Genomic DNA, 63,128 nt, shown 5'->3' with positions numbered 1-63,128 from the left:
ATATTTTTTTAAAGCCTGGTTGCAATCAGTTAGCTTCTGCCCCAGCCCACAGAAAGAACCATGGCTGTGATGAGCGATTATGTATCACAACTACAGGGGTATTTACACTTGTGTTCAAACAGTTAAAGCTGAATGGAGTCAACACCTCCAAACTCAAGGAGATTAGTGCAAAATGAGAGCTTGCAACCAACACCCTCCAGCTCTTTATGCCTGAGAAAGGGCACAGGAAAGCTTCTATCTTTAATGCATAGTTCAGATCCATTTCTCACTCCAGCACCCATTCTGCCACCACTAACTGGCCAGGCCGTGCCACACCACCTCAATGACAGCCAGGTAAGAGGCTTCAGAGACTTGTTTGGGGTTTTTCAGGGAACCTATAATGCCTCCTAATAAGAGAGGTTAAGATAAGAGGAGCTACTAGGGAGCATAAGCTCATACGTTTTTAGGGTATTCTTAATAATGTTATGTTTCCTAAGACATTGTAACAGTGAAGCAACCTAACCATCTTAAAAAAGACTATTGTGAATTTTCTTGCTTTTTTTTCCTAGATGAAAGAAACTTATTTTTCTGGCTTAATGTCTATGTCCATCCACTGTGGGATGTAAGTGCTTGAGTTTTACTAGCTCTGTTTCCTCAAACGCAGGTCAGTAGCAAAAGACCATATCCCACCATGCTACTTGCTAGAGCTAATATTGCAGTAAAGAAAGAGAATTTTAATCCAGGAAATACTTCCTACAGCAAGTTAGTATATACCATTTCAGACTAGTTTGCATCAACCCTGAAAATGAGGAATGGAACTAATAAGCTACTGATGAATGACAAGAACAGTGCCCGAGCAAAGGGGAATTATAAGTTTCAATCAGCCTTTGTACTAAGATATATCAGCTTAGCTTTGTGTTCATTCCTAGTGTTGTAAAACCACATCTCATGGCTTACTTGGCCCACTCTGCTCCTCTGCACACTTGGATATCCCCAGGAAAATGCATTTTTCCAATAGGGCCTGCTGAGGCCCACAGTAGCTTTTGACAGAGCATGAAGTAAAGCTGGTGAGAGCAGCCTCTCTCCCCAAGTCACACCAGACTACATTAAAGTTTATACTCATGTTGAAAAACCTGTCTTATGATTTCCATCAAAAAAGTTTTTTATTAAACCCCCTCTAGACACAACTGATTGGTACTTTTAATAATGTATTCAGGTTTTCTCCCATCAATCATCAACCAAATTGTTCTTTTTTTTTTTCTTCCATTATTATTGAAAGATTAGCTCTACCATGCAGCACTAATTAGGAAGGAGGATTGATTGAAAAGGCAGCATTTCACTGAACAATTGTTATTCCATTTTTTTGCCAGGTTAAGGCAGGCTTCTGCCATTATTTTTACATAACCTAGCCCTTAGAGATAGAAGCAACATCCTGCAGAGAGCAGAAACGACTTGCTTAGGAATACATCTATAAACCTGACAAGAATCAGCATCCAGAGACTGCTCCAGCTCCTGTCCGCAGTCTCTAAAGTTTTCAGCTGAAGTATAGTGAAAATGAGTTTCTGCAGTGCTGGATCCCAACCAGAGAGAAAAGTGGGTACTGCAGGTTTTCAGTCAGGAATCTTCAACAAAAAAGCAACAACAAAAAAAACCATCCTTTGCTTTTATTTGATAAAAGAGTCTGTAGGAACTGTGTGAGGAGGGTAAGAAACTTGTTATTTTCCCTGGCACTAGGAGAGCAAATAAAAGCTTCCAGCAGGCAGTTTTGCTAATAGGAATTGACTTAGTGTTAGAAGGGGTCTCTGTTCCATCCAGGGAATGCGAGCTGGGGAGGGGTCACCCACTGCAGCTGAACTCCTATCTAATCCAAGTGAGTGCAGAAAGGATAATCTAAGGGACTGAGAATAGGCACAGACATCCAGCACCTTCCCTCTCCCTCAAAAGTGAGAAAGTTGGAGTTGAAATCTGGACCCGTGGGCAGAAATCACACAGCAGCAGTATCTTTGTAGCAGATTGAAGTAACACTGGAAGAGATATGTCCACTCCTTGGTAGGTGCAATTATACTTTTACAATATTCATGAGAAAGAAGCCCAAATTAAAAAATATGGATATAAATTTGGCCTGTCCAGTGGGTCAAGACCTAAATGTGCCACTAGCTTGAGAAGATGAAGTTAGACAACATAAATTCCTGGGCAGGATTTGCATTCACTTCAAGGCATCTGAACTTGGAGCTGGTTGGGAGGAGGGCTGAGGCATGAACAAGTGATTTCCCTATGAAATAGCTTCTGACAAACATAGAGAGGGCCAGAGGAGCTGCTCCAGCTGTGGGAGCCTCCAGCAGCCTCTTCTGAAGTGGAGGGATACTGAAGGAGGAATTAAAAAATAGATCTTTCTGGGAAATGAGGCTAGTTCATAAGAGCTTTGTTTCATGAGGCCAGGGAGCTGAAGGGGTGAGCCAATTTAGATCAGTAACTCTGATAAACTGTCCTAACAGCAACCTGAAAAATCCCTCACAGGTCTCTTCCCCTGAGTCTGTGGGTCTTCACAAAGAAAGAGAAAAGCCTGAGCACTTTTTGTAGCTTTATTTCAGGGTTTAGCCCAGCATGACCACACAGCAGCTTATTGTTTGTTCAACAACACAGCAGGAATTTCTTTCTCTCTCCAACAGAAAGAAGGTTGCTGGGATCCAGGAGAGGACCAGAGATATTCTAAATACATAGGAAAGGAATAAATAGAAATATTAGAAATGTTGACCCTAGGAGTTAAAAAGAGCAGTTATATTGTTCTCTGTGAATGTCCACTGCTGAAACCACAGCAGTCCAATCTCCAACAGGGTTTTCATAACACTACCACAATACTTAACTATTAATAGAAGCAATTTCTATCTGGATTGATGGGAAAATACTACAACACAGATGATTTCATTGATCTCAAGAAAAGGTGTGAAAATTAATTTCATCAGGGTCAAGGAAGAGGAGCTTTTCAAGCCTATCCTCATTTCTCCACTTCCTACAAGAAATTCCCTTCCCTTGGTCTCACCTCCTGCATGAGTCTTCTTTCCATCTCAGACCAAACCAAGCCAAACCACGCTTGGCTCTTGCTGGCTCAGGCCACCAGAGGAGAGCAGAGGAACTGAGGCAGTTTCTACATCCCTTAGGATCCTGAGCTCTGTCTGTCAGTGGTAAGTAGAAGGTAGCTTCATTCAGTTTTCCACCTTTGGAACAATTTAAAAACCTGCTGAGGTCACAATTTGCCATCATTTTACATGGCTCCATTGTCTTCAATGCATCCTGGTTCAGGCATCCAGTGAATCGAAGGCTCTGTGCCATTCCTCTCCAAACCTCAACATCTCTCCCCCGAGGCAGGCAGTACTTCCCAGAGCAGTTTCCTTCTCTTTCTCAAGGAATCCCAGCACATTAGCTCCACCTCTCTGCAAGGCTCCTCAAGAAAGTTCTTTTGTATAAAACATTGGCTCCGATAACTGCAAATGAAAGACAAATTCAGCAGATAAATGAGCTGGATATTATTTTATTGTAATTTAAACAATCATTTTTGAAGTGTGTAAGATTATATAGAACCTGTAATCAGAGCCAAGAGATGTCACTGAATAATACATGACATGATATAAATTAAGGAAAGAATGATTATATGTAATAAAAAGAATAAGAAATTTCTTCTTGTAGGAAGGATAGGAACCACATTATTGCTGAGCAGAGAGTGATAAAAATCATCTCCTTATGAATAAAGCAATGGGAAAAGGAAATGCCAGAGAGAATGGAAACGACCAAGGAAGGCTTGGCCAGGACTTAGTAAGCAAAGCCAGGGGCTTATAACTCTTCCCAACAGAGCAGTGCAGTGAGGCTCACAAATCATTTATTCCACAACCAATGTATAAACTACTGATGAGTATTTTTTTTGTTTTTCAAATGATTTTACTTCCTACAACTTCTTGGCGATGAGCTGAGTCGTGTATAGGAAGGGAATTGTGAGCCCAGGAGAGCAGCTTCCCCCATGCTGGAGCTACCCTGTCTGAGGGCACAGAGCACAAAAGCCTCTCCAGTCCTGGTGTTGTTCTCACAGACACCCCTGTTCCACCCACAGATTTACCTCATTCTGAGTCAGCTGAGGGGTTAAAAGTGCATCCATTCCATGGAAATTCAGGCCTCCACTACATCCTATATTGAACAGCTATACAATAAAATAAATAGCCTGTGTCCAACCAGCCACAGTGGGCTAATCACTCAAGACAGGATCATCAGCCACCAGGATGTGATGATACCTCTAAGCCAACACTCAGAAGCTTCTAGCTTTTAAGGACAGTATTTATTACTGCCTGTCCCTCAAAAGCTTGTATCCCTGAAGATAGCATGGCAGACTATAACTTGTACCCCTTAAAGCAGAATTATTCAACCAGATAGTTGAATAGAACTTCCTATAGAGTTGAAAAACTTTTTACCCAGCTTAGAGGAAAAAGATGAGAAATATAAATATATGCCATGCTGAGGACAGAGCAGCAAATAACTGTCCTGTGGTCTGAACCTCCACTGCCTTGCAGAATGAAAAACAAGGTGGTGCCCATACTCCAGACAAAAATTCTGCCACAAAGGTGACTTGCAAGGTCAGATTTGGTAGACCAAAGGGTTGTTTTCTGAAAAATTTAGTGACTACCCATAGTGCAAGGTGGCAGAGAATCAGACATTCATCTGCTGCACTTGAGAACTTTTACTGGAAATCAGCCAAAATTAACTTCCTGTTAAAGACAAACCATGATGTTTCCAGGCTCGATCTACAGATAAAGATGTGCCTTCAGGTACATCAGGAGCCCTTTTGCCTCCTATCCCATAATACATCAGCCCTTCAGGAGTTTTTCAGCATAGGTATGACACCTTTCAATTGCTTTCTTCCTTTGCAGCCAGCAGGAGAAAATAACCTTATTATGTTGCAGCTTGGGCTGGGAGTGAGAGGCAAAAGGGCTGCAGTGCTCACTGAAGAAAAGCTGGGTCAGCAGCCTGAGCTGGCATGGAACAGGGCTCCCAGCTTTTCTGCCTGGGTGGAGCAGCAAGTTCCCCAAATCCCAACAGAGTATTTTGCAATAAGCAAAGGATTTATTGGCTGGGCTTTTTTTCAGTGCTCTGACTTCTGAAAAGGGAGAAATGCCCCCTTAATCAGGAAAGAAATTATGTTACCACAGTAATTTAGCATGCAGGATTGATTTCTAAATGAAAAAAATATGCAGTCTTAACATCATGTCTAGAGTCATTTCATGTACAATACATTCTTCTCCATATTTTCTTCATTATAAAAATTAATTCTTTCAACTTCTACAGCTACCATCCCTGGTGGATGCATATCCATTTTTGCTCCATTATCTGTTTACAGGGGAGCATGTCCAGCAGACTGTCTTGTAACATTTTTCCAATGAACAACAATGAGCTCAGAAAGGTATCTTGCAAATTCTACTCCTTCTGAGGTGACCAAAACCTTATTTTAAAAGATATGAAGAAAGCTTGGAAATTGTCTTTTCTGACTAGGAGTATTTACAGATCTTTTTTAAACTCTATCTGTTTCTTCATGGTTGGTTTGCAAGTTAGAAACATTGAGAATGCCTTGCTGAATAGTAAATATTAATGCAAATATTAATTTATTTAAGCTGTTTTGAAAGACTCAGTGTCATATCATGCCTAAAGAGAACCATTAACTACTTTTTGAAATTTTAATCATTTTAAATACCCATGATCTTGACAACCCTCTCCTGCTTTTCTCCATCTCCACTTGCGAAAAATTTTGGATAAAATTCTGTTAATAAAGCCCAGTATATCAAAAAGAGAACAAACCAATTTTAATAGGTGAATTATCCTTCTAATTTTTATATTGCACTTACCTGGTCTCTTTCAGCAGAGATCTCAAAATATTTTATAAGACCATATTGAGTGATAGATAAATTACACCTAATAACACAACAGGGGGTAGTACAGTTAGATAAGCAGAAACATAGAAAATTCAATTGTCAAAGGTCAAATAAAAAGTGATTTGTAAAACCCAGGCAAGCACCTAAAGACTAACTATGGTTCCTGCAATTTACTTTATGAAATATGTCAAGCCTGATTTGCAACTGCCTTCATCTTTGTGTAATTATTTAGTGCAGTGCAAGACAAGTGTAAAACAGGAGTAAAATGGGTGCCAAATCAAAATAGCACAAGTATGAAAGGATGAACGAGGGAGAAGACAATGCAGAATCCCTAAATTCTTGCCCATCATGACCACCTTGTCTCTGGTTCATTAACTCTCTTGTTTACCTACCAACATAAATGATAAATTTTGTAGTGCTCTGTTGACAAAAGGGTTGGCTAGTTATCATTTTGCTGATGGATGACTCTGCAGAAAATTAAATCATTATAGGTGTACTCTAGGTGTCATACCACTTTTTACTTCTAGTTTTTCAGCAATGACATGTAAGTAGAATGGAGTTTTTTGGTGGGTTTTTTGGTTTTGTTTTTTTTGTGTGTGTGTGTGTGTCTGTGTGTGTGTGTATAGCTACTTGTATATCAAGTAGCTAAAATCTAGGTCTTAAATTAAATAGATTTCTCTTAAACATAGGTTTATATCACATACATGGATATCTGAACTCACATCTTGTTGCATAGGCCTCAGGTGAGACTTGTATCATGACAGACATCATTAAATGCAACTTGGTTTGAACAAATTATAGAAAGTGTAAGGTAACATTAAAATACCTCTCACTGAAATACGAAGTTACTAATTTAGCAAACTGCTTCTCATAACATTATCCTTTCTTGTTACCAGATGCTCCCAGCCAGCACTTCAGAACACACTCATTCTCAGTAGGGACTAGCAATTTATAATAAAGCATTTGAGATGTTAAGAGACAGTCACTAGACCCACTGTATTTTGGAAATGTTATATTGGAAAGATATTTTAGTGGCTAATGCATAGCCTACATAATAAAACACTGGTGAGGAGGAGGAGATCTGATGATACTTTTTGTTTTCACTAACCACAAGAACCCTTAACTCTACTCAAGTTCAGATGTAAATATTTTATTTTGACACAAAATGCTTACGTTTTGAAACAGTTTGTCTGGGTTTCACTGTAATGGTACATTCTCCTGCTGTGAGCTTTTGGTCCACGCCCACCTTTGGTTGGGACATTTTTTCTCAACAGTCTCACCTCCTCTCTTACAAAACAACCTTTTCCCACTACTTACAAGACCTGCATTTGGCTCCAGATGGGGTAAATACTGACAGTAACATTTTCAACAGCCTAAACAAAATTAGAAAAAATATAATTCAGAAGCTGTATTTATGCCCATTTCATTGTCTCCCTCTGAGAATTATTTTTTAAAATGTTGATAATTTGTCTTGGTTTTTTGTTGTTGTTGTTGCTCTTTGGTTTTTTTCTTGACAGGATAAAAGCCCATGTTAGGAAAAAAAAAACCTTACATTTTCATCAAGGTCTTCCCTTATGTCTCCCAAAAATGAAATCAAAAAAGAAAAACAAAATATTCCTTTTCTTTAAAAAAAAAGGAACCAACAAGCAAAAAAAGGCAGGCGTTTTTTTAAATCACAAAACCAGAAAAGACACTGCAAGTCACTTTTAAATTAACAGCAACACTAGCTCATTCTGCTGAATATGATATTAAAAAATCTGTTTAAAACATAAATTATAAGATACCAGGCTAAGTGTTTTCTACAGTGATTCTTTGACTGAAGTGCTTTTCATGGTACTGTCCATCCAAAGACCTCACAGCAATTTTCCAGCACTGATGCGCTAACTCCCCTGACATTGACAAATACACTGCTGTTCTCTTTAGCAGTTATGGGAGCTGAGTCACAGAATATAAAGTCTCTCACAGGAGGCTTTACAAGAAGCCAAAGTTTTCTAGGTGTGTGGGTTCTACAACTCAAAAGGCAGGCAATTTCCTCCACCCTGGAGGTGCCAGGTTCAAAATCCTCAGCTGTACCTTCAGCAGTGTGGGTCTAACACACCCTCCTTCCCCCTCCGTGACATGGACATTTTCTGCAGCCCACATTGCCACTGCCACGTCAACACCTCCAACCTAAATCTCCTGAATTTTTCTACTATAAATATGCCTGGGCACAATTCTAGAGAGGTCTAGATGGAGGATTTTATGTGCTCTACTTGAAAGCCGCCCTCAACTGCAGACCTACCCTGAGACACCCAGCTGTTGTGTCCTTGCACCTGGTGCTTCTTCCCAAGCTGTCATGTTTAACTCCACATGCTCCTCAATATCCAGTTCACTCCCAAAGCACCTCCCTCACCTCACTCCAATTCCCACTCAAGTTGTCTGGAGAGGGGGTGGGAGCATAAAGACAAGGAGGAAGAAGAAAGTCTTCCGTTAAAATGGGCCCCAAGATACATTCATGCTACAGTGAGAAATGGTGTTATCCTTGTTTTCCCCACCTCCCTTCCTCTCCTCCCTCACATCTACTCCCCTGCCTATGATCTGTATTTCTCTCACAAAGATTTGATAATCCTTTCCAGGGCAAGAAGAGGAGCCATGTGGGGCAGGAGTGAGTGATGCAGGAGCTCACAGTCCTTCCCCCAGCCCCAGGCCAGGGCTGCTCCCCCTGTGCCCTGCCCAGGGTCCTCCCCTGGCAGGGACTGTGCCCCTACTCCTGTACATCCTACATCCTGTACAGATGCTTTGTGTGTTTGGGAGCACATGGGAAAAATGCCAGCTAAAGAGGAAGCAAGCCCTTCAACTTGGCTCAAATACAGTTTTCAATGCTTATCCTTTTAAAATGGCATCAGCATTGCACCACAATTAGCTTTTAATGTATCACTGCCTAAATCCATGTATCTTCATTCCAAGTATTATTTGCTGTAGAAAACATCTTATGATGACCTGCCACCACAGCATACACATCTGAAACACATTCCAGGATTAATTAATTTATTAATTATCATAAAATATCATCATCAACATCGTGCTGTCAACAGCCTGTGTACACAACTTAGGGAGTACACACACCTTCTCTGAGGTAACACTGGCTTGCATAAATCACAGTTAGGCAATAATCACAGTGAATAATAACTAGAATTCACAGTACAGCACTTTCATCTTAGGGAAGATGAGAGTGACCAGGGTGAGAAAAATACTCCAAGATCAAAAGATCTTGCTTGTGCTGGCAGAAGAGGCTGGCAGATGAGAAATACAATGAACCCAAAAGCTACAAGCAACTGAATTTACCATTGGTTCTTGTAAGCAATGCATGATCAGTAAAACCCCATTGGAGTCATGTTGGAAGCATATGAGGAAATGGGGAGAGGGAAAGCCTCACATTAGGTGAATCTTCCTGAGCCATGACTTGTTTTCCACAAAGGCAGCTGGAAGTGTTGGAAGTGAGCACTTTATACCAGAAAAACAATAGCAAAACAATGTTTCTTCCCCCTTATTGAAAATAAACTACAAAGCAGAGTTCCTCCTCAAGGCTTCCTAGCAGGGCAGTGGGAGCTCCTTTTCTCCTGCTCAGTTTAGCAAAACCATGCAGGAAAGGGAGGTGATAATCCCCTGGCGACATTTCACTTAACACTTCTCTGGGAGGCAGTAATTCCTGTGTGCCACAGGAACCAGAGAAATGGAAGAAGGCTCTGTCTCAGAGAGTCGTGTTAATGTATTTGCAGCACATAAAGGACATTATTATGAGTTTAATCCAAGTTTTGATGAAAGCACTGTAAGGCCTTGGTGACATTAGGCACTTTCACCAGGTGCTGTTTGGCAACCCTAAACACTGAGAGGCTTCAAATCAAAGGAAACCCAGGCGTGACCCAGGGACCAGATATGCAGATTCCACACACTGAGCACGAGCCCACATCCTGCATCCCTTACCTTCAGTGTGAGGACAACAGTTCTGGCTTCAGTAAATAAGCAAACATAAGCACATAGACACAAACCCAAAAGTAATAAAGAGTATGTCCTGAGTTGATTATGAAGTTAAATTGGAGCTTTATTATATTGGGGCTGTATGATGAATTTCAGTTGCTAATTCACAGGAGAAGGCTGGGAGCATAAAAACTGGGTGACTGAACCCTATCCCTTCCTTTTTTTAACAACTTATTTCCTCCCTAGACATCCCTTGGCTCATCCACCAACCTTGTATGCACAGGTTCTCTTCAGCTTCTTTGTACACCTAACATCACGTTTTCTTCCAAGCTGGTTTCTCTTCACCACCAGTAACAGCAGTGCTAAAAGCAGCCCACATGCTAATGTATCCTTATACATTTTTAAGGGCTGTTGTGGACTAAGACCTGTCTCATGAAGAGATGGAGAAAATAAGAGAGATCAGGAAAGTGGAGCTAATTAAGGCTGAAAGTGTTAGAATATCAATATGAGAATATATCTGTAAATTATGGCCTTTGCTATTTTTAGCTATCATTTCAGAAACAGCAATAACGATGGATACCACCTTTGTACGTCAGCTCCTCAAAGGCAACTTGTCCTCATGACTTTGCCACTGCTGCATGAATAGGAGATTCTCCCTCAGCAGACAAGGAAGGCAGAGCAGCTCTGCATGGGACTGTGCCCAGTGATTTAGCTGCAGAGCTGCCACTCACTTTGCCATGTTGCTGAAGAGAAGCTAATTAGCCCCACTGAAAGTCAGGCTTTATTAGCCTCAGTGCATGTTTGTTAACCTTGTCTCACCATCAGGGACAGCCCTTGGCCTGCACAGGACAAGGGTCTTTGCAGCAGATGCCTCCACACAGACATGCCACATGTTCTGGGTCTGTCCCTGGTGCAGTGTGCTGCCCCAGTTTCCCCAGTGCCCTGCTCCCATTTCTTTCCCCCTACTTCTCCACATGCAAACATGGCAGAGGACCTTCACCAGAAACAGCATTTGCCCTACAGCTGCTGCCCACCACAGCAGTAACCATACACACTTCTGTTACAGCGGTGCAACTTCAGCTTTTTACACTTTCTTTGGTCAGAACCACACAGAATTGCCAGGCCAGAGACAGGAATCAAAGCTGCCTTGAGTCCTTGACTACTTCTTGTATTACAAGCCCAGCCTTCCTTCTCTAAGCATCCTTTTGGTTACTGCTGAGAATACAAACCAAGGTTGTGCATTATCTTTAACAGAAATGTCTCAGATGATCCAAGCCATTGGGAATGAGTTCCTTAAGCCTTTTGGCTGGACCCCATGAGCTCATTTCTATTGTGGAGCATTTCTGGAGCCTGTTGCCCTTCTGTACTGAAACAGCTACACAGATCAGGACCTGGGCACAAAATTCTCTCCATGGCACCCCAAGCCTCCAGGTCTGCCCATGTCCTGCCTTCTCCAGCCATCCCTGTGCTGGAACAAGCACATCTCTGCAGTGACTCTAACAGGCACACACTGTCTCTATGGCAATGAGAGACAGGAAGAGCCTGGGAAAGATGCTGCAGAAAGGACTGTCTGGCACCAGGAGGAGACAGCAGAATGTGCAGAAGACCAGAGGGAAACATTCCCTGCAGGCTTAAGAAAGTGATGTGGCCACGGGATGACAATAAGGGATCCAAAGGAAGACAGCAAAAAGTGCCAGTTTGTTTCAAGTCAGGTTTTCCTCACCATTCATGTTTTCATTACCTTTTATCTATAAGGGATTAAATTTTAACCGCAAGGTATTATAAAAAGTGCTTACTGCACACCATCTAGCTCAATCTCCATCAGGTTCCTGAAAACTGTGAAATGTAACCTTTCCAGCTTTCCAGTGCAGAACTGCACTGCATGTTATGCACTTTGTTGCAGGAGAGGAAGGGTTATTACGAAATAACAAGAACTGCATAAGAGTACTTTCAGGTGCTCTCTGTATTTGTGTCAGGCTTTTTCCTCTTTGGAAGAACTGCAGTTAAAAGGCATTACATTAGCATAAAAACCATATTTAAATAAAAAAATACCTACTATTATAATTGATGGTTCAGAACAGGAAAGGAAAGAAATTAGGACTTCTAATTCATTCTTACCTATTTATTGTTTCCTTTTTAACATTTCATTCAGACAAGAGCAATGAAATGGCCTTGCCAGACTCAGTCTCTGTTTATAGATACCTTTCAGTACTCAGGTACTTGTGCCTTTTTGCCTCATATACAAGAACAAGGGAAGTACATTTAAAAATGTACACATTTTAATTTTGTCAAGATTTGACGTGTCACAAGAAAAAATGCAATGAAAGTCTACAGGTTTCTGCTTCTGCTGTAGACCAAACTACTGATCATGATCAAGATAATATGACAAGTATTATTAGTCACATTAATTGTTACAATTCATACCCACAAATTGGTTTTAATCCTGTATGTAGCTATTTGCTTTCAAAATCCAATAAAAACAGAAAGGTCATTTTTCTTAAATCCCTAAAAAGAAGTTATCTACAAAAGCTGCTGCATTTCATCTCTCTAATTTCAGAAGGCAGATTAAGAAATGGGGCAAATTTTTACTTGCACCAAGTAAATTAAGAAGAAATGCAGCACGCATTTCCAGGCTTATTCACCTGTGCTGTATCCCTACTGCATGCTCTTTCACAGCCACCTATTCCCTACAAGTGAGTAGGAGTGAGGGAGAAAGTGGGAAGAATGAAATATTGGGACAAGAAGCATATAATCCTGAAGTCAGTGGAGAAATCAATATATTGATAGTATATCCAAGTTCCATATGTGTGTGTAAACAAAAGACCAGGACTTACATATAAATCTGCATATGGTATATGGGACTTCTGAAACAACTCCCTGAGACATATATTGCTGCCCTACTGCTGTGCTTTTCAAAACCCACATCTTTTCTAAAAGAGAAAATGTCTGCACCTAGCAGATTCTAACTTTGTGTGGGTGTGTAACCAACTTGGTTACCAAAGAAACTAGTTCATGTTCTACACCGCTGAAAACTAATATTACTATTAGAATAAATAATTGGAAAGAGAGGAAAGGAGAGGGAAAGGGGAAAGAAAAAAAAAAAAAAAAAAAAAAAGGAGAGAGAGAAAATTACTGCACTGCAGATTTGTAACAACCAATTAATGGCCAGGGAGAGAAATGCCATAGCCTCTGTCACAAAATTTTCAGTCTCCCTACACCGACCAAACAAGCCTTTGCTTTCAATGCAAATATTTCAAAGGCAAGCCTACACTGCTGTGTTCACGCACCACTGCACTGCCTACACGACGTGTTTTCTGCATAAGTGAAGGAAAGTTGCAGACATCTTGTACTGTTGCCAAGACACTCTGACACTTACTCAGAGACACTCTGCTGCTGCCGCTGCTGCTCAGGAATCCTCTGACTCCCTACGCTCCAGTGCCGCACCCGGGCACTCCCCGGCTGCTTACACCTTCTGCCTTGCTTCTCCATAGCACTGGATTTGCCTTTCTTTTCTCCAGCAGCATCCACCTGTATATGTGGAAGGTGAACAAAACCCCAAAGAGCAGAACTGGACCATTTCTTTGGGGCAGAAATGCCGTATTACTTCATGCTCGCTGTGCTATCAGGGTAACACCCATACGCGTAACGCAGCCTCGGGCCAGCACCACCAGCTGCTTTTTCGGGGATTTCTGTCGGGTTTTCCCGAAGTGCCACAGCAGCGCTCGAGGTCTGTGCCCGTGTCCCGCGGCAGCTCCCGCGCGGTGCCGCGTCCCGGCAGCGCTGCCCGACACCGCCGCCCCGCGGGCCCGCCGCCTCCCGGGCTGCCCGGAGCCCCTGGGGCTGCCCGGAGCCCCTGGGGCTGCCCGGAGCTTCTGGGGCTGCCCGGAGATCCCGGAGCTGCCCGGAGCCCCTGGGGCTGCCCGGAGCTGCCCGGAGCCCCTGGGGCTGCCCGGAGCTCCTGGGGCTGCCCGGAGCTGCCCGGAGCCCCTGGGGCTGCCCGGAGCTCCTGGAGCTTCCCGGAGCTCCTGGGGCTGCCCGGAGCCCCCGGAGCCCCCGGAGCTGCCCGGAGCCCCCAGAGCCCCCGGAGCCCCCGGAGCTGCCCGGAGCCCCCAGAGCTGCCCGGAGCCCCCGGAGCTGCCCGGAGATCCCGGAGATCCCGGAGCCCCCGGAGCCCCCGGAGCCCCCGGAGCTGCCCGGAGATCCCGGAGCCCCCGGAGCCCCCGGAGCTGCCCGCGCCTCCCTTCCCGCAGCCCGGTCCCACCGTCCCGTCTCCTCCCGCGGGCGAACGCGGGGGCCGCGGGGGAGGCGGCGGAGGAGCCGTGGCTGCCTCAGCTGGTCTGAGGCGAGGGGAAAAGGGAAACTGAGGACAGGGGAAAGGAGAGCGAGGAAGAGCGGAAAATTCGGGATCTCATATGGACGTAGGACTCAACTGCGCCTTGTGCACCTGTGGCCCGTGACACGGCCAGGATTTGGCTGAGCCCATCCCCAGAGAGACAGTGAGCCTCTTGGTAGGCTCTTTCCAAGAGCTGAAGGCAAGGGGACCCCCACAACATCGCAGTCAGTGTAAATGGAAGGCACTGCTCTCCTTACAAGAGCTAACCGACTCTTTTTTCCCTCAGGTAATCCTCAGATTACAGCCTGTGGCTGATGCATCAGCGGGCTGGTGGCATCCCCAAAGAGCCCTGAGAGCAGCAGAGACTCAGCAACGGCAAACAGGAAGAAATTGCAAAGCTTTATCCAGAGATGCTGGAGCTTAGCAGTCACCCTCGACCTTGAACTCCACCTTACTGAAGGGTTCCCTTTTTCATTACCTTTTTTCTCACATCTCTGAGTGTGATTGTGCCAAAGCCTGGCCACTCTTCATATCCTCCCTCTCCTCTATCAAGCCGCAGCCGGTTTTACCTTTGTCCAGGCCATTCTGTGCCACCTAGACCTCTGGCTACACACCAGTGACCCAGGGATTAATGTCACTTATCTTGATTTTCTCTTTCACTCACAGGATCTCCCAGCCCTGACAAGAAGACAGATAAATTTCAGAAGCCAAAGCTGAGTTCACCCACCTTACTGCAGCTGTTTTCCACTCAAGCCCTTTCCTCCCATACGTTTACCCAGACAAAACTCTGGTTCCTAGCTCTCAGGTATGAGTTTTCAGGTAGTTAGACATAGCAGTGAGAGGCAAGGACAAAGCCTGATGTGCAAGAGGATGTACAGCTATGTACCTCTCGAGTCTTTTCTTTAAATCGTCTTTCCTCTCATTCCAGCCACAGCTACATTCAGCACCTACAGCAAATGATGCAGGGTCTGGCCTCCAGGGAACAGACTCATTCCATATGCAACTCTGACTCCTTCCTTAATTGACCCTGGACACCTAAAAAGGAATGGCTTAATCCTAAAAAAGCTAATGTGTCAGCATGCAAGTAAAATGTATATTTACACTGAGGACAATTTAATGTCATTTTGGCACCTGAATTTAGGTGTTTCTGAACATTCCAGTGCCTTACTCTGCAACATGAATGCTCTTTAATACATATCTGCATATAAATTCTGGAATGGAGCTGGGGGCAGATTTGCTTCCCATCCCCCACATGAGTCCCTGAATGCATTATTATCAGAGGACCCATTGAGAGATCTGAAGACTTAATATAGAGACTTTGACCTCACAAGCCAAGAAGGAAACTTTTCATGGGAGAAGAAAACACTCCCTTTGCTGGGATTGTCTTCTCTGGCAACAAAAGAGACACATAAACACACAGAGGGGTGATGTATGGTGATGGTGAAAGACACTTCTCCCTGTTCATTTTCCACATCTGTAAGTAATGTGTTCCTCAAGATCAGGATTCTTCCTCTCACTTCCTCCCTCCTGCTGGTCCCAGCTCCCCTCTGCACCATTATTCTCCATCAGCTGCCTAAGATTTATGTATCTTCATGCACCTCTCTTCCTCTCCATTTCAGTCAGGCTAATTCCATCATATCAGGGAAGGATTCATTAAAAAAAAGAAAAGAAAACAAAAACAGGAAAACAATCTCCCTGAATTTAGCAGAATTGCCAGGGACCAGAGCAGCCCCTGGCTTCCAAAAAAAGCAATTGCAAAGCCCCAAACTGAGCATGCTAAAAAGAGTGTGGTTTAAGCAGCCATCTCTTAGGAACCATCTGCTTAGCATGTGCAAATAGTGACTTTGGAGATTATTATGATTTACCGAATTTTGGAAGAATTTTATAGGAGCAGCAAGAGGAAGCTCTAAGTACTACTGTAACATAAGTATTACAGAATAATGAAATACTGATTTTAGTTTTAGGAATAGAATTCATCTCTCATGAACCAAAATGTAAGCTTGCAGCAGCCTTGAGGGAAAAAAATTACTCTTAATGATTTCTACAAATGTACAGTAAATTTCACTGAAATACAGAAGAGTCTTTCCTTGTATGATATTCCCATGCAGTCAAAATAAAGCATGTGCTTTCAGGTGCAAAGCCAAACTCAATTAGTATTATAGACAAACCAGAATATACCCTGAATGCTGATCAGAGACAGGCTGATGATTCATACTGCCATGGTCTGCACATTCGGATTTGCAAGGAAAGCCAGTGTACAGCTTGATAAGGGGTTTTGATCCAAAAATAGGCACAGATGCGATTTTAAACATTTGCCTTAGAAAATTAGGTTTAGCCACTCTGCTTTAATTGTGTGTCATCTAATGCTGATGGGCACTTACCCAGGTAGAACACCAGATCCTCAATTAAAATGTAAAGCAACATGTAACATTTACAGTAATGTAATTCTATATTCATGAGCAGAAAGTGCTGCTTGGAATGCAGCTTTCATAGAAAGCAAGCCCAAAAACCCTATAAAAATCAAATGTACATCATACAGTAGGATAATTCCCTGCTTCTCTTTTTATCTCAGCAACATCAGGAACAATTGGAAAATCAAGCCAGTCCTATAAAAAGCATGTAAGAGAAAAGGAATCCAATGTTTTCTTATTTTGAATACACATCTGCTTAATTATCTGATGGTTCTGAACTGAAAATGCATGCCTTAAGAATAACTGACCTCTCTCAAAGACTGTATGCATTTCACCTGCACATAAAAGGTACACCTGTGACTTGCTGAAGTGGGTTTCTTCCAGAACTGTACAATCCATGCTTTGTCATGAGAGACTTTTAGTGCTTAAAAATAAAAACAGGCAGACTGTTGTCTTACCCTAAATACAGTACTCTGAGAAACCTTCTACTGTCCTGCATATTCTTGACATGGCAGTGTGGAGTAAGCAAGTAATGGGACATTTTTAGGAGCTATTTTAAAATGGTTGTGGTGTGTTTTTAATGAACACATGTTAATATAAGGAGTGTTAGAATGGCAAACCCCTTGCTTTATGATAACATGGCTGGTTTGTTTTGTCTGTTGTTTTGCTTCTTAAAGGTCTAAGAAGCTCCTCTTCTATTTTTCTCCTGATTATAGACAGTCCCTGGCTTCATTCATGGGTGTTTGCAGCAATGCAGGGGAAAGATGTGTTAGTGACAGACAGAAAGGACAGCAGCACAGAGGTACATCCAAACTGCTGACAAACATACTCCTAGTGCAATTTTCTGGTGTTTGTCGAGAAAGCACTGGTGCAGGGCTGTAACAATGGCCATCTGGGATCCATATTTGTGGGAAGTTGAAAATGGGCTGGTTAAAGAGTAGGTAAAACTCACTTTCCCATTACAATTTATTGTATTATTTGGCTCATGACAACATTTCAAAACAGTTGATAAAACATAACAAAGTATAATGTTAAGAATGATCTTACAGTAACAGTTCTCTGGTCTGAATAAAACTTTGCACTGGTTTATCATACTGTATTTCCTAAATGCTGTTGAATTGCTGAGTATGGTCATTCCACTCCCTGTAAGAGGCAGACAACCTTTATCATCCCAGTTTTAAGGTCGGGGAAACTGAGGCAAGGAGCGAATAAAAGTGAATTGCCTACAGCAACACAGCAATTGAAGAACCTGATTCCAGCAGCTTTCAGTCCTTGGTCTGTCATCTATGCTGCATCCTATAAATGATGCAAAACCCCTGTGATATTGTCTAAAATCTACTCAGTCTGATACCAGTCCATAAAGACACTCTGAAAGACTGGAGAAAAATAACAGGGTTTTTTAAAATGTCCTTTACTGAAGGTCTCTTACTTTACAGCCAACAACACTGTCAATATGACTCAATATGCAATCTAGATGCAGGTGGAAGAACGTGACAGAGCAGTAGGAAGACATTTCTGAGTCAGTGTGCTGTCCAAAGCTGTACATCTGTAATATATATTTAGATAATTGTTTTACTAACAGCTTTAGAGACACAAAGCCTAGCCAAAGGCTGTAAAGGGGATGTAAGTCAGAAGATGAAGCAAAGCAAGGGAGAAATAGGTTGATCAGCCCTGTCTACACAATTTGGCTCTGCCAGGGACTTCCATCAAACCCACATTTTCTCTTGAAAGAGAAAGTAGATGAGCTAAGAGCTGTTCACTGTGCTCAGTAATAAGTCTTTTTGCATCCACAAATCACAGGCTATTTTTCTTACACTTCATCAGATGTGGAAGTGTGTCATCTAACCTATTCTTTGCTCATATCTTGGAGTCACAGAAAATAATGCTGTCTGACAGAGTCCTCAGAGATGCCTAGTCCGTTCTCCTACACCAAAGTGGGATTAGCAATACTTATGTCACACCTTATACATTTATCCAGCTTGCTTCTTAAAAATCCACCAGGACTGGAAAGCCTGCACCCTTCTCAGGTGACCCTGCTGCTCCACATTACTATTAGGAAACTGTCACCATTAAAAAGCATTTTTAGTATCCAACTTAAGTATCTCCTGCTTTTATTTAAGCCTATGTAAATATATATAAAATATATATAAATAAGCATTTACATATATTCCATATATATATTGTATGTGTGTGCCTTCACATATACATGTGCTTTTATGTGTGCATATGTATGTATTCATTCCTAAATCTGAAATCAAATGCTAACCTATTTTAATAGCTCCACGTGTTTTCTTTTGCATTCACTTGCAGCCTGCTTCTTTTGCCCATTTTTGTATGAAGGCATATAAACAAAAGAGAAACATTCACACTATTCTAGGAGTTACACTTTGACAAAAATCCCAGTATCTCTAGACATATTTACTAAACTCCCAGTTAATGTTTTGTTTTATACTAAAGCTTATCTCTTAAAGCAGTACTTTATATTTAGAGAAGTCATATATTTTATACACTTAACTGTGATAGTTAATTTAAAAATACCTATTTTCTTAAAATAATTTACCTACAAATTAAACTTCTTTTCTACTTTGGTCCTTTGAAGCCTGAGTATTATAATTCCTTTTCTAGTAGTATTCCAATATCAAAATAATCAGGGTTACTCCAATAAGAGCTTTGAATTGTGCACCCAGGGTAACACATACACAGCAATGCTTCTTCACTGTCTGACAGACATTTTTCCCAAAGGATATATTGTTTAAGTCTGTCCACTTCTTTAGACAAAACCATGTTCTTCATAAAATTTGTGCATTTCCTATTTTTTTAGAAAGCTGCATGATCCACTTATCTAATACAACTGTATTCAGCTAACATCAACCAGACTGGGACACCAAGCAGATTTATTGTGTTGTCATCTGCTTGTTTTGTTTCTTAAAATGTAGTATGAAAGCTGTAAATTGACTCGTCTGCTTATATTAGCTGCAACATTTCAGTACATCAGGACCATTCAGACTGCATTTCAAAACAAGAACTTAATCCATCTCTCTGCAAGGAAGGACTCTATATTTTTATCTGGCCATTATTATTTACGGTGAAGGAAAGACCTTTCCCTAGGTCTGGCAGAAGTGTCAGCAGACAGTCTTTTAAAATAAACAGGTGAGAGGACATGATTAATAGTCTGGTCAATCACAAATATCAGATGGTGGAGCCAAAAACATAGCCAGAGAGAGACCCAGAGATTTCAGCTTAAGAAGCAAGTCTGGATCTAACAAAATATAGGAGAACTCAAAAAAAAGCAGAGCTGTGGTTTTGTGCAGCCTGTGCCAATATGCAAGGGATCAGATCCATCCTTCCTCTCTACTGACCTTTCATACAAGCAGAGAGGGCAGAAAAAGCAAAAAAAATAAAAATAAAGAAGCACAGGCTCACTGGCTCCCTGTTACATTCCAGGATTTTTTTTTCAATCTATTCATATTAATGGTACAATTGGGGATTTCCAGTTTTTGTATCATCACTGCCAGGAGCAGGCTAATGGAGCATCTCAGAGACAGACCACAGAACTGCAGTTCCAGCCACACAGGGCACTTTCCTCCTTTTATTACACTCTGTAAAAGATGTCACACATGCTTTCTTTTAGCAGTCCTCATGAATCAGCAAAGAGCTGCCGAAGAGTGACCACCAGGGCACTTGGGAAAGAATCAGGTGCCAGCTGTCAAAGTATTTCTTGGTGTATTACATTGTTTTCATATATCTCTCTATCCACTTGGAGGAACAGGCCAGAGAGGAGCATTTTACATATTTGCATTTTACAGGACAGACTGCAAAGAGATGTTGTCATTCAGGAGCAGGAGGGAAGATTCTTTTCAGCAGATGCAAAACAGGTATTTCAGTTCCTGGGATTTCTCCCAAGATCTGCATTAGCAAGTCCAGTGTGTGGAGTGTGTGTGTCCTGTCACGGGTGGCAGCACGTCAGGGCACTGGGGAGTGCAACGTCAAAGGGCGTGCACAGCCTCTTCCTCACCCTTGTCCCTCTCTTCCCTTCCATTTGGTGAGCATTAGGGGCTTGCACACACTGAAGAAAAAATTCCAACATGATGGATTTTGTCAGTAGCCTGTTTCAGGGAGGTAAGAAACCTGCCATCTTGAATTCTGGCAATGAAATCTGTGGATGCAGATTGCAAAATGTGTGGCCATTGCTTCCTGGTTTGTATGCTGGGTTAAGAAAGCAGCTGTTCTTGATACAGCCCCATCCTTCACAACCCAAAGGACTGCTGTAGAGAGGGAATACACAGGCTGTGATGCTGCTTTGTTCCTCTATTTCATTTCTTCTTTCTCTGGTTGCACAGTTTAAAAAGTCACCTTAGTTTTGGGGCTCTTAAGCTCTCATCATGCTGTTTGTGCCCATGATGTCCCACTCCTTGGTGCCAGCCAAAAGAAGGTGAGGCTGAGGAGAGGAAAATAGGCAAGTAAAGTTTCACTAATTAATTATAAACTACTATCTGCACTGAGACCAGCTTTCAATTTCCCAAGATTGCTTCTAGAAAGCCCTTTTTAGTATAAGAAAATTGTCATCCTTCTGGGAGAAGCATAGCACATATGAGAGAAAAGAGTGATACCTGTGTATAATACTCCTACTGTGGAGTGGAATGGAACCCAGGCTGGAAATAAGGAGGATGCCTCCTTCTGCTTCATTTTTCTGTTAATTGCAAATGGACAAAAGTTGCAAGTTGTGAGGATCCCTCACCAATCAGCAATGGGAGATTAACTTTATCATTAACCTTGTCTGTGCCCTCACCAATTTAATTGGCATTGGCCCAGGTCCCAGACCTGAGGCCAAGAAACACAGAGCAGAGCTTGGTGGGGTGATGCAATGAAAACTACTTCTCTCCCCAGCCATCCTGGACTGGCTACATGTTGTCTTGGTCCCTTGGCACAAAGCACAGGGTCTTTCCATGTCACCACCAAGACTTTCCACCAATATGAATCAGCTTAACACAACCAGTGTCATTAAAAAAGGTTTTGCAACCCTTAAGAGTCTAACAATAATTATTAAACTCTCCTTGATTTTTTTCTTTTTAGTTCCCTTTTTTTTTAAAAAAAAAAGCTTTTGTTACCCATCTCCTCACTGTGGGTAACCTCATTCTCTCCAAGCTCCAGCTGGAACCTGCATTACGCTCTGCTCAGTGCCCTGTTGGTAAAAACATTCCCCATTCGCAGCACTAAATCCCTAGCACATGCTCCTAAAATATCTTGTGGTTCCTCATGCCTAACTAAACAATGCAAAATCCTGATTCTCTGCATACCTCCCACAGCCATCCCAGCTGCTCCTGACACCTTTCCTTTCCCCTAGGCCCTCTTCACTCATCTGAAGTTACTCATCAGGAATCCTCTCCTCTCTCACTTCTCTCAGTTTTTTCTGTCATTGGACCACTGTTGGAGAGATAGGAGAAAGAAGTTATTTTAAATAAAACCATGTCAACTTCTTCCTCTCACATTAGTTTTCAAACTTCCCCTCAAAACAAGATTTGAGCAGATGCATAAAGATATGCTCATTTCTGGATGCTCATGTCATCCTAAACCTGGGCTCTGGGTTGCTTGAATCCACCAAGGCCCTGCAGGCCCTGGGAATGACACCATGGCCTTATGCTAATCCACATGACCTGTTTGGCCTTGACAGCATCTGAGCGTGGGTCAAGGCAGTCTTTTTGCAGGGATCTGAGAGTCAACAAATGCTCCCCAGCAGACAAATCTGCTCTTGAGGGCCGACTTGAACCCTGTGCTGATGCTGCCTTTGCGTCACATCTTCCCCGTGCCCCTTTTATACTCTGTCCCCAAAAGTAGCTACCCTGAGGCATTTGCTTTGAAAGGACATAATCATATTGTTCCCCCCTCATTATCCCTATTCCCAGCATCTGCACCTCATTGTACGGTCATCTCTTCCCATCATTCTTTCTTAATTTAGTTTGGAAACTCTCTGGAGCAATGAGACATCATTATCTATTTTGTAAAGCGCCATTCAGAGCTGTAGCAGAGTGGCACACATATGTGATAGAAATCCTACCCTTCCATTTTGCTCCAAAAGAAATGCAGAGCAGGTTAATGCTCAGTGCTCGCTGTGCAGCACGTGCTGCCAGCTTTCCCCTTCCCCTACCACAGAGAGCTCACTGGGCTTTGGTCTTCACCGAGTGCTGTGGGAGGCCTCCAGCTGTTCCACTCCTGACAACCACATTCCCACAGAATGCATTGTGACAGCAATTTTTGGAGTGCCAGAGCAATGATGCTCAGTACCAAGGTGATTTCACAACCTGCAGGGTCAGGAGTATGCAGGTTTCCCCCCTGGTTTGGTAACATCCCCAGGGTGCTTGGGGCACTGTAATGTACCCAGCGCAGTTCCAGCACACACACCTGAGCTCCAGTAGCACATGTCAAGCTGCCCCACATTCCCCCATATGTCCCTCCTCTGTGGGCAACCCCACAGACAAAGGCAGGGCATTTCCTTGGTCCAAAGGGAGGCAGAATTTTGTGGGGTGAAAACCTATGACTCTCTTTGGAAAGACATCATTTCCACTGCAGCAAACAGCACATCCTGATACTGGTTACAACAGGCAATAAAACTGACACTTCTCTGGGAAGACAGAGGAACATCCAGCAGAACTGCTGATGAATCAGTTTTTTCCTCTATGCCCCTGCAAAAGTGTGAATGTATTGTTAATGGTTGGGTCCAATGATCTCAAATAATTCTTTGAGTGTTCCTGGGGTGTACAGCTTACCCAAAGTTAATGTGCCGAGAACTGGGCTAGATGTCAGATCCTCAAACTAGTTTTCCTGAGATACCCTGGAGAACTGTGACTTGGCCACTGGATGGTTACTGAAACAATTAATAATCTCCATTTATAATAATGAGAAAATATCTTTAATGGAGACCCAAAAAAAGCAGCACAGATGATACTGCCTGCAGCAATGACAAAAGTTCTTTACTTGTTGCTAATGATGTAGAGCACTAGGCACATCCCAACATTCCCTGGACACACAACGAGGTGGGTAAGCCTGTGTTCAGATCTGTGTACAGTCATGGGCAGTGAGGGGAAAGTGCTGGACTGGGAGACAAGAGACCTGGGCTCTGAGGCCTGACCTAGTACTGAATGGTCACCTAAATTCAGGTCCAGTCCTCTGCCATCTCTGTGCTTCTATGTCCACCTTTGAAACGTTCTTTAAAATATATTCAAATTAAATTTTCTTTCTTAAACTTCTGTAGTACTGATACAAGCAGTGGGAACCTGCCTCTGTGGGAGTGGAAGCGAGCACAGGCACAATCGTGTTACAAACCCCAGCATCCCTGGACTGGGCACTCTAGATGCAGCTGCATTGACTTCATAGGCAGATCGCTCTTGGAGTCATTTCTGGTCTTGGGCACGAAACCCAGAAGAACCAGGAGATGTTGGGACCTTAGTGACCTTGCCTATGGTTAATCAAGCCACTGACTCCCTCACCGTGTTACAAGTGAAACGTGGGAAGAGTTTAGCATTCAAGCTGTGTGACCTAGCTGTGAGGAGACAGGAATGATGTCAAGGTTTTGTGCATGAAGTGTCCACGACAAAACATTAACTTAGGGTCAGACACTACTGAAATGTAAAAGGGAGGATGACTGTCAGCCTATTAACAAGCAAAACAGGGAGCCACTGCCGTTTTATGCAGCAATGCATGTAACAGCCGTCAAACAGAAACTTCCTTTTCTCGGATTTGTAAAACCACCGGCCTGGGTAGTACCTGGATTCAAATTACCAACACCTTTGGATTGGGAAGTAGCAGCTTGGGCCATGTAACAGCGCTAGGAATCAGCGTGCCCAAATATGCCAACAGCCAGGGCATTTGTGCTCGTTTCTGCTATTTAAATACAATTTGTGCTTAAAAACGAGGCCGTGCCCCCGAATCGCATCCGGCGAGGACGGTCTGTACCTACACACAGGTGGGCAGCGCGCTCAGCCACAGCCGCCGGGGTTGCGGGTCGGCGCTGAGGGAAGCGGCAGCGCTGCCGGGGCACGGCCCGGTGCCGGGGCTCCCCGCGCGGGGCACGGCCGGGCCAGCCCGGGGCGGCTCCGGAGACGATGCCGGGCGGCCCGGGACCGTGAGACGGGCAGGGACAGCCTCGCCGCCGGCACCCGCTTTCCCTAATGGGCATGTGCGGCGCTCGCACATGCCCACTCGTGCGGCGCGGGGCCGGCGGGCTGTGCCGCGCCGCGCTGCCGGCGCCGCCGCGGTAGCCGTGCGGCGGGAGCGCGGGGCGCACCGTCGGGCACCCCGGGACGCGGCCCGCCCTCGGCGCCGGTGGAAGCGCCGGACGTTTCTGACGGCGGGTCCCCGCAACAAAGCCCCCCCCCCACGAAATACACCCAACTCCCCCTCCACGGGGGGCGGCCGTTCCGCGCCTCGCCGCCCGCCCGTCGGGGCCGCGGGCGGCCCGCGCTGCCCCGTCGTCCCGGGGGCGGCGGTGCCGGCGGCGGCGGGCGGGGCCGGGCGGGGCGGGGCGCGCCGCGGCGTCCGGAGCGCGGCCGCGGGCGGGCGGCCCCGGCGGGAGGCGCGGCGCTGCGCCCGCCGCCCCGTGCTCGGCGCCGCCCGGCGTGGCCCCGCGCCCCTGGGCGGAGGGCGGCGGCGGCGGGGGCGCCGCGGAGGGCTTTAGGCGCCCGCCCCGCCTCGCCTCGCCTGCCGCGGCCGGGGGATTAGTCAGCAGTCTGCGGGCAGCCCCGCTCCCGCGCAAACTCCGCGGCGGGGGCGGGGAGCGGCGCTTGCCCCTTCCCGCGGCGGGGCGGCGGCGGGGCTGCCCCCCCACACGCACCCCACACACACACACACACACACACACACACACGCACACGCACCCCGGCGGTCCGCGCCGCCGCTCCGCGGCGAGGGGCGGCGTGTTGGGAAGTCAGGCACCGAGGGGCCGGGAAACTCATCTCGGGCACGGCGGCGTTGCGGGAGGACGGGCGCCCGAGCCGCCCCGCGCACGCACACGGGCGGGCGGGCGCGCACACACACCGCACACACACGCACAGGCGCGGCGGCGGCCCCCGGCCCCCCGCAGCCGCGGCCGGCGGGGAGGCGGCGCCCGGCGGGGCTGCCCCATGGTCTTGCGGGGGCCGTGGGGGAGCTGCGGGGGCCCCGGCGCGGCGCTCGCTCTCCTGCGCGCCCTCCGCACTAGGATGTTGCGGCAGGTCTTGCACAGGGGGCTGGGGACGTCCTTCTCCCGGCTCGGCCACTTCGTCGCCAGCCACCCGGTGTTCTTCGCCTCGGCGCCCGTGCTCATCTCCATCCTGCTGGGCGCCAGCTTCAGCCGCTACCAGGTGGAGGAGAGCGTGGAGCACCTCCTGGCCCCCACGCACAGCCTGGCCAAGATCGAGAGGAACCTGGTGGACAGCCTCTTCCCGGTGAACCGCTCCAAGCACCGGCTCTACTCCGACCTGCAGACGCCTGGGAGGTACGGCCGGGTGATCATCACCTCCTTCCGCAAGGCCAACATGCTGGACCAGCACCACACCGATCTCATCCTCAAGGTAACCCCGGCGGGTCCCCCGGCCCCGAGCATCGCCACCCCGCCTGGCCCGGCGCCCCGCATCCCGCCCCGCTCCCCGCACCTGCCCGCCGGCACGGACCCAGCCGCGCGTGCCGTGCTCTGCCCGCCCGGCACGGGCGCTGCCACCGCAGCTCCCCGGTCACCTCCCTGCAACAGTTGGGACGCCAGCCCGCCGCGGGGAGCCGGCACCGCTCCCCGCCAGCGCCGCGGGCTCCGCTCTCTTCCTCCTCCTTTTTTTTTTTTATTTTTTTTTTTATTTTTTTTTAACCAAACCCCCCCCGCCCCCAGTCTTTTTCTATTCTCCCCGTTTTGCTTTTATTTGCTTTGGGTGAAGTGAGAAGGGCAGTCTGGCTTGCTTAAATAATTTTTTCGGCGTCTCTCCACTCGCGTGGCAGTTGTGTTCCCGAGTTAAGGCGTCTCGGGCTTTGATAAACTCAAACTTCAAAAACAGTTAGGTACCAGTCTATCAGGCTGCCAAGAACGGTTTTGGGGGCTGCTGCTGTGTCTGGACTGCACTTCTGCATGGAGAGGTGTAGCACAAAACCTTCTTCTCACTGCTCATCAAGGCAAATGACATAACTCAGCAGCTTATTTTTAGTGGGTAGTGGTTTTTTCCCCTCCACTCCCAGCCCACCACCACCGGTTTCATAGGTGAAGAGAAAATCCATCCCAGCTATAGACTGCAGGCATGGTGCAGCCTGTGCTGCCGGTTCAAGTTAGAGCAGGCAGCATCTTCCCACTTGAGCAGCACGGAGTGTGCGAGTCACAATCTGACAGGACATCTCACCGTACTATATATCATAACATGTCAGAAACCTGCGTTTCTTGAAGCTGGTACTCTAGTTTATACCCCAGTAGTTTTGAACGATTGTGGAAAGAAAAACATGGATTATAGATGCAAAAACTTGAGTGTTAAGAGGGTCGAGTTCACTCAAGAAAAAGGAAAGGAACATTAGGAAATAACCAGAGGTGTGGCTAGCTCAATCCTGCACATTTTTGCTGTTGCCTTTTGGAAGCCCAAAAGATTTCAGCATTGTTTTTTGTTTTGGTTTTTTTTCCCCTGGATGTCAAACTGACAGCCCATATAAAAGCCAATGTTAATTCTTCTTAATCATATCAAGGAGTGTCTCTTCTAAAATGTAAAAACAGATGCAAACACCTATTGTAAGAGACTTCAGGGAGACCTCTCTCTTTACTAAACAATGAAATAACTGTTACAGTGAATTTATTTATATTTTATTTCCGCTATAGGCACATACAGAATTGTGGTACAGAGCCACTCACTATTTTCTGTTTTCCTTTTGACATATTACCTAACAGTAATGAACAAACATTTAATGAGTGTCGACTCGCTTACAGTAGCAGCAATGTTACTGGCGAATGAGAAAACTCCAGAGAAATTATTTTCATTCCTTCATTTTCTTGCACTCTGAATTGTATTTGCATCCAAATATGTGCACATTTACTCAGTCATAGGATAATAATGATAATGGATTTTTTTTTCTCTGTACTGCTTTCTCTGGAGATCTGTAGTTTTGTCAATAGCAAAGTGACACACAAATAAATGATACTCAGAATCTTTCTGCAGGCAAACTTCTGCATAACATCTATTACGTCAGCAAAAGAGGTATAACTTAGAAAGTTCTGTCAGTATTTAACACAGCCTCATTTTTAATACTCCAAATTAACTTAAAAAAACTTATTATTTTTCTTTTAGTGAGATAATGAACACCATTGCCATTTGATTGTTTGGACATTGTCAGGCGTGTCTGATGCATTATTTCCAACTCTTTACTTATCTAGTTAATTCCAATATGCTTTGTGTAGAATGGATTAGGTTCCTTGTCCTGATGTGCTTCTGTTTGTGGGCAGAGGCAGGCTCAGGCAGCTGCCTGTCCAACCTTGTGGACGGCCTGGCCGCACGGGCCAAAGAACAGCCAAACAGGAGGGAGAGCTCCTAGATCCCAATATTGTTATCCCTGTGGTCATGCAGGACTGCATCCTCTTGTGTTAACAGGGCCCACCAAGGGAAGGAGAAAGAAAAGATGGCCATCAAGGTTTTTCTATACACGTTCAGCTGCACGAAAGGGAGAAGGGGGCAAAGGCAGCCCCTGCTGCAGTCCAGAGCCAACCAACTCAAAGGACTGTGCTTGTAAATAAGTGTCCTGGGTGACACCACAGAGTAAATCCCACTCACATTTCTGAAGCTGCCATGTAAGCACAGCCAGGGCAGAGAACCTACATGGCAGCTTTTGTTCCTCTTTCCTTTTCCAGAGGATGACCTCCCCAAGGGAGAGGTTTTGCTTTAGAATAATGTCAGGTTGGACGCTGGCTCCTCCCACACGGCTGTTGCTGCATCTCCACCCACAAGCAGGAGGATGTGAGACACGGGAGGATGGTTGTCCCAGGCAGATGCTGGCTGCTCTTGGAGCACATCTTGTTGGTTTCCTTACCTGCCATATCTCACTTCATCTGCCAAAGAGGGAAAAGAATGAGCCTTGAGCATCTACAGCTTTCCTAGTCATGTGCCAAGGAAAGATTTTCCCTGATTTAGGCAGAGGAAGAAGTCGGCTTCTGTTACTGTCCCTTAGTAAAGGGATACAAAGTTTTGGGCTCTGAGCGGTCGAAACTGAGATGTAGACGAGATGTAGACGATACTGTCAAAAATTAATCAGTCTAACATCAAGTCAATTTATTATTCAATGAAATTACTCTTGTGGTGACATCTCTAAAACACTCTGGTTAGCTTAGTGCAGTTCTCGTGGGCACATTACCAGCCTGAGAAAGTCACCATTGCCAGTGCTGCACGATACCTTGTTGCTGTCTGGGAAGGGATTCTGGGCAAGGCTCAGCCTCAGAATTGTCTCAGCCCAGGGCTCAGGCAGCGCTCCCAGAGCAGGAGCTGCTGAAGGGCTCCCGCTGTCAGCGCACATCTGCCAGCGCCACGCTGCCTGCTCCCAGGACAGCCCCAGGTCCTGCTGGATGCACAAGCTGCTCCACACAGAGTCTCTCCTCATTAGCAGAGAGGTGTGTGGCTGCCTTATAGAATAGTTTTGCTTTTGAGATGATGCCAAGTACTCTTTTATTTCCGTGTAAATCTGTATCAATAGTTCTCACAGCTCCCTGTAAGTGCTTACACCATTCTAGGCCTGCCATCCCAACGTTGCATTTCCAGCTGCCATAGTCATTTGCAGAAGGGAGAAATCTAAACATATCCTCAATCTATGGTCTTAAATAGGTGTTCCAATAAAAAGCCATGGTAGAATCTCAGATATGGAAGAGATGCATCCTGAGACTGAGATATCGTGGGAGGACAATAATGAAATTTTACTTGCTGCAGTACCTGCTCTGTAGCTGAGCACAGGGAACTGGCATCCTGTGCTGTTGGTGTGCAGGACGTTTCTCCCGCAAGATTTGTCTTTAAAGAGAGAGATGTAGGAGGTAAAAACACCTAATTGTAGAAAGTGTGTTTTCACCCCTGTATTTCCCATAAGTGCTTAGAAAATCAAAAATAATTGGGATATTTGGTATGGACCATCATGCAGGGTTTCCGATGATTTTATAAAGTCTGTAGAAATTGTCTAAGAAAACCTAGAATCCCACCTAAAAATAGTGTTAGAACAGCCCCCCTACCACTTCATGGTGATATTTTCACTTGCAGCAAGAGACTTGTTAGGTTAAAGTCATACAGACTCACTGGGAGTACAGAGCTAGACAGATTTTTGGATCTCAGAAAATTTGTTCTAACTTAGAATTTGAGACACTATCCTTTTGAGTCTGTTTATTCCTGTATGCTTACACTGAGTTAACTGCACCATACTAAAGACTTTTTTTTATTTAATATTATCCTTTTTTTTCAGAAAAATATTCTCTCTTCTATTTCCATTACTGTGTTTATAACAATAAAACAGTTCTAATTTTTTTTTTTGTCAAAAACTCCACTTAAGATATCAAGACATAAAGATGAAAAAGGATTGAAATGTAACATGCCTTACTGAAGGGGATTGTATTTGCAGTTTGCTTCTATAAAAATCTGTAGATGACAGGGTTTTTTTTCTTAAAGAAACCTTTACTAACTACAGATTTTTAGTGCTTGTAGGTTGCTTCTCTCATAAACTGGCCATTATTTGATCTAGGTAACTGACTAAATATGTATTTGTACACACAAATGAAGTAAAGTCAGGTATTTCTGTTTAAGGACACGTTTATTTAAGAACTTCATAACTTCTGATTACTGCAGTACAAAACAATTCACCTTCAAAATCTTGCAGACCTCATACTTGTTGGGGTTTTATTTCCTCTCTCTGCTCCTTAATTATTCTGTTCCTGTTAACGTGTGTGTTGGCACGCTCTGTCTACGGTCCTCACGGATTTCCTCACTCACTTTGTACGTGTGAGGAAATTCGTGGAGGAAACAACCATGTTTAGAAATAACCACGTTCCCTTGTCTGTGGTATTCCCAATTTCTTTGCTGTACAAACATGGCACACTTAAACCATTATTCCCAAAGTCAGTGGAAGTGGGTTGTGGTTGTTCAGCAGAGCCGAAAGCTGGGTCTGTTGCAATCCTGAGTAGCGCAAGGTATCCTTTTTTAGAAACTTTTGGCTACTCCTGAATGCCTGGACACAGGCAGTCAGCTGTGGATCTAGCAATGGATGTAGTAGGTCTCCACCTGCTCTGGGTAGCACGGGCACTAAAAACACTTCTTGGGAAACAGTCAATAGAACATACAGTGCATTCTGCTGAAAACAAAATAAAGGATGAAGTCATGTCTTTAGAGCAAGGCTGTAAGATGAGGGGAAGAGTCCTAATACAAGAAAAACAAGGGTGTGAAAGCAGCAGAAGTGCAAGCCTGTTGTCATAGCAGCACAATGCTGCAGGGCTAAAATGTATCTTATGCGAAAACAGATGAGAATTAAGATACGCAGGTAAGATGCAGGCACAGCCAAGGAAGAGAGAAGGTAAATAGCACGTTGCAAGGACAGTATGGAAGTGTGTGTAGAAATCCCCGAGCTCCTAGTGTCAGCAGCAGCAGCTCCTCAGCGTGATTCCTGCAGGCAAGAGGGTTTGTTCTCTCCCGCAGGCACTGGTCTGCGCCAGGAGCAGAAGTCCTAAAGTTGCCTGTGCCTGGGAGGACAATCACATCCCACTGGTGCCCACCACGCCCCGGCCCCACTGCAGCAGCACTGGCTGGGACAGGGCCCCTCCGCTCTCCCTGCTGCTCTGTGGTGTGATGCTCCTTACAGCCCTGCGCTGCTGCCGGCCGAGCAGCCCGTGCTTGCAGTGCCCAGCAGCCCGTGGTGCCTTGCCTGTCCTGCCTTGGAAGGTCAAACTTTGCTCCCCCTCTAACAAACAGAGCACATGGAGGACAGGTGTTTCCAGTAGGTGTCTGGACGTGTTGGCTGTGCTGGGGCCATCACCCCTCAGGGAGAGCACACGAGTGGGCAGGGCAGGCGTCAGAGGCCAGGGGCATCTGTGCATCACAGCCACCGAGACCAGGCAGTGTCACAGGGCTGAGGGAGAGCTGCCAAGGTTTCTGTTGACCACATTTGTACTTTCTAAAAGCTGTGACAAGGCCCTGCCTTTAAGTTGGGGTTTACATCAGGAGATCCCCCTCTGTCCTATCGGAAGATAGAAGGAGGAGCCGAGTTGTTAACTAACACTGTGGGCTGTGAACCTGCAGCTATTAAGGTTTCCCTGTGGCACAGGAGGGGTTGTTCCTCGGCCTTGTGCTGGAGGAGCCCTTGGCAAGAGCCCCCTGAGAAGCAGGACAAAGATGGAAGGGTGTTCATGGAGGCATCTGAAGCACATGGAGAAAACCACTTGTGGTGGAACTGATGCAAAATCAGACACGGGAGCAAAGTTTTATTCTTTTTCACCCATCAGGAAAAACTGGTCTTGTGGCTGTGCACCAGGCTGTGCAGAGAGGTTTCTGCTGCCCAGGTGTCCTGTCCTCCGGCAGCAGTCAGCCCAAAAAATAGAGTGAGCTTCTCTCAGTGGAACAAACTTAGGCAGATTTACAAGGTGTCAGAATTAAGATGGTATTGATTAGAAAAGCTTCTCCACTTCAGATTAGAAAAGAAAAATCATATCTAGCGATTTTCTGTAGCTACCAAGAAGACAGATGGAAATGGAAATGCACGCACATCTGCCGCTTCGAGCACTAATAGTTGTCCCTCAGTTGATGACTTGTAGTTTGAACAATTTTTAGATTTTATTTTTTCTGAAAATTGTTTGGAGAAAAGATAAATCACTGTGTTTTGGACAGCTGAAAAAATTAGTTGCAGAAATAAATCCCGTGCATAATTAGTATCTTAGCATCTCTTCAGGGAACCTGATTGTAGGACTGAGAAAAAGAGCCAAGCTACTCATAGCGATCCTTGCCGCTTGCTCTCCAGCTGTGACTTCTAATGTTTATCCCGAGCCATTAGGATCTGTTGGCTTGCTCTGCCAGCTGTGTGCACGCTCTTCACGCCTTGCTAGGCTGGCATGCTCAGGAGGCCACTGCCCAGCACCCTCTTTGAACCTCTGTCCCAGACCCTCGGTCTCAGACTGACAGCAGGGCACAGCCCTGCCCAGGGGCTCCCTTGCCCTCCCTCTCTGCACCTTCTGATGAAAATGCAGTCTTGAAAGTTTAATTCTGCCCATATCTGCAAAACCTACAGTGGGGATTTTTTATAAATTAATCTGGAAGCTGTGCAAGTCTTTTCCCTCTCATAACCTTTTTACATTTTGACTGAGGCCATCTCTTGATGTGAATAAAAAAGTACACTGCAAAGGTATGAAATGCCAGAGATTACTGAGATCATAGAAAAAGTGGAGAAATTTATAGCTATCCATTAAAGGCATTTTATCCTCTTCATTTTCCTTGGCACAAGTTACCTGTAAAAATTACTAAAAGAGTAAACCAGCTTCTCATAAAATGAAGTGTATATTTAAAATTATTGTCTTTATCCTGCTTTCTAGTTTTTCATTCTTGAACCCAAAACAGTGATAAAATTTTAAATAGTAGTAGGTAATGAGTTCAGAGCCTTCTCAGTCTGACCTTCATAACCACGAGATCACACTTTTGTTTTATGAAAGCTGAGATTTAAAAAAAAAAAAAATAAAGAAATCACAATACTTCAGACTCCAGGACTCATGGAAAAACCAGACTTGGTGAAAATGATAGCAAAAAAATTCTAAGAGTGGCAACACCAAAGAGCAAAGCTATTGCTGGATTTGAACCATCAGATGGAGACTGCAAGACTAAATAAATCAAATAATAGCAGCAACAACAAAGTAATATGGCTTTGTGAAGATGATGCACCTGAGAGTAAAATACATCTGCGTGCCAGATCATTTGCAGTGCAGGAGGACATCCATGTATCTAGCTAGTTTTATCTCATTGGCCATTCATTGACTGTATGTCAAATACAAAATATAGTCGAGTCCTTACGATGAGTGATGTCCCCTATAAACACCACATATCACTGCTCAGCAGCAAAACCAAACATATTTTCAAGGTATATATGATAAGCAGGAGGTAGCTGTACACATCCTTATGATTAAAAATGGTGTCTGTGATCGACCCAGCTTCCAAGAGACTCAGGATGTGTTTTCGTGAGCTGGGCATGGGAGCTTGTCAAAGACTGAATGGTCCCGTCGCATTTTGCTGTCGCTGTCACAGTGGAGTTTCCCTGGGAGCAAAGCTGTGCCACCAGCACAATGAGACCCAAGTGGGAAACTGGTGGTTGGGTCCCCTTTGCCCATAGATCTGATTGGGGTAGGAGATTATGTAATGTGAGTTTGAAGGATTTCTGGGATTGGACCATTTTGCAGATGAATCAGCATTTCTAACACATCCCTGCTGGGAAGGGATCTGTTTCCTTCACAGGGAGGCTGCAGACTTCTTTGTTATCTGATTAAATTAACAAAATTGTAGTAATACCTTCTCACCTTTGAATTAAAGGATTTCTCCACAAAGCAAAGGGGTGCAGGTTTTTCTCACCCCTCCTTGTGGTTTCCTGCTTCTTTTGCAGGGACTTGAAAATAAGAGCAAGCTTTCCTTTTTGTCCTGACCATCTATCTCCAAGTACAACTCTCTTGCCTTTGGGCTCAGCTTTGATGGCACTGCTGTAAGTTGTGCCATGCTCTGTACAGTGGAGAGATGTCTCACAGAGCCCAAGGTAGGGCTTGGCCATCCCAGGGCACCCAAACTGACCCTCCTGGGGGCTCTGGTTCCTGGTACCTCTGTTCCAGGTAGGAGGTAGGAGGACCAGCAAAAATAAAACAACTTGAAGAACTTCCAGCCATGGCTTTCTGAGTCCCTGGTGCAAATGGCTTAGACCAGGACAAGTGGAAGGATTTTTGCTTCCTGGCATCCCCTCCTGGGCCCATGGACAGGACCAGCTGGCAGAGCAGTGTAATTTCATCTGTCAGCTGTGCCACAGGCTTAAACATGGCTTGGTGCAGAGGTGTGAGACCAGTATAGCCCTCACCTGGAGATATTTCCTGAAAGGTATTTGTCTCCTGGTTGAAGCCATCATTCCTCTCTGTCTGAAATTAAAGTAAGCAAAGACCAAGAACAAGATTTTACCAAATGTGAATGACTAATGGAAAACAGTGTTCTAGAATTCTCCGTGGTGGGAATCCTGACCCAGACTTAATGTGCGCGCAGGACACATCATAAATACCATTTTCAGAAGGGAGAGGGGAAGTCCAAGGAATGGTCACTGTTCAAACAATGGGGAAAGGAAGAGGTGGATGTTATTATTTCATGTCTGAACACTTTCAGGGATCATGTGCCACCATGGTGAGGGAGCTAGGGTGGTGCTGTGGAGTTCTCATGCTGCAGTGCTCTGGCACCTCAGCAGTAAACTGCTTTTTGGTTCCTTGCACTGTTAGCTAGCTGAAAAAGCTGGGAGTGATGAGCAAGCAGTTCATGTCTCCCTTCAAGAAAAAACATTCATTCAGATTTTGTTATCCCTTTAAATTTCCCTTTCTCCTAGTAGGATCAGTAAGGATAAGAACAGCTGGATAAATGAGGATCTGGTAGTCAGTCCTTTGTCCCAGAACTAGGTGCCAGGTTTATTCTAAGTATGGTTACTTGCTATTGCAATCCTCTGCACTGAGGAGTGCAGTATGCATTATGCATTAGCATATTGCTAATGTTGATCCATCACACAACAGCCTTTACCATCAGACTGAAGTTTCCTGGGGGACCTGGTGTACCTTAGGCAAGGCAAACTGCAGACTGTGCAATCCTTTGAACTCACAGGATGTGCCCTTGTAAGCTCTTGGAGCTTCTGTTGTCTGTGGAAACCAGTCACCCAGGGTTATGAGTGTGGGCTCTCAATGGGTGGAAAAATCTGTGTGGCTGCAGCTGAATTGCAAGCATGGCAGCAGAAAGGAGAGTGCCATGAGACTGCAGCTCTCATCGGGGAAGAGAGAGCATCCTGTGGCTCACGGGCTGCCACAGGCAAGCAGAGGGAGAAAGGAGAGAGCCTGCAGCCATGCTGCAGCACAGCCCTGCCCTGCACTGAGGCAGCAGAGGGCTTTCCTAGCATTGGGTCTGAAAAAAGTGCAGATAAAGTGTGTTTGTCGAGAAGGAAGGTCTGGGTCAGGATTCCCAGTGCTGAATCCTTGGGCATGCTGGTGCAGTTCTCAGCATACTTTGTTGGGATGGAGGGAATAGCAAGTTTTCCTCTTCTTTGGCTGTTTGCTGCCAATTTGAGACCAAACATTGTGGCCACTGGCAAAGCTCAGAATATCTCTCACGGCTCCTCTAAACTGCACCAGCTTGCAGCCAGCTCCAGGAGCTGCTCAGCTACCAAGATGTGCCAGGACACAGAGCTGTCTGCCTGCTTCCCTCTCTTCCCCAAAGCCTCATTGCTGAGAGGTGGGATGGGCAGGTCCTCCCCATGCAACGCCTGGTCCAGCCCAGCACGGTCTCGGAAGCACCAGGCCACTGCTGCAGAGCAAGCCTGAAATGATCATTTCCAAGAGGAAAGGAGTATTTTAGGTATGACATTTAGCTTCTAGCCTTTCACTAAAGATGAAGTAATAGCTGTGATAGATGAGGTTATTTTATAACCTAAATCTTAAAAGAAAATGCTTCATATGTGGAAGGAAGCAAATGCTGCTGTGAGGCAGGGTGGGTAAATAGCAATATACACTGTTTTATAAAAGTTGCATGTCAGTTTAGTTTCTTCTGCATTGTGTCACTCCACAGATCCTCTCTGAAGGAGTTGTGTTGTGAATCTAATAAAGGCAGGAAATTCCTTCAATTCCTCCTGGTTTCCCTCAGCTGCACTTCTTTATGTGACGTCTTGTTTTATAGCTGTTGTCAATGAAAACCATTCAGTAGCTCTCATTGCAAAAAAATTAAAATCAGATATCTTTGATCTGGTAAATCAGGGCATTTTCCCCAAACTGTAGTCACATACAATAGAATTTGTACCAAAAAAACAGCAGAACTTTGCAACCCCAGACTGAAAAGAGGGGAAATAGTGCCTATAGAGGTTAATTTCTTTGTCACGTTCCTGCAAATATTTTATTTTGGGGGTTTTTAGAAGAAAGCTGTGTGAAAGACCCTAATCTGTTGCACAAACAGTTAATTTTTTTTTTTCTCCTACCACAATGGAAAATTTTGCTTCTCACCATGGCCAGGTATCATGTTCTCACAGTACTGTGAAAAGATTTGTTAGTTCGGTTCATTTCTCAAACTTATCTTCCTAGTGTCAGTATTGAACCATTATTTCTGTCAAAAAAATTAAAACTACTCAAAGGTGGAAAAATAGACCCCCAAGCTGCTAGAGAAACAAGATGAGACTATAGGAATGTTGTCATCTTTGTCTATATGATGTCTCATTATCCTGAGGAATGGAGACAACATAACTAAATTTATACCCATCTCAGACTGTGCAATGTAATCACAAAACAATCAGAGTGATCATACCATATAAAAGGGGAGAGGGGGTACTGCAAATAAGTCTCAAATACCACACAGAACTCTTCATGACTGTTTGGTTTCAACAGATGCAGGAGGTTAGCCAGGACTATTAGGCATTTTTTCCATTGCCCCCAGATGAGTGTATAAGCTCTACTGCTCTCCTGTACACTATCTTCTATTTTTTTTAAACAGTGTTTATTATCAGACAGAATGATACATGTTAGCAAATTCAATATTTTATTTGAAAAACATTGTAACCCTAGCCTATTAGGGCTGTTCTCTTGCCATATTTTAAATTTCTTGTTTCTTCTATGTTGACTAAAATGAATTCATAAAGTTTTGCAAGAGTTTTCTATATTTTTTCAAGAAGAGATGGTAATTTTTTCTGCCTTTCTGATGCTCAAAAATAACTGAATATTTTTGGGGTCAGAGCTCAGGCAAGGCAAATTTCAGAAGTATGAGAAACAAAAAGGAAGGTGCACTAAGAGCTGCTAGACCTAACAATAGCCTACAAACTCTAAAGTTAGGGGACCCTCACTAATTAACAGAACCTCTCAGAGAGAGCAAGAGAAAACCAGTGTGTGTCTCTGCCATTGCTTCCTGGCCTCAGACTACAGAGGATTTGATGGGCGAAAGAGGGAAGAGGAGAGAGGGCAAATTAGTTATTGTCAGATCTCTTTTCCCTGCTCTGCCATCAGTCTCTACATGTAGGACGTGCAGCTGTGGCCTGTCCTTTACTCAGAGCGAGTGCTGGTCCCCTGCACTGCCAGGCTGCCACAGGTGGCACACCTGCTCACGGTGCTCTTCTGCCTTCTGTACCTCAGGTTGGTCTCTGAGAGTAATTGGGCAATTCTGAGCACAACAGTGTCCCTGGACATGGCTGGGCTTCAGCTGGACCTGTTGAGTTTGCTTATTTAGAGAGGCCAAACAGCAGCTGCACTGTCACATATGCATGTCACATTATGCCAGAGTTACCAGCAAAGGACATAGGGGAATAATACTGCTGATTTGATGCATGTTTCCTTTGTTTGTTTGTTTGTTGTTTTTGCAATGAGTGTGCTGTTAATATCGCAGTCACCTGAACTTTTGTTGTTGTTGCTTAGATCAAATAGAAAAGGGACGGCGGTGAGGAGCTGCTGTCGTTCTGGCTGCTACTGTGCAAGATGAACTGATGAATAACGTGTGTGATCTCTCTTTCCCTTGTAGTTGCACTCTGCAGTGACCAGGATCCAAGTTCAAAGACCTGGTTTCAATTACACATTTGCCCATATATGTATCCTGAACAATGACAAGACATGCATAGTGGACGACATAGTGCATGTACTGGAGGAATTAAAGGCTGCTCGTTCTTCTAATCGAACTAATTTTGCAATCACTTATCCGATTACTCACTTAAAGGATGGCAGGGAAGTGTATAATGGGCATCAGCTCGGTGGGGTTACTGTGCACAGCAAGGACCGGGTGAAGTCTGCGGAAGCCATTCAGCTCACCTACTACTTGCAGGCAATCAACTCCCTGAATGACATGGTGGCAGAGAAGTGGGAATCCATTTTTTGTGACACTGTTGAACTTTTCCAGAAATCCAACAGGAAAGTCAAAATGTATCCTTTCACTTCCTCTTCGCTGAAGGAGGATTTCCAGAAGACGAGCAGGGTGTCAGAACGCTACCTGATCACAAGCTTGGTCCTTGTGGTCACCTTGGCCATTCTCTGCTGCTCCATGCAGGACTGTGTCCGCAGCAAACCCTGGCTTGGCCTGCTGGGATTGCTGACAGTGACCCTTGCCACCCTGACTGCTGCCGGGATCATCAATCTCACTGGTGGGAAATACAATTCCACCTTCCTGGGAATCCCCTTCGTCATGTTAGGTAACTATCTCCTCTCTCTTTTGTGTGTTTGTGCCTCCCTGACACATTTCCCAGCAAGCAGACAAGCATCACTGCATGGTTCCTGTTGTCTCATTCCTGCAGCACTGCCCCATGCCAGATCCATACTGCCTCTTTTCCTAAACTGGTATTATGGTGCCTGGATGTTAAAATCATGCCTGGGGCTCCAGTATGGTGTAGCACAATGCCGTGGGACGTGGAGTCTGTGCAATAGCAAGGAAGAAGGATGTGCAAATGCCTTTTGCACAGAGGGAGCCCAGCTGCTGCTTCTCTGTGGATGTTTGATTCTGGTTTCAGAGGGACACCTTTGCAGTGGTCCCCATGCAACACTGACAGCCTCAGCTGTGCTGGCAAATCAAAGGGCTGCCCATGTTGGGCATTTAGGGAGTGCTGGCTCCTTTGGAGACCACAGTGATGCTGTCCTGGCTTGGCAGATGCCTGCCTGTGGGATGAGTGGTGCTTGGTTCTGGGTTGCATTTCTCCATAAGTCCCTGTGTTGGCTGAGCAAGCGTAGGGAGGGTTTCACAGCCCTGGGCAAGAGAACTTTGACACCCCTGGTCAGGACCTGCAAGCTCAGCAACAGCACATTCCACAGCAGAGGGAAGCAGCACTGGCTGCTCCCTGGCTCCTGTGCCAGCAGAGACATCTTTATCTCCCTGGGTTTTGTACCACCTTCACTCACTGCGGAGTATGGAGTGGTTTCAGTTTGTTTTGTTTTCTTTGAGGGTAGGAAAGAGGAAGACAGAAGTGTGGTCATCTTGCTCCTAACCCAAAGTCAGGGCCCTCTCCTGCTAGCACCAGGCAATTTGTGGGAATTCTGCATGTTGTCTCCAGAGAGGCAGGAGGATTTCATAGGAGACAAAACGAGAGCTCTGGAGAGTTCACAGCCTCTTTGTTTGTGTTTGGTTCATAAACAGTGTGAAAAGCTTTGTGCACTGTAGGTGTTTAATATGTCCTTGTTCACGCCATTATTCATTTGTGGAGAATAATACATGCATTGATTTGATCACAGCTTCCCCAGCTGAAAATCAGTGCTCAGTAATACTTCAGGTTTCAAGTGTAAGTGTCTCCACTGACTTAGTCACATCATGTAGTGATATGACACGTTTTGAGCTATTTTTATATCCAGCACCAGGTTCCTGTGCCGTGCTGGTACTGTAGTGCTGCTGCACTGTGGTATTGTTGCACTTTAATTAAAGACTATGCTTCAGTGCATCACACTACCAGTTAACATACAGAATATATTCAGTGACAAACAGAATTCAGCTACATTACATTGGCTGTCATTTTCAGATGACATCAATGAAAATTAAACTACATTGTAATCTAGAGGAAATGCAGCACAACAAAGTCAGAGCCAAAAGAAGGGTATCTTTCTGACCTGAGTCTCTGGTTTCTTTGGTGGGATTTTATGCCTGTTCATGTATTATAAAATTCAATTCCTCAAACTAAGTAGCGTATATTAAGTGTAACTTTAGATAGGAGGAGATTTTCAGATGTGTTACAAGAGTACCAGAAAAGCAGTCTAATGTCCAGACATATGAAGTGAAAGTTCATGAGGAAACTGACTCAAAAATATGAAATATTAGCTTTGTTTAGGGATCAAATATCTGCTCGCTGGGACAACCTCTCAGATCTTTAATTTACTGGTAGTGACAATGCTGAGACTTGAAATCTTCAAAGACGTACAGATAACTATGAAAAGTTTCACATGCCTATTTTAGTGCTCCTTTAAGTGCCAAGCTGTACAGTCAACTCAACTCTTCTTTTCTTTTCCTTTTTTTTTTTTTCTTTTTCCTTTTTTCTTTTTTTTTTCGCTCTTGCTTGGTTGAAGTATTCCACTCTTAAAAGGGCAGCTCAGCTCCCACTGTGAACAAGTCAAGATAGAGCAGCCAAGTTCACATAAATCTTGCCTGCTTCCCCAGCTGCATAAAATCTCCCAGGGGATGGGAATATCAACAGGTGAACAGAAGGCACTGACAGCATTTTGGAGTTCTTAATGAGAACTGTTTTAAACTGGCAGATAGCTAGAAAGGTAGGCTTTTTTTTTTTCCTGAAGTACAACAGAAAGATGCAGCATGCATTTTGAAATTTATTTCATACCTAGATGTTGTTTGGTTATAAAGGATGTTTTAAGTCAAGGAAACTGAAGGCTACAGACACCAAGAACTTTCCATTATAGCCCACTGAACTGCTTCCACTTAATTTCAGTGACCATCAGATTAGATCATAGATTAACTGACCTTTAGAAAGCTAAAGGATTTCTGGCTAACGATGTAGCCCTGTATCTATTACTCATAATCTCATGGCTAAAAGCAGAAATGAGATAGGAAAAATTATTACACCGGACACATTTCAGGCACGGCCCCTTTACTGGTGTACATCATTAATGAAGCTTCCCTGGTTTATAGCAGCTGAGGATTTTTAACTTTTCATCAGCGTTGCGGAGGCGGGGGACGCTCTCCAGACATCATTTGACACAGGATGAGATTACATCTTCCATAACAGATAGTTTTCATCATGCACTTTGTCTCCTCCTTGGACCACTTCCTCCTGTGTTTCACTGCACAGCCACTACAGCATTTGCATCATGTCTAACCTGAATTCCCCTTTTGTAACTTAGCTGTCCTCCTCATTTATCCACTGCATCTGGAAAATAATTTATTTTCTTTTTCCTTTGCATATTTGGTACCACTCTCATTTTCCCAGTCTTCCTTTTCATCCCAGATTTCCTCAGACTATGTTTACCAGACTTCCAGCAATCTTCTTACTTTTGACCATTCCACATCTTCTGTGGAGTGTGGTGCCTAAATCCAGGCACAGGATTCAGACTGAGGCTTTCAGCAGCACGTAGAGTAGGAGGATGATTTTTCACATCTTTCATACAGCACTGCTGTTCATACATCGCCATATGTCATTCATTCTTTTCTCAGCAGTATGAAATGGCTGGCATTTGGTTGGTGGTACATGGTAATTCACAGATCCTTCATGTCATTTTCTACCCCGTTTTCACAGTCATTTATTCCAAACAACATGTAGAAGTTTGCCCTTGTCCTTACTGAATTATAGCTTGTTTATCTCACACTATTTCTCCTCAATAAGTGTATCTGGAGACCATCACTGTCTCCAAGATGTATTAGCTGGTCAGCAATGTTTTGCAATTACCAACCTTTTTGTATTTCAAGAATTACTTTCTGAATAGGTTGTCCAGTCACAAGCCCATTCTAAACATATAGGCAGTATGTCTGGAAAATAGTCTGATCAAAGTGCTTTGTAATACTTCTTTCATTCATCCTGTTTTCTTTGACATCCCTTATTCATCAGCCATTTCCAAGAGCAAACAAGCTACAGCGAAGGGTACTAGCCTCTGTAGATGTTGAATCCTGAGCTTTTGCATCAACAGGGAATTTAAAAAGTTACTAAATTATCATGATTTACCAAATCACAGTCTTAAGCTCAGGCTGTGTAAGTGTAGGCAGGAATATCTTTTGCTTACTCCACCTGCTAAATATGACATGCCAGTTTAAACACTTCATACTTTGGTTTTAATCTTGGTAGTTTATTCTAATTTATTTTACTTTTTAATTAAGGCAGATTACTGTAACCCAGCTTACAAAAGATGACTCTACATAGTCTAAGTATGTCACTAACTGTGACAATTTTTTTTGGTGGGGCAGATTTCTTTTTTGCCGTTCCTGATTTCTAACTCAATGGTAAAAACTGAATCCAGGAGAAATGTTGTCAGAGACCCCCTTCCTCAGCAGATGCTAAAAGAGTGAAGGTTCCCTTTGGTGCCTGGAGGTCCAGCTGTGAGAGGCAGGCAGGAGGCTGGGGCTGGCCTGAGCCCCACCGAGGGGCTGTGGGGTGAGGCAGCCGAGGGCAGGCTGGCTGCGGCCACTATTTCCTCTGGGATATCTTGTCAAGTCAAACTGGGAGCTGTTCTTCTCCAGCTACATGTTAACATAGATACTTCTAACCTGAAAGTGAAGCCTAAAACCTGGGGAAATTAGCAGGTTCCTACCAATTGTCTGGATGTAGTATGAATTAGCATATGTCTCTCTGGTTTTTTAAATCTGCCATCCACATCTACCAGTGTGCAAACAAGTAATTCAAGGACAAGTTTGCTGACATGTCTAGTTATTGTGGAACACTTTTCTGGATTAGGGCTATTCATTTTTGACCATAGATACAAAAAAAAAAAAAAAATTCTACAATTAAGTTTGATTTAAAATAGCTGATTTATAGTGTCAGCTGAAAAACAGAATTAAAATTCTGATTTCCTGTTGCTTTCTTCATTAAAAACTACAGATGTTTGGTCTGGCACAGATGCTAATATATCCATCACAAGTTTCCCTTACACATTAAATGCTGTTTAAAAACTGCCAAACCTTTAAAAATACCGTTTTCTTCAAAAAAATCACAGTGTTACCAAACAAATCATTAGACAACAACCAGAGCTGTCTGAACAAGTTTTTGGCATGACTTTTTTTTCTTCTCAGAGACAGAGTGGAACCTAGGCACTCAAAAGAAAATTGCAACATAGCCCTTTGCACTGCAAACTAGCAATGTGTTTGCTGTTCCTTCAGAAATGAATACAGCTTACTCGGGGAGAAGTGGCTCTCTTCAGCTGCCAAATTTGTGAAAAGCATCGGCTGTGCGAAACCGCGGTGGAACGCCAGGCGCTGCCAGATATGGGCAGGGACACAGGGCCAGCTCCGAGAGCTTATATTTAGCCTCCAGTGCTGGCAGGGGAAAACCAGGTAGAAGTTATGAGAGTGGCTTGAGCTTGCAGCAAACTGTAAAAGGAAATGATAGCCAGCCGTGTGTGAAACTCATCAAAACCAGGGACAAAGGAAAACCCCTTCTCACAACCTCCATCGCATCACACCCTGCAGCACGCTCCTTCTGGGAAGAGAGAAAAGGAAAAGTCAGCAGAGAGATCCAGGGAGGGATGAGTGGGAAGGAGCAGGAGGAAATGTCAGGCAAAACCCAGGCAGGGTCTTCCTGAGGTTCAGTCCCAAGTGGAGGAAAGTCAGGGGGAGAAGGACACCCTTGCAGGGCTGCGTCTGGCGGGAGGAAGCACAGGAGCAGGTGAGGTGCAGAGCACTCTGGAAAGGACCTGGAGGAACCAGGGCTCATACTGACACCTTACAGATGCAGAGGAGTTCCAGTCACTTCTTAGAAACACAGATTTGTTGGACACACACCTTCCACGTGACTTGCCTAGGGAAGAACTGTGCTGATGGAGGAGTGAGCTGAGATACTGGTACAGGGGCTTTACAAATGCAAAATGGAGCCCCATAGATGGGATCTGAGTTCAGAGACAGCTGGGAAAGAAGGTTGGAAAGTAAACAGTAACAGAAGGAGAGGGGAGGTCAATGTGTTTGATGATAGGAGTGAAAAGCACAGGAGGGCAAGTGAGAGGACTGCTGAAGGTTAGAGACCCTGAAGGCAACAGGCAACTAAACCAAGCAGGGCATCTGACCACCAGCACAAAAACCTGAGGTGCTCAGGCCAGCACACACCAGTACATGGGGCTCACTGGTGCTGTGCCTCGGTGCCACTAAGGCACCTGGCCTGGCTGCTGCTTAGTTCTCTGGAAGAACATGCTGATGGGAAGTTGCAATGCATGCCAGATTTATACACCCAAAAAGCATTCATTATCCTCCCTATCAAGCATCCAAGTGTTTGCTATGTTCAATAAAGCTGAAGAGTCAACATTGGTTACATATAGTGAGTTTCAAAGAGACAGAAGCAGCCCCTCCACAGGTCTCCTCAGTGCCCTTCAGTTCACACACAGAGGTAACACACACCCCTAGATGTTTAACCTTGTATAGTATTTTTCCACCTATTTTCCTGCTGTCAGTTAATAAAAATGTGGAGCTTACTGAGTCTGACTTTTTATTCCCCAGCTCAACTTTCTCACTTTACCTGTCCAAAGACTCTGCTGTCTTTTCATGCTGGGAGGAAGCATGTCCTCCTTCAGCTGGCTCAGCTGGCTGCCCCCATGTCCCTTTCTCCCATCTCATCCATCTCCTTTGCAATATCTGGCAGCCTCCTCCAGCAGGTCTCACCCATCTTCCTGTTCCAGGCCATGGCATCTTCTTCCTAATGCCTGCACAACCCCCTGCATCTTTTGGTCTCCCTAAGCTTCCTTCATCTTTTCTGCTATTTTTCACATTCCTGTCAATGTGCCATTCCCTCTGCCATTTTGGTTGGGTTTTCTTTAAATTTCTCCTCTCTCATCCTCCTCTGTTCTCCGCCCCAGCTGGGCCCATTGCTCCCATCATTTTCCCTATATTCTTCAGCAACTTCCTTGGCTCTCAGATAGGTCCCCTCTATACCCTGCAGTTGTATCTCAGCTGCTTCTGATTTCCCAGTGATTTCCATCATTCATCCTTTCCTTTTTCATACTGCCAAAGCACTCCAAGAGTGCCCTGGAAGTACACTTGGTTTTTTGTCACTCCATCTGCTCAGCTTTCCCAGTTCAACCCTGCACAGCTCAGTTACAGTCCTAAAGCATTTTGTGGTTTGTTCCTTTCATCCCTCTTCTAAGAAATGAATCAAATTATCTGGTTTTATCTACCCTGAACAGACAGAATCCCAGGCGTGTCATTTTCCTCATCATGCTTTTTTCTTCTCTCTTTTCTGTCCTCAGTCCCTCAGTCTTTTGTGACCTCTCTAAGCAGCCATGCATCTTCTATAGTCCTTCAAGCATCACCTGGCATTTCTGTTCCTCATGTGGAAGAGGGAGTAGGAGCAGAAGTAGGTTCCCAGGCTAGCCCTCCTCACTCAATGTAGCAATTAGTCCTCTCACCAAAGTCAGCTTTCCACCCAAAGTGGAAACCACTCTTTCACCTGCTGGTCTTCCTCATCCATCTGTCCTCCTGAAGGATGAGTCTCAAGCCCCCCAAGAAACCCAAACACAGAAGCCACTATTGTATGGGAAGGAAATAGGGTTGAAAACAAATGGTGGCAGACTCTTTTGTTTAGGCACCAGCCCTGTCCTGAGCAGTGCAAAAGCAGCAGGTGGAGCTTGCTGCACATTGCACACAGCCAACATGGTGTCTGAGTTCCCCCTTCGCCACCACAAAGCCCAGTGAAATCCCTGCACACGTACACAGTTCTTGGCTTCAGAAGACTGCTGATGACTCAGATAATTTACAATGTTTTTTGGAAGAGAGGAAGTCAGTCCAGAGAACATCTTAATGTTGAAACCAAGTGCTGTACAGCCATTTCCTCTTCATTTCTGGTGCCCCAATACACACTTGTGAAAAGTATATTACAGGTGATGCAGCGTGCTCAATGAGCATTCATTTATGCAAAGAGTAACATAAAGTTGTTACACTTTTACTGCCTTCATTCTTTTGACTGCAGGAAACTCGGTGCATGCAAAGGCTCGGTGGAGGTTGTCAGAGGTGTCCCAGTCACAGGTACCAAGAATTTGGCACTGACATCCTGATTTTCTTCAATAAGTGAAGTCCCTCAAGAGAGACTTTCACATATATAAGAATATACTGGAAGTTCAGAGGTTAAAGAAAGGAACCCTTTCTCTCTATACATGTAAGATGTATGTGTGTGTGTGTGTGTGTGTGTGTGTGTGTGTATACATATATATGTATGTATATATGTTTGGGGTACACTTTATGCACTGGGCATGAAGACCTGGGGAGCGCCAGCAGGAACTGATGTGGCTTCATTTCATTTCATTTGGCTGTGAGAGAGATGGTCCATGTTGTAAGCTTCAAATAAATTACATTCCCCCAAACAGGCAAAAGCCTAGAGGCTTGTGTGCAGAGAGGGGACCAATAATTTTCAGCTCATCAAACCTTTGGTGGAGAATACAGAGGTGGAGTAAATAAACTGGAATAAGTCTGGATGCTTTGTGAAAAGCCCAAGCTGAGTTCCAAATTCGTAATTTTTTTCTTTTTAATCAGTAAAAATAGTAGATTGTATGTGCTTTAACTGAATATTTGCAACTTTCTGCACATTGTGTTTCACATATGGTTGATCTGTATATTATGAGTAAGAGTAGTGACAAACATCACTGTAACAGGAGAATTTAAGTGTATGCCTGAGATGTTGCAGTTGTAGCTTTCTCACCAGAAAAGGAGAAACTTGAAGTGTGGTAAACAAATCCATATTCCACTGGCCCATGTTCCACTGGGACAGCACTCCTAGAAGCAAATGATATTTTAGCTTGTGGCCTTAGAAATTTAAAGCACATTTAAAACATGTTTGCCCCAAATGCACCCAATTATGTCTTACTGCATTTTCGGGAGGTTTGCTGTATGTCACTTGGCTGTGCTGTAACATGGTAAACATTAACCTAGCACAGGTGATTGCAGGAGGCTCTTCACTTTTAAGTGCTTCTTTTACACAGCATGCATAAGATTTGTCCAAAAATCACTTAGTGATGAAAATCAGTTTTCAGTTTTGTCTGCTGATATGAGTCATAACATGTCATATGTGAGATGTGCCCAGGTTTCTTAACAGACCAACTCCACATGTGACCACCTGCTCGGCTAGTGAGGCTTGAGCTTTGTGCACCATGGGGAAATTCGTCTCGCCACCCACACTTGTCATCCCTTTACTGTCCTGGCGTGGCATTCTCCCGTCCTGTACAGCTCCCCTGCTGCACAGGGTGGTCCTGCCTCCCCACACACCCTGGGGTCTGCACCCCATGCCAGCAGCAGTGGTGAGCAGAGCTGTGCCTTCCTCTTCTTGTCATCCTCCATGTGGCTTTCTCCCTCTTCAAATAACAGCTTATGCAGGGCATTCTGCTTCCTGGGGGATTTTCTGGTGTTCCCGAGCTAAGGAGGATGAAGAGGCATTTCTGGGAGGACTTTGGGGCAGGGAGACCTTTGGAGGCCAGACAGAGTCAGGTGTTTGCTCCAAAAGCACAGACTTGCACGTACAGCACTGGTTTGGCTCAAATGCTTTCTCTTCAGATCTCCAAAAGGTCTGGGGAGTCAGGAGATGAGCAAGCCATCAGACATAAATATTCCAGCAGCTAAAACCAAATTTTGCTAACACACAGCTCCTTCTGTTGCACTGAAAGAAATATGACTTTTAACTTTTGCCAGGTCTTTTGTGAAAACAGAGGAAAGCAAGTGACACATTGAAACAGAGGTGGCAGCCTTCTACTTAAATGCCAAAACAGCCCTTTACTGATTTTTAAGTGGAATTAAATGTTCTTCTTATATATAAAACTAGATTTTGAACCAAAACTCAGTTTGCTTACCAAAATACAACAGCCACTCAAGTTTGCTCTCAAATGTACCTGTTTTAAAATGTGTTCATGTGACATTCTTGCTATCACTGTGACAACAAAATCTCAAATATTACATTGTTTCTAAAGTAAAAAAAGATGATGCAAGAAAAACATCAATCATTCTCCCAAAACCTAAATCAATAATTTTATTTTATTGAAATCAATGGGTCTATTCAGGATTAATAATGTAAGTGCTGAATTGCATGTATAATCTTTACAATCAGAAGCTGTTAAACAGAATTTTGGTATACTTTAAAAAAATAATTTGAAAATGCAATATGAAATAGTAAGTTTTTTTATTAGTAAATACACATACTCCAAAAATCAAAAGTGGTGAACCATGTTACCACCATTGCTGATTAGGGATTGTGGTGAAGTCTAGGACTATGAATGCCATTGTTTAATTCTATTTAATTAGAATTATTAAAATACTTCTTATTCACTTTGTTTCTTTTCCCCTTATATAGACAGAAGAATTACGGAATGTTTATGTGTCTTGTGTCTGTGTATGTATAAAAACATACACAAGATATATATCACAAAACTAGAGATTTATATAAAAGGATTTTCATTTATTCAATATTATTATTCAAGAATAATAATAATAATTCAATAATTATTATTCAATAATTTCAATAATTACATGTCATCATGGCTTATATATAAATATATATATATATATGTAATACGTGGTCATGGTTTTAAAATTAGCTCATGACTTGTACCATTTTCTAAAACATTGGCTCATTATTTGTTTGCCACGATAAAAAATGGAATTGGGGAGTTTATAATTGGTGTGCACCTTGTATCCCTACTGCTGGCTGTGTCCCCACAACTTTGGGTGAGACCTAGGGGGTGATTTTATTTTGTCCATGCCTGCTTTGTGCAAATGTGTACTTTTTAGTATAGGTCAGAAAGGGCTGCACCTGACCAAAACAGCTTGTTTTGCAGGAGAGCAGAGAGTTGGTTAGTTGCTCCATTTCCAAAAGCTTAGTTTAAAAATGTAGTATATTATGGCAGGTATTCATTGCCAGAAGACTGGGATCTGGATTACTCTGGTGCAGCAGATCCATATGAGTCTTGTGAGGAACCTACTCCCTTTTGTGACTGGGAGTTCTGCACAAGACCTAAATGAGGCCTCAATCTTGTGCTGGATTTCCAGACACACCCCACTTTCCTGACTGTGCATTAAACAATTTGAGTGCAGGCTTAATGGCCCAGAGAGTCTTTCAGCAAGATCTATGACTGAAAATACCATTGTGTTCTCCCAGTGTGAAGGACTGAGCACCAGCTGAAGGCATCTTCTCTGCACGCACCCACCAAGCCAGCGTGCGCTGCACAGGGACACTTTCCCTTCACGGTGCGTTTCTGTGGGCACAGCCGCCCACAGCTGTGAAACACAGCACATTCTGAGAGTGTATTATTAAACATTTTGGTTTCTCTTATTTTGTTGCCAAGTAGATACAGCACAAAACACAGCTCTCTCTCCAGAGCCTGAGGCAGATTTTTGTCTGGTGTGCATGCACCAAGATACTGTGTTTTTTATGCTGGTGGTAAGTTGAGGAATACTTGGGCGTGCATGGGGCTTTCTGACTGGGATGGCCAGTGCTTTTGTAAACATAGTTGGAGAGATCAGCCTGACACTCAAGGGTGAATGGCAAATAATCAAATGTAAAGCAAAACCAGAGATTTATCAAATGGTTTCATGCCTAGATACCTAACAGGTACCTACCTAATTTCAGTGTGTTTCTCTCTTGGAAAGATCCCAAGTCAGATGTTAGTACCTGCAGCCATAATACATCTTAGGTGATAATATGTGTAAAATTTAGTAGCTTTTAAAACAATCATTGCAAGTACTGAATGTACCCAACAGTGCTGTTACCATGTTTTTGAGGTATGTTGTCATACCTGTAATGCAGTTACAATACTGACACACAGAGTCTGTGTGACAGGAGGTAAATAAAACACTGTAATGTGTACAGCCTATGCTTACACTGGTACATCCCATCCCATGTTGCTCTTCATGTGTCCTGAATCCATGTACCATGCCTGCACATAGCATTCAGGTTCACTTGGCCTTTGAACCTGTGCTTGGAGGTATGAAATGAGGTCAGGCTGTGCTTGAGTGGCTGGGACTTCAATCACTTTGCGAAAGAGGATGAATTTAACACTACTCAACTGTCCACAGCCCACAGTCCCCTAGTCACAATTTCCCTGAAATGAACACTGCTTCCTAACAGGGCTGTTTAGATGAGTACCTTACAGGATGTTAGTATCCTCTAGGATTTTACTCTACACTGTGAACTGGGCTCCCACAAACAGGCAAGTGTAGGAAAAGCAAGTAGGATTCACAGTGCATTTTCTTAGCTCAGCACAAATGTTTGGGACAGACAAGTCTGCACTGTGAGATGTTCAGCAATACACACCCTCCTTCAGGTCTGACATTCATGCAGCAAAACTGGAGTATTGCACCATTTGTGGACCACAAAGTTGGACATTGCTTGGGGTTTATTACAACAGCACGCTAATAATGGTATTGGTGGTCAGCTCAACCCTTGCCAGTGAATTGTTATCCACTCAGCGGAAAGTGTTGCAGAAATTATGCTTGCTGCTGATTCTGTCTTCATGCTGAAGGATCTCGTTTCGGTGTAGTATTTTATTATTTTAGCGAGAACAAGGTATGGAGCCAGATGTTTGCTTCAGCTGGATGCAAATATTCTTGCCCTGCCTGTCACATTCAGCAGCAGTTTGAGCCTGCTCTACGTTCTGGGCTGAAATCGTGCCTGCTGGGAGAGGCTGCATGAGGCAGGCCGGGTATTTAGTCAACAACTGGTTGATTGCAACTCCTGTGACAAAGGGAGTCCAGATTAGCGGTTTCACTTGGCTTGTCAGGAGACGGGAGCTGATGAGATCACTGATCTAGCTGGAAAAAAATAAGTCAGTGGGGGGAAATTATCTCAGCCTCTTTGTTGACATTACTGTGGAAAGCAGTCCTAGAATTGAACGGTGCACATTGTTATTTTTAATACTGTCAGCTAGGAAAATTCATTGCACCTTCATTATATCATATGTTATTGCAGGTACCGTTTTGGAAAGGGCAATTCCTGTGATATGATTCTGACCTCCTGTGTACTATTTTTGCACAAGAGCAGTTCTTGAGACCTTGCCCGCATTGGCAGCAAACTGGGACATGAATTTACAGCATCCTAGCTATTTCATGGTAATTCATCTGGTGTTTGTCTCTGCAGATGATATTTCAGTCCACTTTGAATGTGAATCAAGCTGTGCTTCACAGATATCCACAAAGAAAGCTGGTGCAACATAGTTTGCCCTCTGTACATTCACACCCTTTTTCACAGGACACTAAATTCCTCTTGCAGACATGTGCTCCAATTTGGTGGAGTGATTTCAGGCTTAAATCAACCTGAGTGGGACAACATTGGTCCAGCTGAACTGATAGTGTTACAGGGGTGCAGCTATTACAGTGCAAGCATAAACCTTAAATCAAGATCCACACAACCTCAGAAATTCCATCAGACCATGCTTCCACTTCAAATTTTCACCCAACCAGTTTACAAGGCTCCCATATTTCCTACCATGAGTCATTACCCGTTTCAAACAGTCTTTTGTGCCATCAACATCAGGAAAATATTTTGTTTCAAAAGTAACCTTAAAAAAACCAATAAAATAAAATAAAGGCTACTTTCTGATGCCCACCATTCATTTAGTTCCAGTGCAGACTAAAAAAGGTGAATTAGGTAACCAGTAGCCATGTGGGAGCAGAGAACTTCAGTAGGAGAGGGGAAGTAACACCTGAGAAGGGAGAAACATCCCATATCCCAGCTTTGCCACACATGAAGTCTGCTCCCTCTGGAAGTCAGTTTGATGCTTTATGGGTGTTAATTGTGGCAGTTAATGGGCACCATACATCCTGATGCAGCACTTAACCTCCCTGAGGAGCAGATCTGTTGTTATTAGTGTTTGGTGTGTCTCTGCATTAAAATGGGATTAATAAAATCTATTACCCCTGAAATGTGACCTTCCACACAGCAGGCTGGAACTTCACAACCTGTGAGCATCAGAGAGATTTTACTTGAGTATCAAACACGTACAGAAACATACAAGCTTCAAAACAATAAGGACAAAAAAGATGAGACCCACAGTCTACTATTATTCTCTACTTTCATAGATGGGTAAACATAGTGCAACAAGAAGAACCAAAAACCTCTTTCTCAGTCATTCCCCTTAATTTCTCTGATGGAAGAAGATTTGGATATCCAAGCCTCATCTTACCACAGTAAGATCAAAACTTCACATGATTTTACTGCAAAATTGAACATACCCCTCACTTATTTTACAAAAGTAGGCAGCAGCCCTTGATTCAGGTAAGCAATTAAGCCAAGCAAACACAGAACTGGTTTGACTTTGGTGACCAGAAGGTCACTTTGCTGCCCTCTCACAGACTCTAGGGCTGCTTAAATCCCTTCTCCTCCCTCCGCTTTGGTCTCGCCGTTTGCAGTCAGGAGCAGAGCCAACAGCAAGGCTGGGCTGCCCATGCCAATTCCTGAAGGCTCCTTGCTTGAGCAACCACTTAACAGGGGAAAGGATGCATTTATTTTTTGAGGTTTGAAAATGGTACTAAAAAGAACCATTTCAATGCCTACACATAAGTAGTATTTTAAAATGAGGTAAATGATTTGATAATTTTAAGGAAGAGAAAATTTTGCTTTCATTTTCACAACTTCCTACAAGTGCTCTTTTTCTGATGTGTGCTCTGCATTGATTTTGCAGAGCATGTGTAATTGAAAGACTTGTGTGGTGGTTTCAGTTCGATCCAGCACAACTTCTTTCTGAAGGAGGGAAATTAAACTTTTTATAGCATTTTTGGGCTACTCATAAAAGTGCTCTATTTAAGTTAGGCCTAATTTATTTGGTTTATTCGTAGTATTGCTATTATTATCAGGTTCTAAAATTAAAGATAGCCCATCTCAGGATGAAAAGCCTGTGAGTTCCTTAGCATTAACAGTTATTTCCTTCTTCATTTTCTTTGGCTACAAAAGTCAGAATGCCTGTTCTCAGTCCTACAACACATGGTAGGAGTATTTCCTAAATGCAAAGTAGCAGAAAAAGAGAATAAGAAAAAAAGTTTGATTCCCATTTTGTCCAATACCTTTCTCCTATCCATTTAACATTTTCCTTTGACCCTGAACCTCTTTTTTTAAACAACTTCCATCTTTCTGTATACTTCATGTTAGCTCATGATTGTACAGCCTGACTGTAGGGCACGACCTGTGAATCATAACAGCAAATGTCAGCAGGAAAAGATCTCCAGTAGCCCATTAGCTGTTTGAGTTCATATTTATTATTTACTGAATGACCGTGAATAATGAACAAGTTGCTCTAAATGATCACAGATTTGTGGCTAAATCTCTATTAAAAAGGGAAAATCAGTTGAAGCAATTACAGAATTTATTTACATGGAAAAAATTGCCTTAGTCTCATTAATATTACATGGAGTAGATGTAGCAACAGCAAGAGAAATAGAGGTAATTGGTGCAAATTGATTAGGCATGCAAAAAATGAAAACTCTGAAATGACAGAGAAGTGAAAGAAATTCTCTCAAAATGCTTCCATGGAGATATCTGCCCTAGTCTCTGTGGGCTAGATTTATCTGAACATCAGCGAGTTACAGTGCTGGAGGTTGTTACCCAAGTTATGATTACAGTCAGTATTTAGAGAGGTAAATTAGGTTAGGTAAATCCCATTCTAGCTGAACACAGCTAATTTTTTGACTGCCAAACCTAGTCTGTGCTTGAGTTTGGGCCTAATTTTTTCTTGGGGAAAACTGGATCAGGTCAGGAGTGCCACTAGTGCAAAAAGTCTGCAGTTTTTTTCATTTAGGCATATCCTCCTGAATGTAAATCGTATAAATGGACAGGAATCACAAACTGTACAATTGAAGGAAAATACCAGCTCCTAGTACACAGATTGTGTAGCAAACAACAAAAGGAACCTATCCGAAAATAGGAGAGTATCCAAATATTTTTCTCTTGACTTTGTGGAGCACATGTGGTGACGCCTCTTCATGCATTTACTTGAGCAGTTCTCTAAATCAGATTCCATTTTAGGATAGTCTTGAAGATTATGTAAGAGCAAATTATGGTTTTATCTTTCCTGCTTAAAGAAGGAATGTGGTATCAGAAGTCATGTTATCAGGCATTATCCAAAGCCTTATACCCGTTAAAACGTCATGTTCAGCATCATATTTAACTAGCTCTAATTTACTTCTCTTATTGCAGAGTCAAAGGTTCTCCAAATTAATATGGCTATTTGAGTATTTTTAGGCAAGAGCTTATTAATGCTGAATTTTTTTATTTTTTTTTTTTACAAAAACATGCTATAGCTAAAGCTCATGATGGAAGTAATTTGTAATATTCAATGACTTCATTTTATTCTGTTTTTGTTCACTCAATGCTAATGTGTATGATGCCATGTGAAATTCACAGACGAGCCTGTCTGCAGGACTCATGGGAGCCATAAATGGATTAAACCTCTCACTCCCTACTTTGGCAAGTGATCAGTTACATTTAAATAAAGGTCAGTCTGTCTTTACAAAGAACACTGAAAGCAAGCTTAATAGCTTTCCCTACCGAGCCTAGAACATAACTGTTTGAAGCATAATTAGCAACGGGGTGCCAGTCACTGATTGTGCTTTTTGCTTGATTTTATGTCTGGGGAGTTCCAGTATTCCCCATTAGCTTTAAGAGGGGGCACAGTGCTAGTTATCAAATTGACAGTCTTGACCTGGCCTCTGAAAGCAGCTGTAAAACATTGTTGGGGAAAATTAAGATGAATACCAAAGCCAGGTCTGTAATACTGCTACAAATTGGACATTTGAGGTCCATGCAACAACTCTAAATAACAAAATAGGTGAAATATCTGATATACATCAGAGTGTGGACTTTGTTACACTAAACACCAGGTGATAAGGAGATACACCAGCTGTCCTATTGTCTCATCTTATGAGCTCTGTATTGTGACTTCTTTATAAAATACTCCATACCTATTCTTTTCAGCATAACAGAGAGACCAGCTTTGCCACCTGTCCAAATACAGATTTCAGGAAGGGTGGAGTGAATCAGCAACAACTGCCCCTACAGTAAAAGGTGCTGACCACAAAAGGGTTATTTTGTCAAGTTAATTAAATACTTAGCCTGTATGAAAAGAATAAATTCACAGCACATTTATTCACATTTAAGATTAAACTCACAGCATCATAGAATGGTTTGGGCTGGAAAGGACCTTCCAGATCATCTAGTTCCAACATCCCTAATATATCATGTGGTGCTCCAGTTCTTAAAAACACCTCATTTGCTTGGGGTTTCTTGACTGGTATTTATAGCCTTTGTAGCAAAAGTGTTAATTGTCTACAGGTGGATAGAACAGAGCTGATACAGCAATTTTAGTACTCTGCAGACAGCCTGAAATTCTAAGAGAGATCTGTGAATTACCTTGACCTTCCTGACTGGAATATCAGCTTCAAAAGTTCAGTGATTGCTCTTCAGTGTTATCAGCAACTAATTTAGCACTGATCATTTTGCCTAATACTATCAGAGAAGATGGATAAGAGCAAAGCACAGTGGACTGACTTTTGGGAATTTCTGGAGATAATCCAGGAGCAGACCAGAGAAGCAGACAAGTGACAGCAAAATCAGCAAAAGAATACAGAGGAGGAGGAATTAAAAGGCAGCAAAGAGGCTGGGATTATATGGAAAAGATCTCTTAAGTAAAGATGAATGTTGCAATGAATTATTATGAGAAAATATTACCATCTCATATTTTAGGTGTGATACAAAGACTGTATTCTGTTTATCTCTGTGTAAATCATTCAACTATGATTACTTCAGCTCCTCTCACCTGGTAGAGGGTCAATGGCTGCATTCCCAGCTCAGGTTCACTACCAGAGAGCAGAAATCTGTGTCCTCCAAATGCATCTTCACAATGCAGAAACTGTAAGAGGAAGGTGAACAACCAGGGATTAAAATAAAAGCATGTACTTTTCCTGATTTACCTGCAGTTGGGAGTTAAACACAGGATTTTAGGTCAACAGGTTTTCTTTTCCTTTTATGAATGGTATATCCATTTTAAGAGTCAATTAAATACATTACAAAATGTAGGCATTGCCAAGAAATACAGGGCTGTATTTGGTTTTATAAGCTCTTAGATCTATAAAGAAGACATATGCCTTAAGCAGCTCCATATCAGTTTTACGACTCTCCTTCTCTAAAATATATTTGTGCTTTATTTGTTTGTTTAATTTCTAGGATTTCTTTTTCCTGATGGAAAATTTGTACAGGAAGTGGAGAAATCAATAACTGATTTAATTGACAACTTTCAGCTTATGTGGAATTTTCATTTTTTACAGATTTTCTACAAAACAGCCAACTAATGCTCTGCTTCCAGCATGGGCACTTCAAGGTTGTATTTCTTTGTTTTCACCACAGGTCTGATACCATCACCAGGAAAAACTAATTTGAAAGCATCTTCCATCACAGGCACTCAGAAATAATGAAACTTAACAGCCATGCAGAGTAAAAAAATCCTATTTTTTTAACCCATGAATCCTGTGCTAGCAGCGCAGAGCTCTCCTCAAGCTTTAGCAGTAAGGTTTGCTAGGCAGGTAGCAAATGCGCTTCTGTGGTTTTCTCCTCCATAATCATTTCTCTCTTCTGCAGGACGTCTCCTTCAAGCACTGGTAGCATCCAGTTGTGTCTCCTTCAAGCCTTTTAGTATGTCCACATTACTTTTTTCTGTGTAATTCGGGATTTGAATACTTTAAACACTACCTTTGTTCTCTATTGTAGGTCATGGGTTGTATGGGACTTTTGAAATGTTGTCCTCCTGGAGGAAAACTAGAGAAGACCAACATGTTAAAGAGAGGACTGCAGCTGTATTTGCAGACTCCATGCTCTCGTTTTCTCTCACCACTGCCATGTACCTGGTCACTTTTGGAATAGGTGCCAGTCCCTTCACTAACATTGAAGCAGCCAGGATTTTCTGCTGCAATTCCTGTATTGCAATTTTCTTCAACTACCTCTATGTACTCTCCTTTTATGGTTCCAGCCTGGTGTTTACTGGCTACATAGAAAACAACTACCAGCATAGTATCTTCTGCAGAAAGGTACCAAAGCCAGAGGTATTGCAAGAGAAGCCTGCATGGTATAGGTTTCTTCTGACAGCCAGATTCAGTGAGGACACAGATGATTCAGAGGAAACGAACACTTACGAGAGTCATCTTTTGGTGTGGTTCCTGAAACGCTACTATTGTGACTGGATAACAAACACTTATGTCAAGCCTTTTGTAGTTCTCTTTTACCTTGTTTATATTTCCTTTGCCTTAATGGGCTACCTGCAGGTCAGTGAGGGGTCAGACCTGAGCAACATCGTAGCGACTGCGACTCGGACCATCGAGTACACAACTGCCCAGCAGAAGTATTTCAGTAACTACAGCCCGGTCATCGGGTTCTACATCTACGAGTCAATCGAGTACTGGAACACCAGTGTCCAGGAGGACGTGTTGGAGTATACCAAGGGCTTTGTGAGGATATCTTGGTTCGAAAGCTACTTAAATTATCTTAGGAAACTCAACATATCTACTGGATTGCCGAAGAAGAATTTCACTGATATGTTGAGGAACTCCTTCCTGAAGACCCCTCAGTTTGCCCATTTTTCAGAGGATATCATCTTTTCCAAGAAATACAACAATGAAGTTGATGTTGTGGCCTCCAGGATGTTCTTGGTGGCCAAGACAATGGAAACCAAGAGGGAAGAACTTTATGACCTCCTGGAGACACTGAGGAAGCTCTCTCTCACCTCCAAGGTGAAATTCATCGTTTTCAATCCATCATTTGTGTACATGGATCGTTATGCCTCTTCAGTGGGAGCCCCCTTACAAAACTCCTGCATTAGTGCTTTATTTCTGCTCTTCTTCTCTGCATTCCTGGTGGCAGACTCTCTGATCAATGTCTGGCTCACTCTAACTGTTGCCTCGGTTGAATTTGGAGTTATAGGTTTTATGACTTTGTGGAAAGTGGAACTAGATTGTATTTCTGTGTTGTGCTTAATTTACGGAATTAATTACACAATTGACAACTGTGCTCCACTGTTATCAACCTTTGTCCTGGGCAAAGAGTTCACAAGAACTAAATGGGTGAAAAATGCCCTGGAAGTGCATGGGGTAGCTATTTTGCAGAGCTACCTCTGCTATATTGTTGGTCTGATTCCTCTTGCAGCTGTGCCTTCAAATCTGACCCGTACACTGTTCAGGTGCTTGTTTTTAATAGCATTAGTCACCTTCTTTCACTGCTTTGCCATTTTACCTGTGATATTGACTTTCCTGCCACCCTCCAAGAAGAAGAGGAAAGAGAAGAAGAATCCTGAAAACCGTGAGGAAATAGAGTGTGTTGAAATGGTGGATATGGATAGCACCCGAGTGGTTGACCAAATTACAACAGTCTAACTTGATTTGTTGGTTGCTTTTTTACACTAGGTCTTACTGAGAAAAAAAAAAAAAGAAACCAGTACTGATTAAATGTGTGGGAACAGGAAGGAGATTGGAGGTTTTCCTCTCCCTCCTCTAAGCTAAATCCAGGAATATTCAAAATTATGGGAGAAATTAAAAATAAATTAAGAAAAAAAGAGCTGGGGTATTGTACCTTGCTCAGTTCCTATAACAGGTAATATGGGAGAATTTGCACACCCATGCAAAGAGAGGTTAAATTTTAGATGCATGAAGTAAGATCTAATGGAAGAAGTTGGGTTCTTAAGCAGTCGTCTGTATCGCCTGTACTGCAGATGCTGCAATTATTGTGGCTAAACCAAATCATGTTGAAAGGTCAACTGTCAAGGCTGAAGTAGCACTAAATGTTCGCTGGATGTAAAGGCTTTACAAACTTTCTGCACAGCAATAACTCAAGTCAGTGAGTCAGCTCTTATAAGTCTTTGCCATCACATTTAATTTTTCTTTTCTCCCCTAATCTAAACATTTATGCAAGACTATATAAAAGATAGCAAACTGTACTGGGGAAGAAGGCAGTACACAGCAACCAAGTGCTTTCCAAAAACTTTTATGTTATGAATCACTTTTTTTTTCTAAAAGTATCATTGTTTTTAAATGGAAATCATCCCTTGTAACATTTTTAATCATGGTTTTATAGCTCTTTCTTTTTCTTATAAAAACAGAAAAGAACAAAAAAAAAGGACCAAAAAAATCCATGTGACTCTGTCACTCTATAAAATATATAATTCTCTTTTATACATGTCTCGCTACTAGTTAAACATGTAATCTGCTTTACCAACTGTAATTTTGTTAGCACTCTACTGAGACATATGAGTGGATCTAGGAGCAGACAGAAGATGGTGTACTGAATATTTCAGCACCAAAATCCATGATACAAACCTCAAATACTAAAATGTCATCAAGAAAGTGAATGTTAGGGCTCTTTTAGTGAGAGCCTATTTCAGGCCATTCACTGGTAATGCACACTAAGAGGATTAGTGGGTAGTTTTACATAATGTATAACTTAATCCCTCAATCTTCCTAGAGTACCTGTAAAGCAATAGACCTTGCAGCTATGGGCTCTTCCAGTAGACAGTAAGAGTTGTGTGGAACAAACTGAAGGTTGGGACTGTGGTTTAGCAGCAGCAAGTTTAATAATGTCTCCAAAGAGCCCGTATCTAAAGGACCTATTGAAAACATCACATCTGAGAGGGAAAAAAAAAAAGAAAAAGAAAAAAAAAAACAACTTAAAAAGATTACGTTACTGAGTCTTTTTGGAGCCGTGAGTTCTAAATCAATAATTCTGTCAGCATCTGTGATGTGGAATAATACAGATAAAGCAGCATCTCTTCCCTCCTCCGCCCTCTCCATCCTTAAGAGCGACAGGCTCATTACTGCAAGGTTTTATCATGTGGTTGAACCCTTGTGGGGATATGTAAGCCAACTCTGTAGGTTTTGCTGAGAGTATTCCGGCCATGCATTGCCTGTGAAAACCCAGTAGCAGGAAGCTGGCTGCTGTGTCGGGTGGTTTCATATGGACTGTTGCTTTGTGGTGCAACATGAATGTATTCCAACCAGACTCCCTTTTGCAGCTCATCTGGAAACTAAGAGTACTTGAAAAGTTTTCAGCATTTGGCACAAAGTTTGCTTCAATAACAGTATCTGGGGGGGAAGGGGTATTGCAAGAGCCATGGGGCTTGGAGCACTAGGAGCACCATGGCTCAGGAGGCTGCCTGTGGTACCTGTATGGTCACTAGGACGTCCCTGGTCACAAACCCAGGATGTGCTTCATTGCATGAAATGTCTCTTTAGCATCCAAATCCCAGTGACCCTCAAATGCCCTGTGCAAAACCTGCAAATGCCACCTACTGAATATTAATTTTCAAGCAAAGAAATACTTCTGACTCATCCTTCCTAGCGGAAAATAAGATAACCAGATATTTAGCCCTGAAGCAAAATGTTACATTCTCACTCGCAAAACAAGTCAGCAGTGCAGCTGGCAACATTTACTTTCCCCTGGATAAGTCCCTTCCCTGACCAGAAGAAAGGAAGCTGCGTCCAGGAATGCACAGGCTCTTTGCTTAAGTAAACAACAGTTGCTTCAGTAGCAGCTGGGAATCTGTAACAACAACTTCAGCCTTGGCAGAACACAGGCGGACACCTTGAAGACAGCCAGATGAATGTAAGGCTAGGAAAAAGATCTGTTTCCCCTGTTTTCCTTAGACTCAGGCTTGGGGCTATGTTTTCCAGCCAAAAAATATTCCTTAAATATATTTCACTGTAGATTTTCGGTGATCATCAGTATGTTGTTTAAATACCAGTCACCCTGTCCCCTGGCTTGTCAACAGGCAGCTGCAGTGGCTTTTAAACTTCTGAGGGCATTAGCAAATTAGCTGAGAGTTACAGAGGAATTGCAATTCCTCTGCAGTAATCTACTGACCTGTGGGACACTTGGAAATGGGACATGTGTCAAAGAGGTTGCTTGTACACAGCCGAGAGGAATACATGGTGAGCACTGATTTTACACCTCTGCTATCCCTCATGCTATCATTTGCGAACACCAGACGCTGAGATAGTTACCATAAACCTCCTCATATCTAATTGCAGTGCATAGACAGGAGCGTCTTTAAAGAGATGTCCAAAGACAAGCTTGCAGTTTCACAGATCTCTTATTAAATCTCACCATGTGAGGCCTTCAGAGATCTTCAAGAAAGGTGATAAAACCAGGGATAAAATTACTTCTCTATCTGCAAACCTGTCAGAAAAAGGATGTGGAGGCATTCCTGTGACAAAGTGCTGCAGAACAGGCTTGAGTGTCTGCAGAAGGCAGGGTGAGAAGTCATGCAGTCCATGCCCTTGCCCCCAGGGCAGAGCCAACAACATTTATATGATTTCTGAAGGATGTTTGTCCAGCCCATTCCTAAAAGTTTTTTTAAGGGCAGAGTCCTCTCCCGAGAGTTCTCCCCAATGCCATGTTACCCTCCCCAGTAACCAGTAACTCCTGCTAGCCACCCAAGACTGGGATGGAGAAGAGGAGCCATGTCCCTCTCCACACAGGGATAGGACACACAGGAGACCTGAGCATCCCCAGAAGTGAGAAAACCCAGAACAGAGCCAAACCCAACTTACATACATTTTTCACTGTGTTTCACATCAAGCTGCCATTCTGGTCCCCACCTCCAGGGTTGGCAAGCTACAGCCATGGAAGTGTCCAAGGTGCACTCAGCCCAGGTCCGTGAGACTTCTGCCTGAATCCTGATGTGTCTGAGGGATGCACCAAGTGCTCCTTCTCTGCAGGTAGCTTGAATACCTCAACATGAACCATGTTCTCAAGGTTTCAGACTATGCTAAGCCACTTTAGCCTTCCTCCCCTTCAACTTTTTTCTCTGGAGCAATTATCTTCACCAAAGTCAATGGACCTCCCTGCACCTATTGTTTAATAGGTGCAGATGCAGCACTCTGTTCTCAGTCCAAAGCACTCCCAGTGGCTAACTGTGCATAAGATTTTACCCTTACTGGTGAACCTCCAGTTTGGAAGACTACCTAGGCTTAAGCAGATTTTTGTCATACTCTTAAGTGGCTTTTTAGCCCAGGTATCACTGTGGTTTTGTTTGCAATATAGATGATCCAATTTTTTATAAATTCAGTGGGTAGAACAGAGTATGTCAGGCACTGACTAAAATCTAACAGTGAAAGTTTTAGCTAAGGCTAACAAAACTATGTAGGACTATGGCTCACTGAGCACATATATCTTCTACAAACATTAAAATTCCCATACAGTAAAGTATGGTGTACAGTATATTTTTACTACAGGGTAAGCACGGGGAAAAAGAGCCAACCTATGTGCATATGGCCCTCAAGATCAATCCAGTTTTCTTGTAATATAACTTCTGATGTTGTGTTAGCACAAGTCCACTTTCAATTTACATTTACTCTAACTGGAGAAAAAAAAAAAAACAAAGAAAATTTGTTATAGCTGGAATAACTATGCTATAAAAATTAATTGATGAAGACAGAATTTTCTGCCCAAAGCAGAAATGTGAAAATGTTCTAGTTAGATTAAAACTAGAGCTGGAAATGTTGAGAAAAACCTGTCAAAGAAAAAGAGCTTCTTTTCCAAAGACAAGCAAATACAGTTACATGGTCAACTGCATGAACCTGGAGGGAATACAGTACCAAAGTGGCCTGAGGTTATGTTGAGTCACAAGAGGATTCACATCTGCTCTCAGAAGCCTTCTGAGCCAGCGCTGAATTCAGGTAAAACATGTACTGTAAATTGAAAGGTGTACTTATAAATGTTTTTTTCTAGACTGACTGTCCTCCT

The 63,128-nt window shown here is 43.6% G+C and overlaps 1 protein-coding gene and 2 long non-coding RNA genes across 4 annotated transcripts; 1 reads left to right on the top strand and 2 right to left on the bottom strand.

The window, feature by feature from the left end:
• Window positions 1-2,547: 2,547 nt before the first annotated feature.
• Window positions 2,548-13,471, bottom strand: LOC111922942 (uncharacterized). Of its 2 annotated transcripts, none has more exons than XR_015284140.1 (3): window positions 13,222-13,471; window positions 3,020-3,461; window positions 2,548-2,688 (listed from the first exon to the last, which is right to left on the bottom strand). It is a non-coding gene; the product is annotated as an uncharacterized LOC111922942 (long non-coding RNA). The 2 variants fall into 2 exon arrangements; XR_002860828.2 differs by lacking the exon at window positions 13,222-13,471 and adding an exon at window positions 3,924-5,011.
• Window positions 13,472-20,144: 6,673 nt separating this feature from the next.
• LOC111942920 (uncharacterized) lies at window positions 20,145-24,631 on the bottom strand. The gene is made up of 2 exons (XR_002870741.2): window positions 21,887-24,631; window positions 20,145-21,279 (listed from the first exon to the last, which is right to left on the bottom strand). It is a non-coding gene; the product is annotated as an uncharacterized LOC111942920 (long non-coding RNA).
• Window positions 24,632-25,640: 1,009 nt separating this feature from the next.
• On the top strand, window positions 25,641-62,770 carry PTCHD1 (patched domain containing 1). Its single transcript, XM_086879866.1, has 3 exons — window positions 25,641-26,134; window positions 38,294-38,954; window positions 57,111-62,770. Exons 1-3 carry the CDS (start codon window positions 25,706-25,708, stop codon window positions 58,763-58,765), a joined length of 2,745 nt encoding a protein of 914 aa, XP_086735992.1. The 5' UTR covers window positions 25,641-25,705; the 3' UTR covers window positions 58,766-62,770.
• Window positions 62,771-63,128: the final 358 nt, after the last annotated feature.

Source organism: Cyanistes caeruleus, chromosome 3, assembly GCF_971803275.1.
Source record: "Cyanistes caeruleus chromosome 3, bCyaCae1.hap1.1, whole genome shotgun sequence".
NCBI classification, from domain to species: domain Eukaryota; kingdom Metazoa; phylum Chordata; class Aves; order Passeriformes; family Paridae; genus Cyanistes; species Cyanistes caeruleus.
The sequence above is the reverse complement of the archived record's forward strand: the minus strand, read 5'-3'. Positions and strand labels throughout refer to the sequence as shown.

Coding starts and splice junctions, on each gene's coding strand:
- PTCHD1 (XM_086879866.1), top strand. CDS start 25,706: ATGGTCTTGCGGGGGCCGTGGGGGAGCTGCGGGGGCCCCGGCGCGGCG. Junction 26,135..38,293: donor ACACCGATCTCATCCTCAAG/GTAACCCCGGCG, acceptor TTTCCCTTGTAG/TTGCACTCTGCAGTGACCAG. Junction 38,955..57,110: donor AATCCCCTTCGTCATGTTAG/GTAACTATCTCC, acceptor TCTCTATTGTAG/GTCATGGGTTGTATGGGACT.